Consider the following 72,089-nt stretch of genomic DNA (forward strand, 5'->3'; position numbering starts at 1 on the left):
ACCCAGCAGTTGGTGATTCCCAAGTCACCATGGTCCAAGTTGATCCACAATACTTCATTAAAGTTTCTAATGACTTGTCCCTGCGCTGTTAGTGATTTGCTGCCCTCAGACATTGAAATATTGATGAGCAACACTCCAGCAGCCGAGTTTGTCCAAGCATCTTCCCAGCACGCGGGGAAGTTGGGACTTGTGGAAGATTGGCCAAGATTATCTGCAAAAGGAGCACTGCACGGTGAATGACTTCACCCAGTGTGCCCGGATGGGACGTGCAAGGTTGTCTCACACCAGGGGTTACTTCGACAAATTTGTGGAGTAGTGGAATATGAGACAGAAATTCCTGAACTTATGTTTCACATGTTGTAACCATATTTTCAATTGCACAAGATGTGGTGGTTTGGGGAAAAAGGGGAAGGGGGGAAGGGGGGGGAATAGGGGAAGGGGGGGAAGGGGGGAAACCATTATATGATTGAATTACTAGCCGGTAAATGATGACGTTTGCAGAGCATGAATTAGGGACTGGGTGACAGTGGGTAACTGTGGCGGATGTGGGCCCTGTAGTGGAAGTGTAAATGTGACCTAACTAATGGTTGTGTTTGTAGCTCGACTCCAACACAATGTGGGGGCTGTTTGCCGTTTACCTAAACCTGAGTGACTTTTCCAAAGGTCGGGGTAACAGGTCAGGAAGAGGTAGTGGAGTTTGTATGGGGGGGGGGGCTGAGAAGAATAGCTCCCAATGTTCAGTTGAAAGGTAAGAGCAACTTCACGACCTCTGGGTTACGCCAGCTCCCAACAGCAACACAGCCAGACCATACACCCATGGTTTTTCCTTGACAGCAAAAGGCTGCGGCCACTGTTCAAGAGGAGACCAACTACTTCACACGCTTGCCTCTAACGTGTTGACAATGGCATTGCACAAATCTGCAAAAGTATATCCTCAACCACTATTCAAAAATTTAAAGAAAGTTAAAAAATGAAGACATTTCAAGAAAGCATTCAAAAATGCTGTTTGCATTGCATGTTAACAACTTGGGCGGTGGTAGAGTTGCTGAACAGCGCCAGAGACCCGGGTTCGATCCTGATTGCGGGTGCTGCCTGTACGGAGTTTGCACGTTCTCCCCGTGGCCTGCGTGTTCCTCCGGTTTCCTCCCACACTCTAAAGACGTGTAAGTTTGTAGGTTCTTCTTCTTCTTGCATATGGCGTGCACAGCCTAAAGTTGTAGGACAATTTGTTCTATTTTATCTTTTTTGGGCCTATTTCTGTGCTGTATCTCTAAACTAACACAATAACTCCAGAAATATGGTGCTGGAAATGAGGCAACCTTGCAAGTCGCATCAGGGCAGAGTGGATAAAGTTATTCACTGCATAGAGTTCCTTTGTAGCATTGTGAGTGGACTTAGACCAAGATGCCTTGGGATCACCACTGCAAGTTGCTCCTGAGATAACTAGCATTCCTCAATGCTGCTGGATTCAGACCTCTATCTCCATACACATATTTCTGATTCCCCACCCCAACAAGCGCATTGACTACTTTCACCCCCCTCCTCCGACACACACCACTGCCCATCCCCACCCCCCGGCACTTCCCCCCCACTATCTGTCTCCAACCGCAATGCCCAGTTGCTCATGCATCATGGAAGGAGACATTAGGACCATCAAGTGGACACAAGGAACCGCAGATGTTGGTTTACAGAAAAAGAAACAAAGTGCTGGAGCAACTAAGTTGGTCAGGCAGCTTCTCTGGCAGGGCCGGATTTACCTATATCTAGACAAGCTTAAGCTTAGGGCCTCAAGGTCTAGGGGGGGCTCGCAGAGCCGGATTTACCACTTGGCTTCATAGGCTGAAGCCTAGGGCCTCGAAATCTAGGGGGCCTCCAGCCAAGGCAGGACACCTGCCATTCAACTCTGGGCGGCCCCCCTCTCTCTCTGTCTCCCCCCGCTATCCGTGTCCGGGCCGCCGGGCTCCGCTCGCTCCTCATCCGCCGGCACGGCAGGCCACCTTGCACATGCACATTGCTGCGGCCTGCACGTCCTTCCCCTGCACATGCGCACAACCACGGCCAGCACATCATCGGCCGCCCAGAGCATGCGCACTGCAACGGCAACTGGTCGGCGCTGGGCACTTTCTCCCTCGCATTGAATTGTGGGAGATATGGCCGCCATGGCTGTCCGGTCGCTGCCTCGCCGCCAGCGCTGAAAACCAATGCGGAGGGGGCCTCACAAGTGGAACAGCTTAGAGCCTCTCTTCATCTAAATCCGGCCCTGATCTCTGGAGAACGTGGACATGGAAGTTTCAGGTTAGGCTGATTGTAGTAGAGAGGCGCACACTGACAGGGGGGCATGGTGCTGAGCTCACTGGTTTAGGATACAATGGAAGAGGAGGCCTTACTAATCACACCCTGATCTACTCACCAACTCATTCAATATTTGCCAGTCCTGAAGAGGGGTCACCTATCCATGATCTCCAGAGATGTTGCCTGACCCGTTGAGTTACTCCTTGACTTTGTGTCTTTTTTAGTATAAACCAGCATCTGTAGTTCCCTGTGTCTCATTTTTACTGATCCACTGCAAAATCACCTCAAGGGATGCCTACTCTCCTCCTTTCCTCCTCTCTCCGACAGTTCTGTGAGTCCCTCTCTCATTGCTCCCCCTTTGTGTTTCCTGTTGCTCTCCTATATTTCAACATCACAGCCTCAAGACTTATCCATGTTCTCCACAGATGCTGCCTGACCTGCTGAATTATTCCAGCCCTCTGTGAAACGTTACCTATCCACGTTCTCCAGAGATGCTGCCTGACCCGCTGAGTTACTCCAGCACTCTGTGAAACATCACCTAACCATGTTCTCCAGAGATGCTGCCTGACCCACTGAATTACTCCAGCACTCTGTGAAACATCACCTAACCATGTTCTCCAGAGATGCTGCCTGACCCACTGAATTGCTCCAGCACTCTGTGAAATGTCACCTATCCATGTTCTCCAGAGATGCTGCCTGACTCATTGAGTTACCCCAGCACTTGCTGTCCCCTTTCATTGAATATTCGTCATGTATCAGTTCAGGAAAAGAGAAACAATGGAGCTGTCGAATCAAAGAGGCCTCGATTTCCTGCCTCCTCTTATTTGGAGGATTGCTTCCAAAGCAGAGGGTCTCCTCGTTAGGGACCCTTGAACTACATTTGATTGTATTTGATTGGTAATTCATGATATTATCTTTAGCATGTATCTGTATGCTGTGAATGGCTCGATTGTAATCAAGTATTATTTTCCTACAGGCTGGTTAGCACACAACAAAAGCTTTTCACTGTACCTCAGTACACGTGACAATAAACTAAACTAAACTCAAACTCAAGAAACTGCAAATGCTGGTTTAAACCGAAGATTTACACAAAATGCTTGAGTAACTCAGCGGGATTGGCAGCATCTCTGGGGAGAATGAATGGGTGACGTTTCAGGTCTGGAGAGAAGGAATGGGACTTTCCTTGGTTTCTTCTCTCCAGACCCAAAACATCATCCATTCCTTCTCAAGTGTTTAGCAACTGGAAGTTGAGGTAGGTCCTGGCGGACTGAGCGAAGGTGATCAACAAAGCGATCGCCCAGTCTACGTTTGATCTCGCCGATGTATAATAGCCCACATCTTGAACAACGGGTACAGTAGATGAGGTGCAAGTGAATCTCTGCCTTACCTGAAAGGACTGTCGGGATCCCTGGACAGAGTTGAGGGAGGAGGTATTGGGACAGGTGTTGCATCTCCTGCAGTTGCGGGGAAAGGTACCTGGGGAGGGGGTGGTTTGAGTAGGAAGGGATGAGTTAACCAGGGAACGGTCTCTGTGGAAGGCTGAATGGGGTGGAGATGGGAAGATGTGACTAGTCTTGGGATACCATTGGAGGTGGCGAAAATGGTGAAGGATGATGTGTTGTATGCAACGGCTGATGGGGTGAAAGGTAAGGACTAGGGGGACTCTATCTCTGTTGCAACTAGGGGGAGGGGGAGCAAGGGCAGAGCTGCAGGGTACCGAGGAGATATGAGTGAGACCTCATCTATAACTGTAGAGGGGAACCCCTGTTCACTAAATCTTGGATGTTCTGGTATGCAACATCTCATCTTGAGCGCAGATGCGGCGTAGACCAAGACAATTGGAGTATGGGATAGAGTCTTTGCAGGAAGCACGGTGGGAAGAAGTGTAGTCGAGATTGTTGTGTGAGTTAGTGCGTTTGTAACAGACGTCAGTCGATAGTCAGTGGGTTTGTGCTCTCTCAGTTGGAGGAAGGGTCTCGACCTAAAACGTCACCCATTCCTTCTCTCCAGAGATGCTGCCGGTCCCGCTGAGCTACTTGTGTCTATCTTTGGTTTAAACCAGCATCTGCAGATCCTTCCTACACTATATAAATATTGATTTCTCTAGCTTCAAGTAGCCCCTGCACTCCCTCTCTCTCCATCCCTCCCACACCCAAGTCGCACCAATTTCCGTTCTCATCTAGCCAACAGCTAGCTTGCTTCCTTTAGCATTGTTACTTTTTTACATATCTTTCATTCATTTGTTCTATATCTCTCTACATCACTGTCTATATATTTTGTTTCCCTTTCCCCTGACTAGTCTAAGAAGGGTCTTGACCAGAAATGTCACCCATTACTTCTCTCCAGAGGTAGATAGTAGTTCAGGATTGCTCTCTGGTTGCAGTAGGGTGGTTCAGTTGCCTGATGTTGCATCTCTTGGCAATTTTCAGTCAGAAGTGTAGACATCCAGATAAATGACCCCAAAATCCAACCTAACTGGATCTCTTACTTGAACACCCCAATTATAAACAAAAACCGACAAATACTGTTCCATCTGCAGTGCGGGAGAGCAGTTCCTCCCTCTGGTTCACCCTCTGGCCAATGTAGATTGATGGTGTGTTAACAACAAACATGGCAGCTGCTTGTGTTCCTACTTTACTGGCCTGTCTCGATATCTAACTCCCAACAGATTTATATAGTGATACATGGCTCAGACACTTGCAGTATTTGCTCTCGCTTGCTGTGGCATTTCTGCGTGAAGTGTAATTTATTCCATTGTATCCATACACATATTAAGACATTAGGACATATTTGGGGTGGCACGGTGGCGCAGCGGTAGAGTTGCTGCCTCACAGATCTGGGTTTGATCCTGAGTACAAGTGCTGTCTGTACAGAGTTTGCACGTTCTCCCCGTGACTTGCATGGGATTTCTCAGGGAGCTCCAGTTTCCCCCCCACATTCCAAAGGCACACAGGTTTGTAGGTTCATTGGCTTGGTAAAATTGTAAAAATAATGTCCTTAATGTGTGTAGGATAGTGCTAGTGTGCAGGGATCGCTGGTCAGCACGGGCTCAGTCGCCCAGAAGGCTGTATTTCTGCACTGTATATCTAAAACTAAACTAAACTAAGCTAAAGTAAACTAAACTAAACATTATCTTTCACCTGTATGTTGCTTCGTCACAGTTAGGTTTCAATTAATTTTATAAACGATTGTTGCTTCCTTCCTCCTTGCTCACTTCTGACAAAGAGTCTGTACACCACTGCCTGGGGGCTTCCTCCCTCCACACACAGTATGACCTTCTCTCAGCAACGTGCTTCTAACTCCCTGTAGTCACATATGGTGCCAGCACAATAACCTGGCCCTCAACACCAGCAAAACCAAGGAACTGATTGTGGACTTTGGAAGGAGTAGGATGGGGACCCACAGTCCCGTTTATGTCGATGGTTGAAAGGGTCAAGAGCTTCAAATTCCCGGGCGTGCACATCTCTGAAGACCTTCCCTAGTCCGAGAACACTAATGCAATTATCAAGAAAGCACATTAGTGCCTCTACTTCCTGAGCAGATTACAGAGAGTCGGTTTGTCAAGGAGGACTCTCTCTAACTTCTACAGGTGCACAGTAGAGAGCATGCTGACCGGTTGCATCATGGCTTGGTTCGGCAACTTGAGCGCCATGGAGTGGAAAAGACTACAAAAAGTTGTAAACACTGCCCAGTCCATCATCGGCTCTGATCTTCCTTCCATCGAGGGGATTTATCGCAGTCGCTGCCTTAAGAAGGCTGGCAGTATCGTCAAAGACCCACACCATCCTGGCCACACACTCATCACCCTGCTACCTTCAGGTAGAAGGTACAGGAGCCTGAAGACTGCAACAACCAGGTTCAGGAATAGCTACTTCCCCACAGCCATCAGGCTATTAAACCTGGCTCGGACAAAACTCTGATTATTAATAACCCATTATCTGTTATTTGCGCTTTATCTGTTTATCAGTTTATTTATTCATGTGTGTATATATTTATATTATGTTATATGGACACACTGATCTGTTTTGTAGTAAATGCCTACTATGTTCTGTGTGCTGAAACAAAGCAAAAATTTCATTGTCCTATCAGGGACACATGACAATAATCTCACTTGAACTTGAACTTGAACTTGTTTTCTAGACTCCTCTATGATAACCCACACCAAAGTCCAGCCCCTTGCTACTCTCTATCTAACTGCCCAGTTTCCTGTCATTTTCAGTCCTAGAAAATAGTTGAAAATTACCCCGTTGCTTAAAAATTTGAACATTATTTTTTTGGGGGAATTTACTGGTGATTTGGGGAAATGGGTGATTTTTTTGGCGCTATCGTGCTATCCCAAATATGTCCTAATGTCTTAATACATGTATGTAAACTAAGGAATAAATTACACTTCACACAGAAATGCCACAGCAAGCTAGAGTCTAAAGAAAGGTCTTGACCCGAAACGTCACCCATTCCTTCTCTCCAGAGAGGCTGCCTGTCCTGTTGAGTTACTCCAGCTTTTTGTGTCAATCTTCTCTTTTAATATTTGGGCATTGTTGGAGGCATTTGTTGTAAATGATGTTCTGAATTTTCTTTAGAAGGAGCTCCTGGTGTAATAACAATCTGAAGTGCCGCCTGTTTACCTGAACTGATAGGTCTAATCTCCCACTCTGTTGATTGTTTTGTCCCTGGGTGAATATTAGTTTTATTCAAAACACAGAGTGCCAGAGGAACGCAGTGGGTCAGGCAGCATTTGTGCAGGGGATGGATAAACATGGGCGGCCACGGTGGCGCAGCAGTAGAGTTGATGCCTTACAGTGCTTGCAGCGCCGGAGATCCGGTTTCAATTACGGGTGCTGTCTGTACGGAATTTTACGTTCTCCCCGTTGGTTTTGTCCTTCGGTTTCCTCTCACACTCCAAAGACATTCTGGTTTATAGGTTAATTGGATTGGTGTAAGTGTAAATGGTCCCAATGTGTGTAGGATAGTATTACTGTGCGGCGATCACTGATCGGAGCAGACTCGGTGGGCCGAAAGGCTTGTTTCTGCGCTGTATCTTTAACTAAAAACTGAATCGTTTTATTCAGTACAGTGCACTGACACAACAACACCACAAGAGGCCAGCATTGATTCAGATTGGTTCAGTTTAGTTTCGAGATACAGCGCAGAATCAGGCCCTTCGACCCACCGAGTCTGCACCGACCAGCGATCCCCGCACATTAACACTATACTACACATGCTAGATACATTGTACATTTCTAACCAAGCCATTTAACCTACAAAACCTGTTCATCTTTGCAGTGTTTGAGGAAACTGAGGATCTCAGAGAAAACCCACGCAGGTCACGGGGAGAAAGTACAGACTCCATACAGACAGCTCCCATAGTCAGGATCGGACCCGGGTTTCCGGCGCTGTAAGGCAGTAGCTCTGTGCTATTTATAGTTTGTATATAATCAGTATAAAAGGTAATTGTACATTTTATGGCAGAAAATGAAGAGAAGGTGCATATGATGGAAATGGTGTGAGAACTCTGAGCTGCAGAGGGATGTGAGTGTTTTAGTGGGTGATTCACAAAGCACTAGTCCACAGGTGCTGCATGTCATTAGGAAAGCTAATGGAATGCCTGCTTTATTGCTCTGGGAATTCAATACCAAAGCTTAAAGGTTATGATTCTGTTACATAGGGCATTGGAGAGACCACATCTGGAATATTGCCTACAGTTTTGGTCCCTGTTCCTGAAAGGATCTTAACGAGTTCGAAGCAATTCAGAGAATGTTTAAACCCCTGTCCCACGGTACGAGTTCATTCCAAGAGTTCTCCCGAGTTTGCCCTGATTTCGAACTCAGAGATTTACGGTAATGGCCACTCGTCGGTACTCGGGGCTCTCGTGGACATTTTTCATCATGTTGAAAAATCTTCACGAGTCTTCCCGTGCTTATGTGCCATTAACGAGTCTTCACGAGTACCTGCCGTTAGCGCTAAGAGACGTCCCCGAGCTCCGACCTACCCGCTACGTTCATTCTCCGTGCTTACCACGAATTTGATTTTTTTTTAAACTCGGGAGAGCTCTTGGAATGAACTCGTACCGTGGGACACGGCTTTTACTCGGTAAATACCTGTGAGGAAATATTATACAAAATAAAATTGCTCAGATGATAAGTTGTTAAGAAACTTATGTTAAGTTGCAAGAGAAGGGCTTGGAGTTGGGGCTTTCAGAAATACATGTCTCCACAAAGAAATAACGAACCAAGAACACACATAGGAGAACAGATGGCTTATCATAACATGGAAATGTTGATCTGAATAGGCATATCTTTACTTATTGCTTTGATGCAATAATCATGCTGTCAGAAGTTGTATTTGGTTTAGTTGGCGTTTATAATGGAGGTTGTTAATGGGACCTTTCTCCATGACATGGGCACCATCCTTCTTCTTTTGTGACACATCTTCCGAGCTCGGCTGTGTCATGAAGGGGATTTATGGTAGTGGGTTGTAGGCACCAAGGGTAGATACTAGTCTGTGAGATGGTTTATGCTGTTTAAATGTATTTATGTTGAGATAAGAGATAAGGCATGGGCGATGGTCGTGTGACCTTTGCAAAAGGGTTTCTTATGGTTATCAAAAACTGAGAAAGTAACTCTGTTTTGATAATCTTTCATTTGTTGTGTGGATTGCTTTTAGTGAAGAGACAATACATTCCTTTCCTCCAGAGATAGAAGGGGGAGGTTGTAATACAAAATGAAATTAGACGCGAGCTTGGGAAGAAGCAATCAAGTGTGACAATTAATGGCCTTTATGTGGCTGGAGTTGGGAATTGTGTGATTAGAAAGAACAAAGTCTTTACCACTTTGTAAGAATGGGACAAAACATATTTAATCTTTGTAATCCATAAGTAACTGTATTTTAACTATGTGGTTGTAAGGAAATTAATTGTGAAGTGTATTGTGTATAATTACGATTGCAATTATTAGACTTTGTTTAAATCTGAATTTTTAGAAATAACTTTCTTTTCCAAAAGTGAAAATATGTTTTGTGTGTATGTGTTGTGTGATTGCTGTATTATGTGTATATTCTGAGAAGTGTTCTCTGAGAATTAGTTTTATATCTGTGATTTTACTTTATTAAAATAAAATGATTTTGAGCAAAGAGGTTGAAGAAACCACAGAGGGGAAGAAGGTTGTAAAGGGACCGGAAAAGGGAAAATCATGTGACTATATGTGTTGTCAATCAATGGAAAGGATATGCTGGTCCTTACCCTCAATAACTTCACTTCGACTCCTCCCACTTCCTCCAAATCCAAGGCGTAGCTATGGGCACACGCATGGGCCCCAGCTATGCCTGCCTATTTGTAGGTTACGTCGAGCAATCCTTGTTCAATACATACCAGGGCCCCATCCCCAACCTCTACCTCCGCTACATCGACGACTGCTTTGGTGCCACCTCCTGCACCCGCACACAACTGACTGACTTCATCCACTTCACCACTAATTTCCATCCGGCACTGAAATACACCTGGACCATTTCCGACACTTCCCTACCATTCCTTGACCTCACTATCTCCATTGCAGGTGATAGACTTCTAACCGACATACACTATAAACCCACTGACTCCCATGGCTATCTGGACTACACTTCTTCCCACCCTGCTTCCTGTAAGGACTCCATCCCCTACTCCCAATTCCTCCATCTACGCCGCATCTGCTCCACGGATGAGGCGTTCCACACCAGGACATCTGAAATGTCCTCACTATTCAGGGAACGGGGGTTCCTCTCCTCCACCATAAATGAGGCTCGCACCAGGGTCTCCTCCATACCCCGCAACACTGCTCTCTCTCCCCATCCCCTCACAACAAGGGCCGAGTCCCCCTAGTCCTCACCTTTCACCCCACCAGCCGTCACATACAAAAAATAATCCTCCGTCAGTTTCGCCACCTCCAACGTGACCCCACTACTCGCCACATCTTCCCATCTCCCCCCATATCTGCCTTCCGCAAAGACCGCTCCCTCCATAACTCCCTTGTCAATTCTTCCCTTCCCTCTCGGTCCACCCCCTCCCCGGGCACTTTCCCTTGAAACCGCAAGAGATGCAACACTTGTCCCTTTACCTCCCCCCTCGACTCCGTTCAAGGACCCAAGCAATCGTTCCAGGTGCGACAGAGGTTTACCTGCATCTCTTCCAACCTCATCTATTGCGTCCGCTGCTCTAGATGTCAGCAGATCTATATCGGTGAGACCAAGCGGAGGTTGGGCGATCGTTTCGCCGAACACCTCCGCTCGGTCCGCAATAACCAAGCTGACCTCCCGGTGGCTCAGCACTTCAACTCCCCCTCCCACTCCGCCTCCGACCTCTCTGTCCTGGGTCTCCTCCATGGCCACAGCGAGCAGCACCGGAAATTGGAGGAACAGCACCTCATATTCCGTTTGGGGAGTTTGCACCCCCGGGGCATGAACATCGAATTCTCCCAATTTTGTTAGTCCTTGCTGTCTCCTCCCCTTCCTCAGCTCCCATGCTGTCTCCTCCCACCCTCCAGCCTTCTGGCTACTCCTCCTTTTCCCTTTCTTGTCCCCACCTACCCCCACCCCCGATCAGTCTGAAGAAGGGTTTCGGCCCGAAACGTTGCCTATTTCCTTCGCTCCATAGATGCTGCTGCACCCGCTGAGTTTCTCCAGCTTTTCTGTGTAACCAATGGAAAGGATTTAGTTGATTGGTTAATGCATATGTTAAATGTATGGTAAACCATAATGATTGGTTAATAGTTTGCTACTCCTTTTGGACCATCCTTGTCTTTTACCTATATAATGTGTTACATTTATGCCAAAGTCAGTAGTTCTTTCAACCTGCTCCAGAGTTTCTAACTGTGTTGGAAGGTTTAAAGAATTATCCAGCGCTGTCAGAATAAAGAATTGATTTTAGCAGCAATGATTTGACTCAAGTTTTCTTGAATTAGACTGGCAAAAATAACTCATTTTAACACCTGTCATGATTGCATTGCCTTATTAAAAACCAGTCTAGTCTTGTACCCACTGCAGTTTGAAGAGTAAGAGGAGATGTATAAATTCCTAAGGGGACCTGATAGGGCGAATGCGTAGAAATTGTTCCCATTTTTGGGTAAATCATAAAGTAAGGGTCACAGTTGTAAAAAAAAGTGCAACTTTAAGATGGAGATGGGATGGAGATCTTTCTCTGAGAGAGACATGAGTATTTGTTTGGTGAGTAGGGGAAGTCCAGAACCAGGGGCCACCATTTAAGAATAAGGGATAGGCCATTTAGAATGGAGATGAGGAAACACTTTTTCACCCAGAGAGTTCTGAATCTGTAGAATTCTCTACCTCAGAAGGCAGTGGAGCGCAATTCTCTGGATGCTTTCAAGAGAGAGTTAGATAGGGCTCTTAAAGATAGCGGAGTCAAGGGATATGGTGAGAAGGCAGGAACGGGGTACTGAATGTGGATGATCAGCCAGGATCATATTGAATGGTGGTGCTGGCACGAAGGGCCGAATGGCCTACTCCTGCACCTATTGTCTATTGTCTATTGTCATAGGATCTCCCTTGCGCAAATGCTGGAGGATGTGGGGCTTTGTAATATTTTTGAGGCAGAGGGAAAGATAAATACTCGTTAATCAAGAGGTGAAAGGTGATTGCCGGTAGATGCGAAAGCAGGGGTAACCATTAACTATGGTCATTAGGTGGCAGTGGCATAGCTGTTAGAGCTGCTCTTCCTCACAGCGCTGGAGAGCCAGGCTCAGTCCTGACCTCGGGTAAGTAGGTAAGTAAGTAAGTTTATTGGCCAAGGAATATACAAGGAAGTTGACTTGGTACTCCGCCCACAAGTAACAACATGACAAACAGTGACAGTTACGAATTACACAGAAAACACTAAACAGCAACTACTCATGGATAAAAACTGTTTTTATGTCTGGCGGTGGCAGCTTTGACAATCTGGAGTCACCTTCCAGAGGGAAGTAATTTAACGAGTTTGTGGCCAGAGTGAGTGGGGTCAGAGATAATCTTGTACTGCCAGTGTGTGTAGTTTGCGCATTTGTAGTTTGCGCATTTTCCCTGCGAGCGCGTGAGTTTCCTCTGGGTGCTCCGGTTTCCTCCCACATCTCAAAGACGTTAGCGGGTTCATAGATTTATTGTCCTCTTTGAATTGTCCTAGTGTGTACGGAGTGGATGATGAAGTAGGATAGCACAAAATTAGTGTGAACAGGTGATCAATGGTCAGCGTGGACTTGATGGGTTGAAGGGCCCATTTTCATGCGGTATCTATAAACTAAACTATCTCATGTAGATAGGGTGGTAAAGAAAACTTTTGGTGTGCAGGCCTTTATAAATCAGAGCATTGAGTATAGAAGTTGGGATGTAATGTTAAAATTGTACAAGGCATTGGTGAGGCCAATTCTGGAGTATGGTGTACAATTCTGGTCGCCAAATTATAGGAAAGATGTCAACACAATAGAGAAAGTACAGAGGAGGTTTACTAGAATATTGCCTGGGTTTCAGCAACTAAGTTACAGAGAAAGGTTGAACAAGATAGGTCTTTATTCTTTGGAACGCAGAAGGTTAAGGGGGGACTTGATAGAGGTCTTTAAAATTATGAGAGGGATAGACAGAGTTGACGTGGATAAGCTTTTTCCATTGAGAGTAGGGAAGATTCAAACAAGAGGACATGATTTGAGAATTAAGGGACAAAAGTTTAGGGGTAACATTGGGGGGAACTTCTTTACTCAGTGGTAGCTGTGTGGAATGAGCTTCCAGTGGAAATGGTGGAGGCAGGTTCGATTTTTGCATTTAAAATTATATTGGATAGGTATATGGACGGGAAAGGAATGGAAGGTTATTGTCTGAGTGCAGGTAGATGTGACTAGGTGAGAGTAAGTGTTCGGCACGGACTAGAAGGGCCGAGGTGGCCTGTTTCCGTGCTGTAATTGTTATATGGTTATATGGTTATAAGGTTAAACTATCTCATTACACGGTGGAGATGGAAACAAAATGCTGGAGTAACTCAGCGGGACTGGCAGCATCTCTGGAGAGAAGGAATGTGTGATGTTTTGGGTCAAGACCTTTCTTCAGAGACTGCCTGTTCACAGGAGTGGGTGGGACATAGATAGAATGTAGTTGGAGACAGTAAGACTGGTGGGAGAACTGGGAAGGGGAGGGGATGGAGAGAGAGGGAAAGCAAGGGCTATTTCAATAGAAGGGAATTTCGGTTTGTGAGATGGTCTGGGCTGCGTCCACAATTTGCTGCAATTTCTTGTGGTCTTGGATGTTGTTGTTCACAAACCAAGCTTTGATGCATCCTGATAAAATGCTTTATATGGTCCATCTGCAGAAGTTAGTGAGTGTTGCAGGGGACATGCCGAACTCCCTAAGCCTTCTAAGGAAGTAGAGGTGTTGCTGTGCTCTTTTGGTAGTTACTTCAATATGGGTGGTCCAGGAGATGTTGTTGGTGGTATTGACTCCAATTTGAAGTTTTTAACTATCTCTACTTTGGCACCGTCAATGCAAACTGGGGTATATGTACCACTTCGCTTCCTGAGTTTATGCATGCTATCTTTATGGAGTTTGTACGCTCTCCCGGTGACCTGCTTGGGTTGTCTTCGAGATCTTTGGTTTTCTCTCACACTCCAAAAACATACAGATTTGTAGGTTAATTCAAAGGTTTTAAAGATTTCAACGTTTTCAAAGGTTTTTTATTGTGACATGCACCAATTAAGGTACAGTGATATTCGTATTACCATACCGCCATACTAAAAAAAGCAACAAGACACACAACTAGATAAAAGTTAAGATAAACATCCACCACAGCGGATTCCCCACATTCCTCACTGAGATGGAAGGCAATAAAGTCTAATCTTCTTCCCTCATTTTTCTACCGCGGTCGGGGCAGTCGAACCAGCCGTTGGGGCGATTGAAGCTCCCGCAGCCAGCGATCGATGCCCCCATGTCGGGGTGATCAATGCTCCTGCGTCAGGGTGGTTGGAGCTCTTTCTCCAGCAGAGGTCAGTCTCCAGCAGAGGTAACCAACTGCTCGATGTTAGGCCGCAGTGAGGACGGAGATAGGATACGGAAATTGTCCTTAGTGTGTGTAGGATAGTGTTAATGTACGGGGATCACTGTTAATGTGCGGTGATCGGGGATCATGGACCCGGTGGGCCGAAGGGCCTGTTTCTGCGCTGTATCTCTAATTTAAATTAAATTAAACTGACCAAGTAAGGTAATAAGAAGAAAAAAGGAGGGGGGTGCGAGAGACACTGAAATGTGTTGTCTGCTGTTGTTCATTTGACTCTGAATTAGAAGCTTATAGATTGACGTCCTACTCTGGAGACGTAAGCACAAAGATCATTGCCTACATCTTTAATTATTGTACTTTTACATGTGTGTAAAATGCCCTGGGTGCTATTTCAGATATGAACAGTGGTGTTACACTCTAGTAGTCTTGGCCGTATTTTATCCCTCAATCAGTGATATGGAAACAGACATGTTGCTGTGTGTGGGAGCTTCCTCTGCATACATGACCTGTTGCATTTCCTATATTACAACAATGTTGGCTTCAAGAATACCTCATTGAATTTAAAAGGCATTGCGACATCCTGACAGAGAAATACCTGTAAAGGACACCATAAAGCTGCAAGGATTTATTTTAATGTGGTTGAAAATAATATAGTCACGCTAAACCCAAAGTTTAAATTAATATGGGAAAGAAATGACAAAAGACATATATATTTAAACTAGACTAAGAGACCAAGCATCATACAGGAGGGTTGGACCCCCAATGCAATATTCCACCTCTCCACCAATTCCGATATTGGTGGCCAATGGGGGGGGGGGGGGGGGGGGGGGGGTTCTGGAGCGCTCGTATGGGTGTTGTGGGCTGAAGGGGCTGGTTTCCAGAGGGCTAGTATGAACATTGTGGGCCGAATGGATTCTTGGGCTGGCTAGCTCAGTCACTCAAGCCTGTTGTACTGGCAGCTCACTCGTGGCTGGTGGGCTGGCAGTTGATTCACGGCTATTCCTTGAAATTCCATTTCAAGCAGGGTGCAAGGCCACCTAATTCAAGTGCAGTTTCTAACCACTTCAAGCAGGGTACAAGGCTACCAAATTCAAGTGCACCTCCATACCATTTCAAGCAGGGTGCAAGGCCACTAAAGACAGCGAGCCATGACCTCTCCCTCCTCCATCTTGCCACTGAGCCACACCCACACTTCTGGGTTTTATAGTGCCTGCCCCCTCCCACCAGAAAGGGCATGGCCTTCATGGCGTGATTGACAGGAGAGAGAATCTCAACGTTTTTTAAACACCAATAACAATTTTATTTTTCATTGATGCGAAAAACCCTCGGCACCTGATGAGCGGAGGAGGATGGCCAATAATCACAGCCGCACAAGGTAGCGTTTTTTCTAAAATCAATATAAAGGGCAAACAGGAAGTGGTCAAGATTAGACTTTTAATTATATAGAAGGCAAGGCAACTTTAATAAGGCAAGGCAACTTTAATTAGGCAAGGCAACTTTATTTAGGCAAGGCAACTTTAATTAGCCAAGGCAACTTTAATTTAGCAAGACAACTTTAATTTAGCAAGGCAACTTTAATTAGGCAAGACAACTTTAATTAGGCAACACAGCTTTAGCATTTCCAAACCAAAGGCAACACAGCTTGCGCATTTTCAAACCAAAGGCAACACAGCTTTAGCATTTCCAAACTATATTTTCAAACCACATTAAGGGCATTGACAGGTCAGTAAAACCTCTCACAGTTTAGTAGACATGTGTTCAGTGTTATTCACAGCTCAGACTGAGAGATGTGACCCACTCGCTACCCCATCTTGCACAGACTGACTGAGGCACTCAACATTTCCAAGTTTTATACTCCCTCCGGAAGGGGCGTGGCCTTCAGGAGAGAGAATCTTAACATTTTTTAAACACTAATAACTCTTTTATTTTTCATCGATGGCAAAAATCCTCTTGTCCTGCGCAGTGGAAGGGGACTGAGTAAGATGGCCAAAAATCAGTCATAACTGGCAGCGTTTTTTCTAAAATCAATATACAGAACAACAGGAAGTGGTCAAGGTCAGACTTTTAGTAATATAGATATGGAAACAAAGTGTAGAAACAAAGATCTGCAAATGCTGGTTTATACCAAAGATAAACACAAAGTGTTTAACAAACCCAAAACATCAACCTTCCTTTTCCAGAGATGTTGGCTCTGCTGTTGAGTTAAGGGCGTGTTCCACTTGTGCATCATTTGCGCGTCACGCAGGTGTCGCGTGTGTGATGCATAATGATGTTGCCCCAAGCATGCAGGCCAAAGGGCTTGTTTTCACGCTATATGACAATCTCGAAGTGGAAAGTGGTTCTTTCCTCAACATCAACTGGTTTATTTACACTTCCCAAAACCACTGACCCACTCCCAGATTTTTCTGGAACTTACAGCACTTGCTTTCCAGGTTTTGAGCAATTCAGAAGAACAAGATCCACATAGACCAGCTTTGGTAAACTTTGCCTTGCCCATGCCTGCTCTTGCAACACAAACCTTGCTCACTGCTTCTCCCGTGATACCCACTGTCAGCTATTGTTTACTTTGCTGTGATACAAGATACAAGATACAAGATACAAGATACATTTAATTGTCATTTGGACCCCTTGAGGTCCAAACGAAATGCCGTTTCTGCAGCCATACATTACAAACAAATAGACCCAAGACACACATAATTTACATAAACATCCATCACATTGCTGTGATGGAAGGCCAAATAAACTTATCTCTCCACAGCACTCGCCCCCCCAAAGGGATTAATCTTCAGAGTCAAAGTCAAAGCCCCAATTTGGCGATGGCGATTGTCCCGCGGGCCATTAAAGCCACGCTGGGTGGTGCGAGGTCGCACACCGGGTCTTGGTGTTAGAGCCCCCGGCATGCGCTCGCAGAGTCCCGCGGCCATTCCAAGCCGCGCGGGGCGGTGATGTCAGGCCCCGCTCCAGGAGCTCTTCGACCCCGCAATTCGGGCGGGGGAAGTCGCCGTTGCAGGAGCCCTGAAAAAGCGGTCTCCCTCCAGGGACCCGCGGGCTCCCGGTGCCGCCGTCCACAGACCTGCAGTTGAAGCCTCCAGCCAAAGTAAAGGTACGTTATCTTATTGAGTGGAATAAAGTGAGATGTAAACACCATGCAGATCTTGTGTGGAATCATATTATTAGCTGTCGTCCTTGAGTTGTTGATCGCACCCTCCTCTCAGACACAGGGCTGCCAACATTGGGTGAGAGTTGAGTGTGAGAAATTGCGAGGGAGCGCAGCGAGGGGGCGTAGCGACCCGGGGGGTGCAAAGGTAGACAAAATTGCTGGAGAAACTCAGCGGGTGCGGCAGCATCTATGGAGCGAAGGAAATAGGGAAACCCTTCTTCTAAGAAACCCTTCTTCAGACGGTTTCAATCTTACCTTTTGAATATAGAAACAAGACAAAAATAATGCCACATATTCAATCATATATGGTTCAATGAAATTAAGATATATATGTAAAAATATATATGGAAACAGGCCTTTCCGCCCACAAAGTCCACACCGACCAGCAATCTATCATACACCAATTCCATCCATCACGCCAGGGCCAATTTACAGAAGCCAATTAACCTACAAACCTTCACTTCTTTTGGTTATGGGAGAAACTGGAATATCCAGAGAAAACCCATGTGGTAGTAAGGCAGCAACTCTACCGCTGCACCATGGTGCCACCCCATTAAATTATTTTTTCTGTAATATATTTATTATGGTGTCACGTGAATAAAGATGAACACATGATTCAGATTTCTGCCCTTATTTGGATAACACACATGTCCAGTCATGCTGAGTCTGCTGAGTTTTTCTAGTTGTTAGTGTCTATCTTCAATTTAAACCAGCATCTGCAATTCCTTCCTACACTATTTGTTACGCAAAACAGGTCCTATTCTCAATATATAATTTTGTGATCAGCGTGAGAGCATAAGAATTTTGTGAAATGCGTGAGTCTCACGTTCAATGTATGAGAGTTGGCAGCCCTGCTAATAATACAAACATTTTATGCAAGTTCCAATTGTTTGGGCAAAAAAATTACTTATTACTGCTTTATAACAGTTAAGTTACTTTAAGACCATTTGAGAAATTATGGCAGTCAACAAAAAATCAACTAACAAATTAAAGCAAACTAAAAAAAATAACATGTTCCCTTTCCTGACTCTACCTCATAAGTACTTTAACGCTGCTACCAGAGCAAAGGGATATTAATCTTAAGAATCAAAATGGGGAAAGTGGGGGCAATTTTTCTTAAATGGTCATTCTAAGCCCATTCAGATCTGCATAGAGTTAGAGTTATACTACATGTACATGGCTGGCCCAATTTGTCCATAATGATCAAGTTGGCATTCTGCGTGCCCAGGGACTGGCTGCCGTTCCCAGATCAGCTCATGTCCCAGGGACTGGCTGCAGTTCTCAGGTCAGCTCGCCTGCCCCGACCCCGCGAAAACGATTGAAAAAAAATATTTGGTTTTTCGGGTTACGGGCCTGATTCGGCCCGTGTGCCGTAGGTTGTCGAACCCTGTACTAGATGTTTGGCCTCATTGGTATCCCCCCCCATGTTTTACAACCAATTCACCTGGTTAGTTCTATCTCCGGCTGCTTCATGTTGTCGGCAGCTGCACATCCAACCAAGAAAGAAGAGAAGAGAAGAGATGCGACGTCACTCACAGCCGCCAACTGACGCGCTTCCACAGACCGCACCGATGTGGCACAAAAGAGACAAACTGTGCAGGGACTGAAGACAGCGTGAGAATTCTGTCATCAGCGTGAGAATTGGCTGAAATGCGTGACTCTCACGCTGAAAGAGTGACAGTTGGCAGCCCTGTCTAAGGCCAGGATGTGACAACAGACACACAGGGAGACCAGCATTGTAAATGAGGATAGACACAGAATGCTGGAGTAACTCAGCGGGACAGGCAGCATCTCTGGAGAGAAGGAATGGTTGACGTTTTGGGTCGAGATCCTTCTTCAAACTGGTTAGGGATAAGGGAAACGAGAGATATAGATGGTGATGTGGAGAGATAAAGAGGCACTGACCAGGGCGCTATTAGCAGCATCAAGTGAACTGAGAAATCTGATTGTACATCAAGTTTTATTTCGAGAGGAATAGAATGTAAACAGAGATGAAATGCAGAGGCTTTATAAGACACTGGCTAGACCGCATTTGGAGTATTGTGGACAGTTTTGAACCCCATGTCTGAGAAAGGATGTGCTGGCATTGGATCTGTATCTCTAAAGCCTAAAAGTCTAAATTCCCACCATCTAAGCCAGGCCTTCTTCTCACCCTGCCATTGGGTGGAGGTACAGTAGCTTGAAGTCCCACCAAGTTCACCAACAGCTACTTTCCTACAACTATCAGGTTTTTGAACTGACCTGCACAATCCTAACGCTGCCTCGCCAACAGAACACTATGGTTCACCATGGACAGCTTGGTCCACTTGTTTCTTCTCCCAATAATGTTTGATTCTTTTTTGCTTTAAAAAATGGTAAGTGTGATTTATAATTTGTTTGTGTGTGTTTGTATGAGTCTATGAGCCTGGGATCTGCTGCAAGGAAGACTTTCATTGTACTTGTGCCTCACCGTACGTGCATAAGAAGGTAAAATCAACTAGACTTGACTGACTTTAAGGTCTGATTCTCTTCCCAGTGGTTAGCAGCACAACATGCAAAATGTGCGTGTAAGATGCACAGGCAAAGGTCTGCTGCTGCGAGGTTCAGGATGCCAATTAATCTAATGGTCATGGAGTCATAGAGTCATCAAGTGATACAGTGGGGAAACAGGCCTTTGAATCAACTTGCCCACACCGGCCAACATGTCCCAGCTACACTAGTTCCACCTGCCTGCGCTTGGTCCATATCCCTCCAAACCTGTCCTATCTATGTACCTGTTTCAAACTAATGATCACATTATTGCCCTTTTCACCTTTCTCAGCCCACTTGATTAGTGATGGGTCACAGCCAGCATCTATACAGGAGAGCAGGTACATAGGTCCCCGAAGGTGGCGTCACAGGTCGCTAGGATGGACAAGAAGGCTTTTGGTACATTTGCCTTTGTCAGTCAGGGTACTGAGTGCAGAAGTCAGGACATCATGTTAATTTGTACAACATGTTGGTGAGATCACATTTGGAGTATCATGTTCAGTTTTGGTCACCCTGCTATGGGAGGGGCGTCATTACGTTGGAAAAAATGCAGAGAAGATTTGTAAAGATGTTGCCAGGACTCGAGGGCCTGAGCTACAGGGAGACGTTGGGCAGGCTAGGACTTTATTCTTTGGAGCAAAGGATACAGTGAAAGAATTTGCTTAACAGGCAAATGACACTATACATAACTGCACCAGGTAGTGTTTAGCTTAGCTTAGTTTAGTTTAGTTTAGAGATACATCATGGAAACAGGCCCTGATTCATGAGGATAGATTGAGTGAATGCAGAATTAAGAACCAGAGGACATAGCTTTAAGAGAAGAAAACCTAAGGGGCAACCTTGTACACACAGAGGGTGGTGGGCATATGGAACGAGCTGTCAGAGATGGTAGGTGAGGCAGGAACTGTAACAACATTTAAAAGCTATTTTGACAGGTACATTGTATATAAAAGATTTAAAGAGATATGGGCCGAATGCAGTCAGGTGAGGCTAGTGTAGATGGGGCATCTTGGTCGGCATGGGCAAGTCTGTTTCCGTGCTGTATGATTCTAACATGGGCCAAACGGGTGAACTTCCATTTCTGCTCGTAGACAAAAATGCTGGAGAAACTCAGCGGGTGAGGCAGCATCTATGGAGCGAAGGAAATAGGCAACGTTTCGGGTCGAAACCCTTCTTCAGTCTGAAGAAGAGTTTCGACCTGAAACATTGCCTATTTCCTTCGCTCCATAGATGCTGCCTCACCTGCTGAGTTTCTCCAGCTATTTTGTCTACCTTCAATTACCTTCCAGCATCTTAAACTTTTCCATTTCTGCTCATTTATCTCATTGTTCTTTGTGGAATCTTCATACAAATATTTGTTTTACATGTTGCTAATTTTATTTTCCTCTGCAGAATGATATTTATCTACACATTTGGTAGCATAAAGTCTCAAATAACAAAGAGCAGGTTGATTTTAAATACTTTTATTCCACTGGGCAGCTCATGTCTCCAATTACTCATATCAATTTCGACAGAAGAACTATCAGGATGCATCACAGCTTGGTGTGGCAACTGTTCTGCCCAAGACCGCAAGAAATTGCAGAGTTGTGAACTCAGCCCAGTTCCATCACACAGATCAGCTTCCCCATCCACCGCTCCTGTCACCCCTCCCCTAACTGCCCCCCCACCCCTCTCCCCCCTTCCCCTCACCCCCGCTCCAATCCCACCACAATTAATTCTATCTATACTTCAGGCTGCCTCAGGCAAGCAGGCACACAATCAACAACCACTCATACCCCAGTCATTCCTTCTTGTCTCCTCACCTGATGGGCAGAGGTTTAAAAGCTTGAAAGCACATACCCACCCAATGCAAGAACAGCTTCTTCTCCGCTATTATCAGACATTTGAATGGGCCTCGTACATGCCAGGGACAAATTCCCAATCTTCCATTCAATCTTGGAAGGACATTGATCATTCTTTTAATCTGGATTTTTAACTCATGTATTGTGTTTTTTAATATAATTTATGATGCTTTTATAAATGATATACTAAGATTTTATATGTTACTTTATGATATTTTTTAATATGCAATGCATTTTTATGTAATGTTGCCCCTTGTCTGGACCTCGAGTCCGTAATAAAGTTTATTATTATTATTATTATTATTATTATTATTATTATTATTATTATTATTATTATTATTAATCTCAATGTGACCCTTGCACTTTATCTAAACTTTACCTGTAGCTGAAATGCTACTTTCTGCACTGTATTTATTTTCGCTTTTGCACTCAGTGCTTTCTCATGGTGGCATGGTGGTGCAGCGGTAGAACTGCTTCCTTACAGCGCCGGAGACCTGGATTCGATCCTGACTATAGGTGCTGTCTGTATAGAATTTGTACATTCTCCCCGTAACTTGCGTTGGTTTACTCCGGGTGCTCCGGTTTCCCCCCACACTCCAAAGACGTACAGGTTTGTAGGCTAATTTGCTTGGTAAAATTGGAAATTGTCCCTATTGTGTGTAGGATAGTGTTAGTGTGCGGGGATCGCTGGCCGTTGCGGACTCAATGGGCCGAAGGGCTGTATTCCATGCTGTATCTCTAAACGAAACTAAACTAAACTAAACACTACCCGATGTACTTATGTATAGTATAATTTGCCTGGTAAGCAAATTCTTTCACTGTATCTCAGAACATGTGACAATAATAAACACAATATGTAAATCTGTGTTGTTTAAAAATAAAAATGTCTGGCCATTGCAGGAAATATTTGCTGCTTTGCCAAGGTTAGACTCAGTTAATTTTATAATTAAAATACACAGATGTGAACGGAAGGAGAGTTGCAATAAAACTGAAGATTAGAAAGGTTACTTAAACATAATTTTGTTAACAACAAATAAATCATAGGAGAGACAGTTGTCTCCATTTAAGTGAAGCACACTTGTAAATGTTCCAAAGATAGACACAAAATGCCTGAGTAACTCAGCGGGTCAGGCAGCATCTCTGGAGAACAAGGATGGGTGACGTTTTGGGTCAAAGCCCTTATTCTGACGGAAATTAAGGGGTGGGGAGGAGGGGCTGAAGAGTTGGAGGCATGGTATGTCCATTGTTGGCTTGGGAAGGTGTGAACTCAGAGAAATGTTGAGGAGAATGGTGGAACTGGTGAAACTGGTGAAACGAAGGAGGAGGAAGAGACAAGGAGGAAGGGGGAGGGGAGGGGGAAGTGTAAGATGGTTACTTAAAGTTCAAGAGAATGGTCATACTGTTGGGGTGTAAGCTACCCAAGAGAAATATGAGGTGCTGTTCCTCCAATTCCTCCAATTTGTCTGTTGCCTCATTCTGGCAATGGAGGAGACCCAGTACAGAAATGTCAGTGTGGGAATGCGAAGGGGTTGAAATGCTGAGTTACCAGGAGATCTCATAGGCCAAGGCAGACTGAGCGTAAATGGTCAGCAAAGTGATCACCGAGTCTACATCTGGTCTCACCAGTGTACAGGAGCCCACATTGGGAACAGCAGATGCAGTAGATGAGGTTGGAGAAGGAGCAAATAAACCTCTGTCTAACCTGTAAGGACTGTCGGCATCCCTGGATGGAGTCGAGGGAGGATGTATAGGAACAGGTGTGGCATCTCCTGTGGTTGCAGGGGAAGGTAGCTGGGGAGCTGATGGTTTTGGTGCCAAGGGATGAGTGAGGAATGTTTCACAATGTTCTAAGAGTGATAGAAAATTAACGTAATATCGAGGCACTGTTGGTCTCAGTGTTCCAGAGCACGTGGCTAATCACAAGTAATTGAAGTGTTTTCACTGTTGTAATTTAAATAGACAATTTGAACACAATAATGTTCTGCAGAGCAATGAAATAAACAAACAGTTAAGGGTGAGCACACAGGATTAACAGTGATGCACTGTGATGTGTAAGAAGGAACTGCAGATGCTGGTTTACACCAACGATAGACTCAAAATGCTGGAGTAACTAAACGGGACAGGCAGCATCTCAGGACAGAAGGAATAGGTGACGTTTCGGGTCGAGACCCTTCTTCAGACTGACAGTCAGGGGAGAGGGAAACGAGAGATATGGAAGGGTAAGGAGTGGAAACGAGAGATAAAAGGGGACAAAGCTCATGGAAAATGTAGAATAGATCACTGTTAGCTTGGGGAAGCTGACAACGAGGCATACAGAGTAAATTTAAATCAAGAAGACACTCAAACCAGTCAGAGTACTAGGATGGAGGAGGGGTAGAGAGAGAGGGAATGCAAGCGTTACTTGAACTTAGAGGTTAATATTCATACCACTGGTTCGTTAGCGGCCCAAGCGAAATATGAGGTGCTGTTCCTCCAGTTAGCATGAGGCCTCACTGTGCCATGTGCTGTTATATTATGGGTAGGGTTTAATGGAGCAGGGGTTAAATATTTCCTCTCGGGCATGTGTTTCCGGTAATCTGCAACTGTTTGAAGCAGTGTTGGCTGGAGATTAGCGTTGAGCAAGTTACCGAGGGACAGCATCTGCTACTTCAATTATCTCAAGATCTTTTACGTGCATCTGAAAGGGAAGATAACCTTCTTTTTAACCTCATCAGAGTGATGGCAGCCTAGAAAATGCTGACTAGTTGATAAGTTACAGTGGAAGAGTGCCCCATGATTTAGAAGCCAGCATCAGAAGCCAGAGAACCCATTCAAATCCCATTCTACAGCTGGGAAATTTACATTCAAACAAGTGAATACACCTGGTATGAAACATGTCAGATTCTTAAGATCCAAGAAAGAACTGCAGATGCTGGAAAAATTGAAGGTAGACAAAAAGCTGGAGAAACTCAGCAGGTGAAGCAGCATCTATGGAGCGAATGAGTAGGTGGTGTTTCAGGTCGAGACCCTTCTTCAGACTTTTGTGGGGGTGGGGGGGAAGAAGAAAGGAAGAAGTGGAGACAGTAGGCTGTGGGAGAGCTGGGAAGGGGATGGGAAGGAGGGAGAAAGCAGGGACTACCTGAAATTGGAGAAGTCAATGTTCATACCTCTGGGGTGTAAATTACACAAGCGAAACATGAAGGGCTGCTCCTCCAATTTGCGGTGGGACTCACTCTGGCCATGGAGGAGGCCCGCCCAGGCCAGAAAGGTCGGATTTGGAATGGGAGGGGGAGTTGAAGTGCTGAGCCACTGGGAGATCAGATTGGTTAATATGAACTGAGCGGAGGTGTTGGGCGAAGCGATCGCCAAGCCTGCGCATGGTCTCACCGAAGTAGAGCAGTTGACACCTAGAACAGCAGATGAAATAGCTGAGGTTGGAGGAGGTGCAGGTGAACCTCTGCCTCACCTGGAAAGACTGCTTGGGTCCTTGGATGGAATAAACCGACAAGTGTGGCATTTCCTGTGGTTGCAAGGGAAAGTATCAGTGGAGGGGATGGTTTGGGTGGGAAGGGACGAATTAACCAGGGAGTGATGCAGGGAGCGGTCTCTGCGGAAAGCCAAAGTAGGAGGAGATGAGAAGATGTGGCCAGTGATGGGATCCCGTTGGAGGTGGCGAAAATGTCAGAGGATTATCTGTTGTATGTGACGGTTGGTAGGGTGGAAGGTGAGGACAAGGAGGACTCTGTCCTTGTTACGAGTGGGGGGATGGGGAGTGAGAGCAGAGCAACGGGATATAGAGGAGACCCTGGTGAGAGCCTCATCTATAGTAGAAGAAGGGAACCCCCGTTCCCCAAAGAATGAGGACACATCCGATGTCCTGGGTTGGAACACCTCATCCTGGGTGCAGATTTAGTGTGTGAACGGGTGATTGATGGTCGGCATGGACTCGATGGGCCAAAAGGCCTGTTTCCTGCTTTATCTGTAAACTAAATTAAAATAAAATAAAATCAGCGAAAGTAAACTTAGTGATTAATTTTAAAATCATGTCAATTGTAAAAATATAGGAGACATCCTGAAACTGAAAAATCAAATATAAATGAGTTCTTTATTCCTCTTTTTTCACCAGTGTAACAGCTGCGTGAGTATCATTTAGTTTAGTTTAGTTTAGAGATACAGCGCAGAAACAGGCCCTTCGGCCCACTGAGTCCTTGCCGGCCAGCGATCCCCGCGCAATAACACTACTCTACACCCACGAGGGACAATTTACAATTTTACCAAAGCCAACTAGCATACAAACCTGTACATCTTTGAAGTGTGGGAGGAAACCGGAGCACCCAGAGAAAACCCACACAGGTCACGAGGAGAACGTACAAACTCCGTACAGACAGCACCCGACGAGGGAATTGAATGCAACATCTCCAATTTTGTGGATGACCCGAAGCTGGGGGGAAGTGTTAGCTGTGAGGAGGATGCTCGGAGACTGCAAGGTGACTTGGATAGGCTGTGTGAGTGGGCAAATGCATGGCAGATGCAGTGTAATAGTAAGATTAAACGTGAACTTACCAGTTCGATGTTTGATCTGTATTTTATGAGGAGTTACGATGAGGGATTACGTGAAGAACCCGTCCAGCACGCATGCGCGACATACTTCAAAGCAGCGGTGTGGAATCACAGAAAGACACAATAATTGAAATAAACATAGTAAAGAAATCAGCCATGAATCATCGTAATCAACCATGAATCTGTTTGTAAAAACAATAATGGTGTTTATTAAACAATAACAAAAAACAAATTGCTCCCCTGGGCTTAAATTATATATTTGCAGATTCTAATATTTTTTCTGCAAATTATGCAGGTTCTGCCAACGGCTTATTATAAAAAGTTTGAAACGTTTTTTCCCCAGACCACCCCGCTGTAGCCAGGATGTGGTCCATAGGTACGTCCATCCTCTTAGCCGCGGGCGTGGATGCTGCCCTGGTGGAGTGAGATTTATACACGTTAGTATTTACACCAGCGGCTTTCAGCACCTGCTTGAGCCATCTTGAAATAGTTTAGCTCGTCACCCGACCATGATGTTTCTTGAGAATGACCCATAAGGCTTTTTCTCTCCCTCGGGGAATTCTTGTTGTGTCAATATAGTTCAATAAGTGGGTCATGACACATAACCGTGGTTCAGGTGGGTAAACCCGGAATTCCAAGACTGAGCTTGATGTTCCTGGCCTGCTCTGTTTGACCAGCCCCTGGATTGTAAATGAGACACAGTCAGGTGTTACAACCTTGTTGTCCAATCGTAATAGATGAAGTGACTGGACTCTTTGTGCTGACACAAGTGCCATCAGCATGACTGTCTTCAGAGTTAATTGTTCCAGGTGAGTGACCTGGCTGGTGACCATCCCCTAAGGTATGTCAGGACCACACTGACATCCCAGATTTGGGTGTACCTAGGTCTGGGGGGGATTAGAGTTAAATATGCCTCTCATGAGCTTGATCACCAGCGGGTGGGATCCCATGGCCTGTTGTCCTGGTGCCTGAATTAAATAGGCTGACAGAGCACTTCTGGCTGTATTAATGGCACTGTAGCTGAGTCCTTCATTGTGGTGAAGGCCTGCCAGGAACTCCAGTACATTGATTACAGTTGTAGTTGAGTATGTGGTTCCTGTGTCCGAACAGTATCTTTCCCACTTCTAGATGCTTGACAAGTATTGTTTCCTTGTGGATACGCGGTGGGATGCTGTCATTGTGTTGATGGTGTTTTCTGACAATCCCAGGCCCAGCAGAGGCCTTTTCAAAATCTGCAACCCAGGAGTTTAATTTTATTGTGGCATGGGTGGCTTATGCCTGATACTGGGTGAATTAGCAAGTCTGGGCTACTGGGAAAAGTCATTGGGGTCTCGACAACCATGTCGAGGACCACTGGGAACCATGGCTGTGTAGGCCAGTCGGGTACTATCAAAATACCTGAAGCAGAGTCCATCTGTATTTTGCATATACCCGACTGATGAGGCAGAAGGGAGGAAAAGCATAAAAGAAGAATTTTCCCCAGTCCAGCGCGAACGCATCTATCGCTGTTGCCTCAGGGTCTGGTTCCCAAGCGACATACATTGGAACCTGGTGATTTAGCCTGGATGCAAATAAATCGATATCAGGCGTGCCATATTGCTTTGTAATTTTAGCAAATGCTTTGGGATTTAACATCCATTCGGTGTTATCATTGAATTGCGTGACCTGGTGTCTGCCACTGTATTTAGCTTACCTGGTAGGTAAGTTGCTGATAGCCAAATATTTCTGTCGACACACCATTGCCAGATTGTGTTGACCAAATTGTTACATGATATCGATTTTATACCGCCCATATGGTTAATATAGGCCACAACCGTGGTATTATCTATTTGTAAACGAACATGCAGGTGATGCATATTTGTTGAATATGCTTTTAAGCCATAAAATGCACCCAACATTTCCAGATAATTTATGCCCAGTGTCTGTAGTAAAGATGACTCTAGATGAGTCCATCTACCACCTGTGCTGGATATAGTATTAGTTGCTCTCCAGCCTTGAGCACTGGCATCTGTTTGAATAATGATGATGAGAGGGCTGGAACTATGCCAAATGTTCCCTACCCACGACTGCAACTCTGATATTGCTTCAGTGGGTAATTTCATGACTCGGTCAAAGTGACCTGCATGTCGTTTTAACTCCTGCACTTTTGATCTTTGTATGTTTTGATAGTGCAGAGGTTCAAATTGTGTAGCTGGAAATGCTGCTACCATTTTTCCAATTACTCTTGCCACTTGTCGAATGGCTGGTCGATCGTTGACCATTAAATTGTTACATGTTTGTGCCAATTCTGCTGTTTTGTCTTTTGGCAAGGTTACAGACATTGGACTGAGTTAATTGTGAATCCCAGAAGTCCATGGTTGTGGATGGCGTCAACTTAGATTTATCTGGATGTAAGACAAATCCCAAGGTTTCAAACAATTGTTTGGTAGCTGACACAGCTGACATAGCCAATTCCATGGCTTTGCCTACTATTAAGATATCAAATGGAGGAGGAGCCATCTTGGGGAACGGCTGCTAACCAGCAGCCGTCCGTTTAACTCACTTTTTTTTGGAGTTTTAGTAACTCCTGTCCTTTGTCTGTTGGAGAATAGACTTTTTAATGAGGGGGGAAGGAGGTAATTATACTTCTAGGTCCCTACCTGGTCGGTGAGGCAGCTTTTTCTCCGGGCTGCCCCGTCGACCCGTCCTCGTGGCCTACCAGCGGGCGTGGAGCGCCGTTTCCTGGCGGGGACCGCCCAGCACCTCGGCTTCGGTGGCGGCACAGCACTGGGGCGCTATCGTGGAGCGGAGCGGGCGATGCCTTGCCTGGGTCGCCGCGCTGGATCGACGCGCTGGAGCTCCGGTGAGCTGTGACCGCCGAGATCAACACCTCCGGGCTGCGGGTCTGCGGAGCGGGCGGCGCCGACTCTAACATCGGGAGCCTGGGAGCTCCAAACCGGCGCGGCCTTGTCGGCTTCGGAAGCCGCGGTCCCCAATCAGGAAGCGGCCGTTCCAGGTGGCCCAGCCGCTGAGATGACTCTCCCGATGCCGGGGCAACACCACCCGGTGAGAACGGCCAGGAACATCGGGCCTCCGTAAAGGCAATAGCGGTGGCCTCAATAGGCCTGACTTTGGGTGAACTGGGGATGGGGACTGGACATTGTGCCTTCCCCCACAGTGGTAACCATTGTGGGGGGATGATTTTTTTTGTGTGTAAGTAAACATGTTAGTCTGTGTCCAAGATGGCTGTCAGACTTCCAGTGGCGCCATGCTGGACTAGCAGTTGCAACGTTTAGCCCCGCTCCTGTAAAATCGCGGTTTTTGGCGTTAAAATCGGGTCTGGAGGAGCAGAGGGAAACAACGCCCATGAGTTCACTGCCAACTTAATCAAACATGTACTCAATTTACCTGTGGAACCGGAAATTGAAGTGGCGCATCGACTACCTAGATTTAAGCCAAGATCACAAGCAGATCCAGCCCACCCACGACATATCATAGTCAAACTTCGGGACATTTCAGCACTTGAAAAAAATCAAATATGGAGTGAAGATGACGTTTGGAAACAACTCTATCAAACTCCTCCGGGATTATCCCTATGAGATCGTGCAAAAGAGAAGAAAGTTCTCACAGAAAAGACAGATTCTCCATGGACTTTAAAAAGATGGAAAATGTCACGTTTTTTATCCTGGAAAGGATGTCGCATTACTTTCAATCAAAAAGATTGAAAACTTTCACTAACAAAAACGCATTTATAAATATGCCCAAGAGATTGTGGCAGAAAATGAAGGGGAAGATTAATCAAGGCAGCGGGACGCTATGGACAAATTCTTTTCCTTTTATTACTGCACACGACAAAACACCCGAAGATAAGGGAAGAGAAACACCATTCTCTAAAAGTTTAAAATGGAAGAGCATTTCTACGTGCGCTGGTCTAGACACCTTATCTCCTTTGGACGCTTTGGAATTCAACTCAAGGACATTCTTTGTTCAAAATGAAGGAAAGACTGATAAGCAACGCAGAGACGAACAGCAAAGCCGAATGTGGAAAACATCACAAGGACAAATGGCGGTTTAAGATCTTAAAATAGCTTTACAAAATATAGAGAATTAACAATAATTACCAATACTAATATAGAAATATAAATGGAAACTAACCTGAACTATATAATGGGCAAAATGTAATAATGTGCTAAAAAGACTGACTAGCTCGTATATAGAGATAACAAATTTTAGAATTAAAGTAGATAATACTGAAAGGTTAAGTGCTATGTAGTTCGTGTGGGGAAGGGAGGAGACTCAGGCACCTGGCATAATTCCAGGAGCCTGCTTCTGGTTAACCATTACAGCTAACAGTTTACTATTATCAAAGGTATAGATGAAAGTGTTAGATAAATAAATTTCACAGTAGCTGAACACAGATCTGATAAGTCTGAATGAAATATGATCATATATATATATATATATATATATATATATATATATATATATATATATATATGTATATGTATATATATATATGTATATGTATATGTATATGTGTGTGTGTGTGTGTGTGTGTGTGTGTGTGTGTGTGTGTGTGTGTGTGTGTGTGTGTGTGTGTGTGTGTATGTGCGGGTGTGTATATAGATATATATATATAGATATATATATATATATATAGTGCAATTGGGTGAAATATAATTGATTTTGAAATGGTACCGCCCTCCTAGGTTTAGAGTAATAAAGGGAGCGAAGCTAATTGTACAACATCAACTTCGGAAGTCGAATAGATGTTGAATCCCACAGGTGGGTGGGACACGCACTACAGTGTCGAATACTCCACACACTGTAATTTTACTTGTTCAATTTTTTTTTATCACAATATGTCACTGCTATGTGTTTTTTTTTCAAGGACAATCGCAAAAGGGATCTACCAAGGAAGTTAGTAATATAAACGCCCCCCAAATATCCAGAGTCCTGCGGTATGGATGCACCGTAATAAATAAGGGTATTAAAATCAGAGAAAATGCAAGATGATAAACAAAAGAAAATGGGAGGAATCACACTGTGTAGCTGGAATATAAGGGGTATTAATGAACCAATTATAAGGGGCAAAATACTAGCTCAGTTGAAATTATATAACACGGACATTACTTTTCTACAAGAAACGCACCTTAAACATGAGATTGAGAGTGAATTGGATAGGCCAAACATTTCACTCCTCATATACTTCGAAATCCAGAGGCACCGCAATTATTATTCGCAAAGGAATACCATTCAAATCAAAGGACATTATATCGGATAAGGAAGGGAGATATCTTATAGTTACAGGAGAGATCCATGCTACGCCAATCACTTTGGTAAATATATATGCGCCCAATTTTGATAATCCTCCATTTTTTAATAACATCCTGAATACAATCGCAGAATTTAACTACCAAAATGTTATAATTGGAGGAGACTTCAACTGTGTTTTAGATCCTTACTTAGATAAATCGATGAAAAAACAAAGCGGTAATATGAAATCTAAAACTAGTGAACTCTTAAATACATATATAAAAAATACAAATATAGCAGACGTCTGGAGTATCGCAAATCCGACTGGCAGGGAATACTCGTTTTATTCAATGGTACACAAAACATACTCACGTATAGACTACTTTCTAGTGGATACAAAACTAATCCCTTATACTATGAACCCTAAATATTACACCAATACGATGTCAGATCACTCCCTGCTAACTTTTGTTTTAAAATTAGAAGGAATGTCAACGAACAAATCGTTCTGGAGGTTTAACTCGCAAATTCTGAAAGACCCACAAGGGAGTATATATCTAAAAAAACAAATAAGATAAGATAAGATAAGATAAGATAAGATACATTTATTGTCATTTGGACCCCTTGAGGTCCAAACAAAATGCCGTTTCTACAGCCATACATTCAAACACATAGACCCCAGACACAACATAATTTACATAAACATCCATCACATTGCTGTGATGGAAGGCCAAATAAACTTATTTCTCCACTGCACTCTCCCCCCCCCCCCGATGTCAGAGTCAAAGTCAAAGCCCCCGGCTGGCGATGGCAATTGTCCCGCGGCCATTAATGCCACGCCGGGTGGTGCGAGGTCGCACACCGGGTCTTGGTGTTAGAGACCCCGGCCATTCCAAGCTGCGCGGGGCAGTGATGTAGGCCCCGCTACAGGAGCTCTTCAACCCCGCAACTCGGGCGGGAAAGTCGCCGTTGCGAGAGCCCTTAAAAGCGGTCTGAATCCAGGGCAGCCGCGGGCTCCCAAAATGGTGCTTCAACTGCCGTCCACAGACCTGTACTTGGAGCCTCCGACTCTCCGGTCGGGCCGCAGCAGCAGCAGCAGCAGCAGCAGCGCTCCTCCACCGCTCCACCCGCTCCGGTCTCGGCCAGCCCCGCGACGGTGACGGTGAGTCGTAGCACCAGAGTCCCCGGCTTCTTCCTGTTGGAGGCCGCTCCTCGTTGCGGCCCCAACGACAGCGGAAACCTGACGAGAAAAGTCGGGTCTCCAGTGCAGGGAGAGATTTAAAAAGTTTTCCCCCCCCCGTCCCACCCCACCCCCCACCCCCCCACACACACGCTAACCCTAACAAAAAATAAAAAAACTACATTAAAACACAGACTAAAAAAAAAAACGCGGACAGACTGCAGAGGCCGCTGCTGGCCAGAGCCGCGCCGCCCACCGGATCCCAATGGACCTATTTTTTGAGACAAACGATACACCAGATATATCGTCCACTTTACTATGGGAATCCTTCAAAGCATTTATTAGAGGAGGCATTATCTCGTATCAAGCTTTTCAGAACAAAAAGAATAAGAATGAACAAAGAAAATTAGAAGAACAAATCAGACAACTAGATATAGATAATGCTAAAGTTCCAACTATGGATAAACATAATAAAATTTTAATACTGAAATTTAAGCTAAATAAATTATTGTCAGAGAATGTTATAAGATTATTCCAAATTACAAAACAAGAACATTTCGAATTTGGGGATAAACCTCATAAACTTTTTGCACGCCAACTGAAAAAACGGGAAAAAGATCATGCAATTTTAAAGATTGAATCAGATAGAGGAGAATTATTAACACTACCTAATGATATCAATAAAAGATTTGCTCAATTTTACAAGAATTTATACACATCGAAAACGCTAATAGACAATAATAAAGTTTCAGAATTTTTGGACAATTGTAACCTTCCAAAACTAGAACTGAAGGAACAAGAGGAACTGGGAACACAAATTACATCTAAGGAAATAGAAGACACAATAAACACACTTAAGAATGGAAAAACACCAGGACCAGACGGATTCAGTAATGAGTTTTATAAATGTTTTTACGACATAGTTACACCACGTCTACAGAAAATGTAATACATACGCTTTTAAAGAACAAATCTTACCTGAAACACTAGCAGAATCAACGATCACAATAATACTTAAAAAAGATAAAAATATAGAAGAACCAGGCTCATATACAGCTATTGCTTTGTTAAATACGGATCAAAAAATATTAGCGAAAACACTAGCTAGAAGACTAAGTCAATATGTTAGTAAATTAATAAATGAGGATCAAACGGGATTTATACCTAAGAGACATTCATTGAATAACCTGAGACGTCTGCTTAACATAATGCACTCTCACAAACCTCAAGAACAAGAGTTATCTATCATTTCATTGGACATAGAAAAAGCGTTTGATCAAGTAGAATGGTTAAATTCTATATGATTAAAGTATTGCAAAAATTTCAAATGGGAGAGAACTTCATCGCATGGATAAAATTATTATATAACAAACCCACGGCTAAAATATTAACTAATAATATACTATCTACGAAATTCCAATTATCAAGGGGCAATAGACAAGGATGTTCATTATCACCGCTGTTATTTGCTCTGGTAATTGAACCTTTAACTGAAAAAATCAGAACACACCCGGATATTTACGGTTATAATAAAAAATACTCAAATAACAAAATATCCTTATACGCAGACGATATACTATTGTATATCACAAAACCCCAAATCAGTATACCAAACATATTAAATCTAATTGAGGACTTTGGATCTTTCTCAGGATACAGAATAAACTGGAACAAAAGTGAAATTATGTCGATAAAACCGAAAGACTCAACACATCTCTTCAAATTCCCCTTTAAAATAGCCACAGAAAAATTTAAATATTTAGGAATTGAAATCACTAGAAATTATCACACTATGTTTAATGCCAATTATATCCCCTTACTTAAGAAACTAAATAATCTAATCAAATTCTGGAAAACGCTCCCGATGTCTTTAATAGGTCGAGTAAATGCTATAAAAATGATCTTTTTACCACAAATCCTATATTTATTTCAATCAATACCTATATATCTTCCAAAAAAGTTTTTCAAAAAACTAGACTCAGATATTACAAATTTTATATGGGATTATAAATCCCACAGAATACAAAGAGCACACCTTAGTAAACCAAAAGAGATGGGTGGTCTAGCGCTCCCTTACTTTATGTACTATAATTGGGCAGTAAATATTAAAAATATGATTCACCTGCTGGACAATTCTGCCCAGCAGGTGGACTGGATTGTAATGGAGAGAGAGGACTGCTCTCTGTGTAATACAGGAGCGACTCTCCTCTTACCAATGAATCTGAATAACAAAAATTATAATAAAAATCCAATGATTCATAGCACAATTAGAACTTGGAATCAAATAAAACAGAATCTAAAATTAAGAAATCTATCTCTTTTAATGCCAATAGTCAATAACCCGTCGTTTAAACCTTCAATTATAGATAAATCATTTACACAATGGGAAAGAATGGGAATCAAAACGTTTTGAGACTTGTATGAATTAGGAAAATTATTATCATTTCAACAATTACAACTGAAATATAATTTGAAAAATAATCAATATTTTAAATATCGTCAAATCCGTGACTATCTGAAAAAATACACAAAAGACTATCATAAAATGCCCCCAGACTTATTGGATGAAGCCATGAAGACAAAGGCTGAATCAGCAAATCTAATATCATACTTATACAACATTATTTTAAATATAGAAATATCTACAACCAATGGTATTAGAAGAGACTGGGAACAAGAACTAGCTATAAAAATTTCAAAAGAGTGCTGGGATAAACACTTACTATAAGTGCATAAATGCTCGATCAACGTACGACATACTCTAATTCAATTTAAAACATTACATAGACTATATTATTCAAAAACTAAAATAAATAAACTTTTCCCCAATGTCTCACCCATTTGTGATAAATGTCAGTCACAAGAAGCTACCATAGCGCACTCTTTTGTTTTTTGTATAAAAATCCAAAAATTCTGGAACAAAATATTTGAAATCTTCACAAAATTAATTAAAATAAAACTTGTACCAAAAGCAGAATGGATCATTTTTGGAATATCGGAAGGTAACCCCGAATTAAACGTGTTTCAAAAGAACTTACTTAATTACGGGCTAATAATGGGAAAAAAGCTTATACTCAAATTTTGGAAAAATGCTCCAATACCAACAATAAAAATGTGGATTTCAAACATGTTCGAAACACTACACCTGGAAGAGATGAGACTCCTCCTAGCAGGCAAAGCAGACCACTTCCAAAAGATGTGGTCTGCATTTATGGAACTATTACAAGCATAAGGTGCAATAGTAATTTAAAATATAAATGGTATCAGGATCTGGTAACGGGGGGTATAAAATAAAAAAAAAAAAAAAACACGGTTGGTATATCCTTTTTTGTGGAGTTTTGTGTTATAATAGAGCGATTGTTTTTCCTTTTTTTTCTTTTCTTTCTAGGGTCTATTTTCTTTCTTTACTTCCTTCTCTAACTTCTTCCCTAAGGAGCTTTCTTCTCTCAACACTTTCCTGCACCTTTACGATTCTTGCTCACTTTCCTTACTTCTTTTATTTCTACCTTTTTTTTAAAGCTCGAAAAACAAAGTGGTACAACAAATGTAATAATATATATGTGTATTACTGTAATTTACTGTACTTCTAATAAAAATAAAAATGTTTTTTTTTTAAAAGGAAATAAAAGATGGCTGTCGGAAGGGAGAGTGGACGCTAGCGCGCTTTAGCTGCCGCTGCTCTTTCTTCACATTTTGTTTTTGATTTTTGTCTTTGGATTTAATTCGGTTTTTAATTTGTGTTTTGGTGATATCTTTATTATTTATTTTATTCCGATTATATGTTTTATTATTCTTATTAATCTCTGTAAGGTGTCCTTGAGATTTTTGAAAGGCACCCAAAAATAAAATGTATTATTATTATTATTATTATTATTATTATTATTATTATTATTATTATTATTATTATTATTATATCAAGATATGCCATGACAATATGTCTCTGTTTTCTTAATGTTGCCAAGGCTGGTTTTAATATCTTGGTGAATAAACTTGAGGCTGATGTTAACACATAAGGCAATGCTTTAAACTGCCATTGTTGCCCCATCCAGATAAATTTCAGGTATCTGCGATGATCCTTTTGAATGGGTACTGAATAGTAAGCATCTTTAAGGTCGATGCTTGCCATGAAGTATCCTTTGGAAATCAGTTGTTTGGCAGTTACAAACGTTTCCATTTTGAAATGTATATACTTAACAAACATATTTAGTGAAGTTAAGTCAATGATGATGCGACATCCACCATCTTTTTTAGTTTTAGTGAATATATTTGAGACAAATTCCAAGGGTTCATGGTTGGTTTTTTCAATGATACCCTTTATGAGTAGCCTCACCAGTTCTGCTGGGCCCTCTAGTTTTTCTTTAACTGAGAGGGAAAAGACCCTTTGGGGTGTATGCTGAACTGGTGGCATGTTTTCTTGAACAAATTCTATTTTGTATCCACGAATGCTGTTCAGTATATATTTATCATTCGTGATAGACCTCCATGCTTCCACAAACAGGTGTAATCTCCCCCCTGTTAGTATAGGACCCCCACTTTTTATATGCTGGTAGGAACCAGACCCTCCATGGTTACGGGTGTTTCTTCTGTTTCTTCTTCAGACGATGTGTTGTCTGATGTGCTACTGGTTGGGGGTGGCACATTTTCCATGGGGTCCGCTCTGGGCCCTGGCCTAAAAAAGGCTTTCGGGGGTAATGTGCGGACCCCGAGCTTTCACCAGTCTCATGATGTTGACGTCAACTGGTGGACGCGGTGGGGTATTGCCGCTTGGGTTTTGTGGCTCTGCTCGTCCCGGGGCCTGCCCTCATGAGGCCAAATGTTTTGGACTCCTCTTCCAGGTCCTTCACTTTTTTGGAGAGGTCCTTGCCGAAGAGCAGGATTTGTGGCTCTGAGGCCGGTGTTTTGCACAACCCTGCGAATTTCGGGTTGAGGGCAGGTCTTATTATCTCCTTACGGAGGTTGTTGATCTCGAATTGGGTGTAACACAGCAGTGCTAATGTATCCTGCTGGTTCGTGATCATTTCCACCCCATCCACGGAACGAGCATAGGAAGTGATAGCTGACGTCAGGAGCCTGAGAATCCGCTGTGGTTTTAGTTCTTGGTTGCGGATGTTCTGCCCAACATGCCCCCAGATTTGGCTGTTGACGGCCGGCACGTTGAGCGAGGCGCAATTTTCTGGGGCCGACTACAGCTCTGGTGCCTCATTGACTACCTGCTCTTGGAGGGGTTTGAAGGACAGGTAGTCAATGCTGGCCGCCAGTTTGGGCTCTAATGGCCGTCCTGCTCGTTGAGCTGCTCTTCCTGGTCCTGTACCCCAAGCGTACTCCCGACATCTTCGGCCAGTGACCCCTCTTCTTGGCCAGCCCAGCCCTGGTCGCCAACGCTGCCCTCGGCTGAGGGGGAAGCGATGGCCAGTGCCTTGTGAGGCACTGTGGCGGGAGTGCCTGAACTTCCTTAACAAGACTGCTCCAGCTCCCGAAGCAAGTCTCGATGGAGCATTTGGCCCATGTGCCGCTCCATGCGGCTCAGGCGGCTGTCTCTGCCACGTTCAGGCGGTGTAACGTGCCCGTCCGAGGAGTCGAATACTACCGGCCGGTTTGTCTTCCGTGTTGATTTACATCCAGCCCGCTGCTCAGGCTGCGCTAGCGGGACTGGGCTCGGCTCGGTGTCGGGAATAGCAGACCGCAGGGTATGCGGTCCTACTGCCTCTTGCCCCCCACTTATGGATCGCTCCTCTGTTGGAGTCGAACGGGGGCGGTCTTTTTTGCTTGCCTTGTTTTGCTCATGTTTCCAGTTGTCTCGACCTGGTGAGACAAAACAACGCAACTCTTTTAGGAAAAACGACCTCAGAATAAACTTACCTGATGGTCCGTCTTTTTTAAGCTGTAGCGGGAGCGCCCTGTACTCCCGTTCGTCGCTGTTGCACTGCGTGAACGCTCATGTCGCGCATGCGTGCTGGACGGGTTCTTCACATAGTCACTCACGTGACTCCGAAGTAAAATGTTGATAAATGTGAGGTTACCCACTTTGGTGGCAAAAACAGGAAAGTAGCCTATTATCTGAATGGTGGCCGATTAGGAAAAAGGGAGATGCAACGAGACCTGGGTGTCATGGTACACCAGTCATTAAAAGTAGGCAAGCAGGTGCAGCAGGCAGTAAATGGTATGTTAGCATTCATAGCAAAAGGATTTGAGTATAGGAGCAGGGAAGTTCTACTGCAGTTGTACAGGGTCTTGGTGAGACCACACCTGGAGTATTGCGTAAAGTTTTGGTCTCCTAATCTGAGGAAAGACATTCTTGCCATAGAGGGAGTACAGAGAAGGTTCACCAGACTGATTCCTGGGATGTCAGGACTTTCATATGAAGAAAGACTGGATAGACTCGGCTGTACTCGCTAGAATTTAGAAGATTGAGGGGAGATCTTATAGAAACTTACAAAATTCTTAAGGGGTTGGACAGGCTGGATGCAGGAAGATTGTTCCCGATGTTGGGGAAGTCCAGAACAAGGGGTCACAGTTTAAAGATAAGGGGGAAATCCTTTAGGACCGAGATGAGGAAAACATTTTTCACACAGAGAGTGGTGAATCTCTGGAATTCACTGCCACAGAAGGTAGTTGAGGCCAGTTCATTGGCTATATTTAAGAGGGAGTTAGATGTGCCCCTTGTGGCTAAAGGGATCAGGGGGTATGGAGAGAAGGCAGGTACAGGATACTCAGTTGGATGATCAGCCATGATCATATTGAATGGCAGTGCAGGCTCGAAGGGCCGAATGGCCTACTCCTGCACCTATTTTCTATGTTTCTATCTATGTTTCTATGTTGTCAGGATCGAACCCGGGACTCTCTGGCACTGTAAGGCAGCTACTTGACCTCTGCACAGACCCACCGTGCTGTCCATTCTGCACAGATTTCACTATGTGTAAAATTGCAGTGATAACTGCAGATTACATAGCTGGATTATAATTAGGGAGGGATTTTTGTCTGGTGTGATTATTCTCAATAAGCATTTAACTGTCCTGGGCTGACATACAGATCGACTTTTTGAGCAGTACATCTGCGTTGTAAAAATGACCCCACACCCCCGTCATAGTTTCACAATCACATCCAGCTGCAAGTGAATCATTTGCAACAAGTTATTTAGTTTGTTTGTTTGCAGGTCAGCAGATAACAAGCTCTGCCTGTGTGCTGCCTACTCTGCCTGGACGCTGAATCTGGGAGAGATTTCATCATTACTTTTGTCATAAGGTCATAAGGAACAGGAGTAGAACAACATTTGGCCCTTCAAAGCTCCTTGGGCTCACAAATTTTCACAAGGGTTTGTAAAGCTCCTTGTGTTCACAATTCACCCCTCAATTATACCCTGCATGTCCATGTGCCCTAAAGGTGGACGGACCTCATCACCGGGAGGAGGGACAGTAAAGAAGAAATTTTTTGTAACTTTGTCATGGCGTGGCCTCACTGTGTAGGTTTTTAAAATGTCTCTCTCATTGTGTTTTTTTTATGTGGGGGGTGTGTTTGTGGGGGGGGGGGGGGGGGGGGGAAGGGGGAAACCGTTTTGATCGCCTCCTCCACGGAGAGGCGACTTTTTCCATGTTGCCTCCCCCATGGCCTAACATTGAGGATCGGTGCAGCCTTTCCCAGAGAAGCGCCTGGGGCTTCAGCTGCAGGCACAGCACGGACTCTCGTCGTGGAGCGGGCGAGCCCTCGCCGGGGATCGCCGGAGGGGAGCACTCCGTTCGCTGGCACACGGCAGCCTGAAGTCACAGTCTGCGGAGCTCCAGCTGGCGCAGCGTCCGCAGCCTGGGATCCCTCGTTGGGGACCCGGGAGAAGAAGAGCTCCGACCGCCGGCCCGCGGCCAACTTCTACCGCGGGCGCAGCGGGAACTTACCATCTGGAGAGGGGTCCATCACCCGGGATCCCTGGTGAGGAGCTCCGACCGCCGGCCCTGCGGTCTGCGGTGGTCTGGCTGCGGTCCGTGCGGCGGGGACTGTAAATCTTCGACCGCCGGCCTGCGGCCTAAATCATCTTGAAGCCGCAGTCTCCGGTGGGGAGGCACCGATTCAGGACTTACCTGGGCTTACCTTGTCTGTACATCTGGACGCCCGCAGCGGCAGCTGTGGAGGGTTGAGGTCTCGTCCACTGGGAAAAATGGAGGAGCTCTGGCCAAATTTTGTGCCTTCCACCACAGTGATGAATGCTGTGGTGGATGTTTGTGTTAAATTTTTATTGTGTATTGTGTGTTCTTTTTTATTGTACCGCTGGTGACAAATTTTCATTTCACTTGCCTTTATGTACCACTGCTGGCAAATTCATTTCACTAGCACCCCCCCCCCCCCCCCCCCCGCCCCATGCCGAGTCCTCCACTGTTCCTTCCCTTGGCAGCGACGTCCTCACTTCCACGTGTCTGGCCCCGTCCGTCGGTCAGCGCCATCATCGACTACCGCACCGACCTCCCCACCAACGCTGTGGATTATCTCTGGACGCGTCCGTGGCACCGACCCAGGCCCGAATGACCCGAGAGGCTCCAGCCAAGGCTTCTTCGCAGCATCTCCCCATCATCATCATCATCAAGAGTCTCTGAAACACCACCATCATATCTGGCTGCACCATTACCCACACCAGTCTATTCCAGGACTCATCAACCTCTAGGTAAATAAACTTGCCCTGCACATCGCCTTTAAACTTTGCCTCTCTCACCTTAAAACTATGCCCACTAGTATTTGTGATTTCCATATTGGGAAAAAGATTCTGACTGTCTACCCAATCGATGCCACTCGTAAATTTATATATACCTCTCCCCTCAACCTCTGGCATTCCAGAGAAAACAATCCAAGTCTCTCCAGCCTCTCCCTGTGTTCCAGGCATCATTCTGGTAAATCTCCTCCCCACCCTTTTCTCAATCCTCCACATCCTTCGTGAAACAGGGCAGGATTAAAGCAATCTATTGTTCAATGATCTTCCTTTCATCATTAAATTAGGAGTTGGGATGTTCGCTAATATTTGACACTATGTTTAATTCTCTGAGCATCTCATGTATGTTCAGCTAGACCATGTTTAAGCAAGGGCTGTGGGGTGGGGAGAAACATTTACGTCACACAAGTGCCAGGCCATGACTATCTTCATCATGGTCTAACCTTCAACATTCAATGGTATTACTGTCTCCTGCTCCGTATTTGGAGAGGTCACCATCGACCAGAAGCTGTAATCGACACATAAAGCTACAGTTATAAAAGCCAACCAGAGACTAGATTTCCTGCAGTTGCTTACTCACCTCCTCTCCCCCATTAGCAAGGAACAAGTCAGCAATGTGATGGAATAATCTGTACTCTCCTTGAGGAGCGGTGTTCCAAACACACTCTAGAAGCTCAATGCCATCCAAGAGTTTAGAAAGATGAGGGGGAACCTCATTGAAACTTACCAAATAGTAAAAGGCCTGGATAGAGTGGATGTGGCGAGGATGTTTCCACTAGTGGGAGAGTCTAGGACCAGAGTCCGTAGCCTCAGAATAAAAGGATGTTCCCTTAGACTGATGAGGAGGAATTTCTTTAATCAGAGGGTGGTGAATCTGTGGAATTAATTGCCACAGACAGCTAAGGAGACCAAGTCATTGGGTATTTTTAAGGTGGAGATTGACAGTTTATTGATTAGTGTCAGAGGTTATGGGGAGAAGGTGGGAGAATGGGGTTAGCAGGGAGAGATAGATCAGCCATGATTGATTGGCAGAGTTGACTTGATGGGCCGAATGGCCTAATTCTGCTTACATCACTTATGAACTGATGAAGATAAAGTAGACTCCTTAATCAGCATCACCTTACAGCCTTTATTCACACTGCCAATGGTACTCACTGGCTGCAGTGTGACCATCTACAAAATGCACTGCAGTTACTCTGCCAGCCCCGTGAATGTTATCACCAGGAAGGACAAGAGCTTCAAGGAAAACCTCCTGGACCTTCCATTCCATCTCGCTCACCATTCTGACTTGGATACACATCACTGCTCCTTGATTGCCCGCCATCCCCCAACCTCCCCCCTCCACCCCTCACCCCACCCACCTGTCCAACAGCATGGCAAGCAGGCTTGTCACCAGCAACTCCTTGAGGATAATTACAGACCAGCAACAAATGAAGACCACATCTCAAAATGATTCATAGAAAAGAAAGGTCAAACACAGAAACAGATTAAACAAAACTAATAATGAATCACAGGCAAGGAATTGCTAAGGCAAAATAAAAATAGTAAAGAAAATATTTATACGGTAAAAAGAGTGATAAATCCCTAGGATAAATTCCCAAGGAAAGGCTACAAGGTCGTTTCACTCCCTCCCCTAGGAAAATCTGACCACGCTGCTATTTTCCTGTTGCCGAAGTATAAACAGAGGATAGTTCGGGAAGCGGTAGAGACGAGGGACGTAAAGCGGTGGTCCGACCAGTCAGAGGCCATGCTGCAAGATGCACTGAGTGATGTCGACTGGAATATGTTCCAAGCAAGTTCCAGTGACGTCAGTGAGTTCGCGGAAGCAGTCACGGACTTCATCGCAACAGTAACCGACAACATCGTCCCCACGGTAAGGGTAAGCACCTTTCCGAACCAAAAACCCTGGGTAGACAGGTCCGTTCGTGTTGCCTTGAAGGCTCGCACTGCTGCCTACAACTCGGGCCTGGCATCAGGAAACATGGACGTCTACAAGGCAGAGTCCTACCGACTGCGAAGGGCGGTGAAGGACGCAAAGAGAAGGTACAGGGACAAGATGGAGTTACAGATGGAGCAGCAGGACACCAGAAGCCTGTGGCAGGGGTTACGGATTGTAACCAACTACCGGAGCACCCCTTCCTCATCCGCATGTGCCGGCACCTCCCTAGCTGACGACCTGAACTCCTTTTACGCTCGTTTCGAGAGGGGCAGCACCACTACAGGTCTGCCGACTATTGATAATACCGCCAGCGGGCTGGCTACCGAAGCTGAAGGGAGGAATGTGCACACATTCTCGCTGTCCGAGCACGGCGTGAGGAGGGCTCTGACACAGGTGAACACGAGAAAAGCTGCAGGCCCCGATGGCATCTCGGGGCGAGTACTCAAGTCCTGTGCTACGCAGCTAGCTCCAGTGCTCACTACATTATTCAACCTCTCCCTGGACAAGTCCGTGGTCCCTGCCTGCTTCAAAAAATCCATTATTGTACTGGTACCAAAAAATGCCTCCCCAGCCTGTCTGAATGACTACCGTCCGGTGGCCCTTACCTCGGTAGTCATGAAATGCTTTGAGGGCTGGTGAAGAATCACATCTGCGCCTTCCTCCCTCGGAACATGGACCCGTTGCAGTTCGCATATCGGCCGAACAGGTCCACGGACGATGCGGTCTCCCAGGTCTTGCACACCGCTCTCTCCCATCTGGACAGCCAGAAGGGGGGCTACGTGAGGATGCTGTTCATAGACTACAGTTCAGCCTTCAACACGATAGTCCCCACCAGACTGGCCGGGAAGCTAATGGAATTGGGGCTCAACACCTCCCTGTGTGCCTGGGTCCTGGACTTTCTCACCGCCAGGCCCCAGGTAGTCAAGATGGGAGGGAATACATCGGAGTCCCTCACCCTGAGCACAGGATCGCCCCAGGGTTGCGTCCTCAGCCCCCTATTTTACTCCCTGTACACACATGACTGTGTGGCTAGGTTCAGCTCCAATTCAATAATTAAGTTTGCTGATGACACTGTGGTGGTGGGCCTGATCTCAGACAACGATGAGAAGGCCTACCGGGAGGAGGTGGCTGATCTAGCACTCTGGTGCCAGGATAACAGCCTCCTCTTGAACATCAAAAAAACGAAGGAGCTGATCATGGACTTTAGGAGGGCACATCATCCGAGGATGTACACTCCATTGAGGATAAATGGGGATCCTGTGGATAGGGTGAACTGTTTTAAATATCTGGGAGTCCACATCTCTGAGGATATGACATGGGCATCACACGCCTCAGCACTCGTGAGTAAGGCAAGGCAGCGCCTTTACCACCTCAGGCAATTGAGGAAATTCAGAGTGTCTCCGAGGATCCTCCAGTGCTTCTACACAGCGGCAGTGGAAAGCATCTTGTCCGGGAACATTACCATCTGGTTTGGGAATTGCTCTGCCAAGGGCAAGAAGGCTCTGCAGAGAGTAGTGCGTTCGGCCGAACGCACTATGGGAACTTCACTCACCCCCCTGCAGGAACTATACAACAGGAGGTGCAACTCCAGAGCAAATAAAATCATGGGAGACCCCTTCCACCCCTGCAACGGACTGTTCTAGCTGCTACGGTCAGGCAAACGCCTCCGAGGCCATGCGGTGAGAACGGAGAGGTTGAGAAGGAGTTTCTTCCCAGAGGCAATTCGGACTGTAAACGCCTATCTCACCAGGGACTAACTCTACAGAACGTTTTTCCTTCCATTATTTATTATGTAAAAGAATATATGTGTTATGATTGTGTTTATAATTTGTTTGGTTGTTTTGTTGTTTGTCTTTTGCACAAAAGTCCGTGAGCATTGCCACTTTCATTTCACTGCACATCTCGTATGTGTATGTGACAAATAAACTTGACTTGACTTGACTTGACTTGACAATGGCGTTCAACACTTTTAAAATTTAAAGATTAGTCATGCCTAAACTATAATCTACCACAATTCTCTAGATTCTGGAAATACTGCTTCTGATTTGGATCTAATGCATGTCAATATGTTTAGTTTAGTTTAGAGAGATAGCGCGGAAACAGACCCTTCGGCCCACCAAGTCCGTGCGACCAGGACATTAACACTATCCTACACACACTAGGGATAATTTACATTTAACCTACAAACACTGAAAGTGAGCCTTGTAAGGGTCAGGGTGCCCACGGCAATCCACTCTACCAAATCACAACTTACATTGAATAAAATGTTGTTTTCCAAATGATTTGAATGACACAAAAACTACATTGTAAGTGGAGTAGATAGAAAAGATGTCATAAATTATTATTATATTTGTTAGGTTAGTTTAGTTTAATTTAGTTTAGTTTAGTTTAGAGATACAGTGCAGAAACAAGCCCTTCTACCCACCGAGTCCGATACCAAGGTCATTTTTATTTTATATGGATGTATGGTAATTTTTTTTTCTCTGTAAAGCACTTTGGCTTCAACATGATTTGATTTAAAAGTGCTATATAAATAAAAATGACTTACTTACTTAAGGGAGGTTTATGAAGTATGGAAGGAACTATTTATGATGGTCGAGGAATCTATGTTTACTTTAGACTTTACATTAGACGTTAGAGATACAGTGTGAAAACAGGCACTTCGGCCCATCGTGTCCGCTGCCCACTTTGTTTGGGGGGCTGGGGTTTGAAGGAAATAGCTGGAAAACTGGAGTCAGGTCGTTCAAGCATATAGTTAAAATACAGTTCAATATGCCAAGGCTGTTAGAAGCATAAATCTCTTCACTCTAATGGAATTAATGCTGCGTTAGTTCCAAACCTGGGTTTGAGTTTTTGAATAAATATTGGGATTATGGAACATGTGGCAAGGATGAGAAAGTGAATACCTGGGAATGATCACATTTGTCTGACAGTTTCTGGTCATTAACCTACAGGGGTCAGAGGTTATGTGGAGAAGGCAGGAGAATGGGGTTGAGAGGGAGAGATAGGTCGGCCATGATTGAATGGGGAAGTAAACTTGATGGGCTGAATGGCCTAATTCCGCCCCTAGAACTGATGAATATGAACTTATTGGGGATCACAGAGGCATCCAGCAAAGTCGTGTACATCACAAGCCCGGTCCTCTAGTCCAGTGGTGACAGAGGTGCACTCAACATCTGTCCTGCATGCGGGGACATTCTTCGATGCCTTTCAGCCTGATGCTGTAATTGGCCTGAATGTAAATAATAATAATAATAATAACAATAAAATTTATTTCGGACTCAAGGTCCAGACAAGAGACAACATTCCATAAAAATACATTGCATATAAAAATATCATAAAATACATATAAAATCTTAGTATATCACTTAAAAAAGCATCATAAATTATATATTAAAAAAAACACAATACAAGATTTAAAATCCAGAATAAAAAAGAAAGATCAGTGTCCTACAACGAGACAATGATACCAGTGTCTCCACAACTGGGATTCGCAGCGTGTAGTGCTAAACCTTATGTTTGACAAGGCCACGATAATTACATTTTTAGAGTCATTTATCGTGCAAATGTAGCCGTGCAGCTCTAGCCGTGGAGCTCCAACTGAAGACTGCCATCCAGAAACATTGGGGGACATGGGTATATCAGTCGCAGGTGGTTCATATCAGCAAGGGATCTCACTCCGAAAAACAGCCTTGGAAGAGCAGCCAACACAATCAAAGACTTGGCCTACCCCAATCATTCGCTCTCCTCCCTGCTGCTGTTGGCAGAAGGTACAGAAGCTTGAAAGTACAAACCACCAGACTCAGGAACTGTATCCTGTTATCAGGCTTCTCTACAGTCCTTCTATAAGATAGGGTACTCTCCGATTCACCTCTACCCCATAGCGGACATTGGACTTTGTCTATGGAATTGTTGTGCTACAATGCTGAAAACAATGTTCTTATCTTCTCTGTATCTTCCCATTTGCTCTAATTGAGTACTTGAGTCTGTCAATTGTATTTATGCATGGTATATCTGATCTTTAGTTTAGAGATGCTGCATGGAAAAAGCAGCGGTAGAGATGTTGCCTGGATAACCTACAGTCACCCATGCACTAGTTCTATCCCACACACCAGGGGCAATTTATAGAAGCCAATTAACCTACAACCTTGCCCACATTTGGTGTGTGTGTGAGGAAACCAGAGCACCCAGAGAAAATCCACGTGGTCACAGGGAGAACCTGCAAACTCCATACAGACAGCACCCATAGTCAGGATCGAACCTGGGTCTTTGGCGCTGTAGGGCAGCAAGTCTATCGCTGCGTCACTGTGCAGCCCTGAGAAAACACTGTGTGCAAAAGAGTAAATAAATACAGTGTAGAATGTAGCATTACAGCTACAGATAAAGTGCAGACAAGGATTGCACTGAGATAGATTAGACTGTGCCGCCCTTTAATCTGTTTGGATGGTATGCAAAACAAAGCTTTCACTGTACCTTGGTCCACGTGACATCACTAAACCTAAGCTATCATTGAACATGCAACATGCTTGAGGAGCTGAGTGATGTTCCTGTGATCGGGGAGGGAGCAGAGTCAGGGCCAGACAGTTTAAATTCCTCCAGTTTAAATTCCATTTGGAATATTTTGGAGGACCAAGAAACCAAGAAACAAGAACAGGCTGACCAGGAAGGGGACATCGGCTAGAACTGCAGTCGGGAGTAGTGGGTGGCATGGTGGCGCAATGGTAGAGTTGCTGCCTATTACAGCAACCAAGACCCTGTTTCGATCCTGACTACGGGTGCTGCCTGTCTGAAGTTTGCACGTTTTCCCTGTGACCTGCGTGGGTTTTCTCCGCGATCTTTGGTTATCTCCCACACTCCAAAAATGTACAGGTTTGTAGGTTAATTGGCTTGGCGTAAATGTAAAATTCCCCTTGGACTATAGGATAGAGTTTGTGTGCGCGGATTGCTGGTCGGAGCGGACTTGGTAGGTCGAAGAGCCTGTTACCGAGATTTATCTCTAAACTAAAGTAAACTGAAGTCTAAAATCTAAAGTCTAGTGCTGAACCAATACAACTCTTTGATAGAAAACTGAAGGAAAGACTTTCATTTCTTCTCTGTACTTCAACATTATATTATTCATTTACATTTGGGCAGCACAGTGGCACAGCTGGGAGAGCTGCTGCCTAACCACCCCAGAGAACCAGGTTTAATCCTAACCTCAGCTGCTGTCTGCGTGGAGTTTGCACGTCTCCCTGGGACCACGTGGGTTTCCTTCGGGAGTTCGGGTTTCCTCACAAAGTAATGTGGTTTTATGGGTTAATTGGGCTTCTGTAAATTGTCCCTATTGAGTAGAAAGTTGATACGAATGTTAGATAACATAGAATTGGTATAAACAGCCAATTGATGGTCAGCATGGACTTGATGGGCCGAAGGACCTGTTTCCATGCTGTATTTCTAAACTAAATCCCCAAACTATATCAGAACTGCATTAAATCTAATCATATCTACAACCCAGAAATGGTAGACAGGTAATTTAATTGTGGGTGGCGAGGTGTTGGAATCCTTTATTTTGAAGGCTTTTGAGGAATTATTAAAATACTTTGTTCATGTACGACACTTCACACAAAGGGCTGCACCGTGGTGCAGCAGTAGAGTTGCTTCCTTACAGCCCCGGAGACCGAGGTTGGATCCTGACTACGGATGCTGTCTGCACAGAGTTTGCACGTTCTCCCCGTGACCTGCGTGGATTTTCTCCACGCTCCACACAAGTACAAAGTTCATTGGCTTCAGTAAAATTGTAAATTGTCTCTAGTGTGTGTAGGATAGTGTAAGTGTATGGGTATCGCTGGTTGTGCAGATTCGAAGGGCCGAAGGGCCTGTTTCCACGCTGTATCTCTAAACTTAACTAAACTAAACACATTGTCCTCTGCTATCTGGTTCCAACAGGTCCGCTGATTGTCAGGTTGTCAAGTACTGATTATTAACTAATCCCTAAATCACATACAAGAGCTCTAAATGGTATAATAAAACCAGTATGGATCAATGATAAATGACATTGAATTTAACTTGTGTAAGAAAGAACTGCAGATGAAGGTAAACACAAAATGCCGGAACAAATTAGCGGGTCAGGCAGCATCTCTGGAGAGAAGGAATGGACAACGTTTCAGGTCGAGACTCTTCTTCAGACTGATGAAGGGAGGGGGCGGGACAACGATAGAATGTAGGCGGAGACCGTAAGTGATGGGGGAACTGGGAATGGGATGGAGAGAGAAAGCAAGGGCTACTTGAAGTTAGAGAAGTCAATGTTCATACCGCTGGAGAATAAACTACCCAAGCGAAATATGAGGTGCTGTTATTCCAATTTGCGCTTGGCCTCACTCTTACAATGGAGGAGGCCCAGGACAGAAAGGTCAGATTGGGAATGGGAGGGGGAGTTGAAGTGCTGAGCCACCAGGAGATCAGGTAGGTTAAGACGGACTGAGCGGAGGTGTTCAGCGAAACGATCACCGAGCCTGCGCTTGGTCTCGCCGATGTAGAGAAGTTGACACCTGGAACAGCGGATACAGTGGATGAGGTTGGAGGAGGTGCAAGTGAACCTTTACCTCACCTGGAAAGACTGTTTGGGACGAGTTGACCAGGGAGTTTTGGAGGGAACGGTTTCTGCAGAAAGCAGAAAGGGGTGGAGATGGGAAGATGTGGCCAAAGGTGGGATCCCGTTGTAGGTGGCGAAAATGTTGGAGGATTATATGCTCGATGGGGTGGACGTTGAGGACAATGGGGACTCTGGCCTTGTTACAGATAGGGGAGGGGGAGTAAGTGCGGAGCTGCAGGATATAGAGGAGACCCTAGTGAGAGCCTCATCTATAGTCGAAGAGGGGAACCCACGTTCCCCAAAGAATGAGGACATCTCCGATGCCCTGGTATGGAATACCTCATCCTGGGTGCAGATGCGGGGTAGATGGAGGAATTGGGAGTAGGGGATAGAGCCCGGAAGCAGGGTGGGAAGAAGTGTAGTCTAGATAGTTATGGGAGTCAGTAGGTTTGTAGTAGATGTCGGTCAATAGTCTATTTCCTGTGATGGAGACGGTGAGATCTAGAAACAGTAGGGAGATGTCAGAGATGGTCCAAGTGAATTTGAGTGCCAGATGGAAATTAGTGGTGAAGAAGATGAAGTCAGTGAGTTCTGCATGGGTGCAGGATATAGCACCAATGCAGTTGTCAATGTAATGGAGCTAGAGTTCGGGGATTGGGCCAGTGTATGCCTGGAACAGGGATTGTTCGACGTACCCGACAAAGAGGTAGGCATAGCTTGGGCCCATGTGAGTGCCCATAGCTATACCTTGGATTTGGAGAAAGTGGGAGGAGTCAAAGGAGAAGATGTTGAGAGTAAGGGCCAGCTCTGCTAGGCGGAGGAGTGTATTGGTAGATGGAAATTGGCTGGTTCTGTGGTCAAGGAAGAAATGACGGGCTTTAGAAACATAGAAACATAGAAACATAGAAATTAGGTGCAGGAGTAGGCTATTCGGCCCTTCGAGCCTGCACCGCCATTCAATATGATCATGGCTGATCATCCAACTCAGTATCCCGTACCTGCCTTCTCTCCACACCCCCTGATCCCCTTAGCTACAAGGGCCACATCTAACTCCCTCTTAAATATAGCCAATGAACTGGCCTCAACTACCCTCTGTGGCAGAGAGTTCCAGAGATCCACCACTCTCTGTGTGAAAAAAGTTCTTCTCATCTCAGTTTTAAAGGATTTCCCCCTTATCCTTAAGCTGTGACCCCTTGTCCTGGACTTCCCTAACATCGGGAACAACCTTCCTGCATCTAACCCTGTCCAACCCCTTAAGGATTTTGTAAGTTTCTAAAAGATCCCCTCTCAATCTCCTAATTTCTAGAGAGTATAAACCAAGTCTATCCAGTCTTTCTTCATAAGACAGTCCTGACATCCCAGGAATCAGTCTGGTGAACCGTCTCTGCACTCCCTCTATGGCAATAATGTCCTTCCTCAGATTTGGAGACCAAAACTGTACGCAATACTGCAGGTGCAGTCTCACCAAGACCCTGTACAACTGCAGTAGAACTTCCCTGCTCCTATACTCAAATCCCTTTGCAAGGAAAGCTAACATACCATTCGCTTTCTTTACTGCCTGCTGCACCTGCATGCCTACCTTCAATGACTGGTGTACCATGACACCCAGGTCTCACTGCATCTCCCCCTTTCCCAATCGGCCACCATTTAGATAATAGTCTGCTTTCCCGTTTTTGCCACCAAAATGGATAACCTCACATTTATCCACATTATACTGCATCTGCCAAACATTTGCCCACTCACCCAGCCTATCCAAGTCACCTTGTCTGGAGTTTGATTGGCTTGGTAAATGTACAAATTGCCCCTAGTGGGTGTAGCATGGTGTTAATATGTGGGGATCGCTGGTCAGCATGGACACGGTGGCCCAAAGGGCCTGTTTCCTATAGGACATATTTAAGACCCTCCTGGTGGGGGATGGAGGTGTTGAGTAATGTAATTTTACGTAATGTATTTGATGCATGTATGTAAGCCCTGTCCGGAGAATACTCAGAAGGAACACTGCAAAAACGATTAGTTTAGTTTGGTTTAGTTTAGTTTAGAGATACGGTGTGGAAACAGGCCCTTTGGGCCACCGTGTCCGCGCTGACCAGCGATCCGCACATATTAACACCATGCTACACCCACTAGGGGCAATTTGTACATTTACCAAGCCAATCAACCTCCAAGCCTGTACGTCTTTGGAGTGTGGGAGCAAACCGGCGATCTCGGAGAATATTCACGTCGGTCATGGGGAGAAAGTACAAAATCTGTGCAGACAGCACCCGAGGTCAGGATCGAACCCAGGTCGCCGGCGCTGTAAGGCAGCAACTCTACCGCTGCGCCACCATGGTGCCCCTTAAAGAATGCAATTTACTCAATGAGTTGGGTTTTATTAATTTAGAGAAAAGTTCCTGAAGAAGGTCTGTTGAATAATAAAAGGGTTGGATTGTGTAACTGTGGGTTTTCAGTGTGAATGATTGAGGAAGTGCACTGGGATACAACTAGTTGGAGCCAATACTTCAAACTCCAGACAATATTGATCCTCACAAATATGTTGCTAGTTCTTGCAGTGCAGATAGACAATAACGTGTGTGTGTGTGTGTGTGTGTGTGTGTGTGTGTGTGTGAGTGTGTGTGTGTGTGTGTGTGTGTGTGTGTGTGTGTGTGTGTGTGTGTGTGTGTGTGTGTGTGTGTGTGTGTGTGTGTGTGTGTGTGTGTGTGTGTGTGTGTGTGTGTGTGTGTGTGTGTGTGTGTGTGTGTGTGTGTGTGACTGTGTGTGTGTGGATGTGTGTGTGTGTGTACTTGTGTGTGTGTGTGTGTGTGTGTGTGTGTGTGTGTGTGTGTGTGTGTGTGTGTGTGTGTGTGTGTGTGTGTGTTGTGTGACACTTCATGGAAACTCTTTTGCACTAATGTCTTGTTTTTGCACAAACTTAATGTTTTACATCCATAATTCATCAACGTGTGTTTTCTGAGTCCTGTGCCCTTGATGCTGCAACAAGCAGGATTTTCAGCTGTATCTGGGCATGTGAGTAGTAAACGTAACTTGGACTGTCTCTATGGATATAAATGTTCTGCAAGACAAGAGGAAACAGGACAGTGTCTTGGCTGGGGAACAGAACACATTACATTAAAGGGAAGCTGTTTAACATTGCCGACATAGAAATAAATAAGCTCCAGGGCAAGTTCCCACATGCTTGAGATTGTAGTAGGATTATTATTTCCTCTTTTGTCTTTGTTTGTGGGTGTTTGCATGTGTGTGTGTATGTGTGCGTGCATGTATGTGAGTGTGATCATACATGTGCATGTGTGTGCATGTGTGTGCATGCGCACGTGTGTGTGTGTTTGTGTGTGTGTGAATGCATGTGTGTGTGTGTTTGCCTGCATGTGTGTGCATGCATGTATGTGTGTGTATGTACGCATGTATGTGTGTGCCTGCATGTATATGTGTGTGCATGCGTGCATGTGTGTGTTCTTTGTCTTACCTGGAGGGGTTACATGACCACAAGTGGATGGGATGGACAATATGCAGAGCAGACATTGTGATTGAGGGATCAGTTTTGGCTGCTCAGTGAACATGTACATGTGTTTAAAAGGAGCTAGACTAAGTTTGACCCGTTGGGTTCCAAGTTCACAAGGGAGGGCTGGTCCCCCAATGCAATATTCCACCTATCCATCAATTTCAATATTGGTGGCCAGTGGGTGGTGGGGGCTTTCCGGAGTGCTAGCATGGGTGTTGTGGGCCAAAGGGACTGGTTTCCAGAGGGCTAGTATGGACATTGTGGGCCGAATGGATTGTGGGGCTGGCAGCTCCTCACTCAGGCCTGGTGGGCTGGCAGCTCAGTCATTCAGGCATGGTGGGCTGGCAGTTCAGTCATTCAGGCCTGGTGGGCTGGCAGTTCAGTCAATCAGGGCTGGTGGGCTGGCAGCTCAGTCATTCAGGGCTGGTGGGCTGGCAGCTCAGTCACTCAGGGCTGGTGGGCCGGCAGATCAGTCAATCAGGGCTGGTGGGCTGGCAGTTCACTCGTGGCTATTCCTTGAAATTCCATTTCAAGCAGGTTGTAAGCCACCAAATTCAATTTAATAGCATTTCAGGCAGAGTGCAGGCCACCAAATTCAATTTCCTAGCAATTCATCAGGCAGGCAGAGTGCAGGCCACTAAATTCAATTTCATAGCATTTCAGGCAGAGTGTAGGCCACCAAATTCAATTTCATAGCATTTCACGCTAAGCACAGGCCACCAAATTCAATTTCAGGCAGAGTGCAGGCCACCAAACTCAATTTCAAAGCATTTCTGGCAGAGTGCAGGCCACAAAATTCAATTTCCTAGCAATTCAGGCAGAGTGCAGGCCACCAAACTCAATTTCATAGCATTTCAGGCAGAGTGCAGGCCACCAAACTCAATTTCATAATACTTCAGGCAGAGTGCAGGCCACCAAATTCAATTTCAAAGCACTTCAGGCAGAGTGCAGGCCATTAAACTCAATTTCATAGCATTTCAGGCAGAGTGCAGGCCACCAAATTCAATTTCATAGCATTTCACGCAGACTGCAGGCCACCAAATTCAATTTCCTAGCAATTCAGGCAGAGTGCAGGCCACCAAACTCAATTTCATAATACTTCAGGCAGAGTGCAGGCCACCAAATTCAATTTCAAAGCACTTCAGGCAGAGTGCAGGCCATTAAACTCAATTTCATAGCATTTCAGGCAGAGTGCAGGCCACCAAATTCAATTTCATAGCATTTCACGCAGACTGCAGGCCACCAAATTCAATTTCCTAGCAATTCAGGCAGAGTGCAGGCCACCAAACTCAATTTCATAATACTTCAGGCAGAGTGCAGGCCACCAAATTCAATTTCAAAGCACTTCAGGCAGAGTGCAGGCCATCAAACTCAATTTAATTGCACTTCAGGCAGAGTGCATGCTACCAAACTCAATTTCATAGCATTTCAGGCGGAGTGCAGGCCACCAAATTCAATTTCATAGCATTTCAGGCGGAGTGCAGGCCACCAATTTGCCAAAAAACTCATTGCATTGTCATTAAGGGCAAACAAATCGTTAATTGCAAGTACATCGCAGACTCACAGTTCAGTTGATTCAAAGCTTAGAATCACAGTTGTGGACTCCCTCACAATCTTCCAGAGTGACTGACTCACGTCCAGGCATCCGGATATGGGGTTTAATAGTCCTGCCCTTCCCCCCGGATGGGGCGTTACCTTCATCGTGGTGATTAACAGGCGATAGGACGAATCAGCTGATCTCAATATTTTTTAAACACTCATAATTTTTTATTTTTCAACGATCGGAAAAATCCTCAGGGCTGCCTCAGCCGAGGTGAACTGTGAGTAAGATGGTCAAAAATCATAGCGATATATGGTAGAGTTTTTTTTCTAAAATCGATATACAGCGCAGACAGGAAGAGGTCAAGATGAGACTTTTAGTTATATAGATATCCATTGAGCTCCCTTTTCCACTTCCCAGCAGACAGGCTGCCTGTTCCCAGGAGCAGGGCAAGTGACGTACTGCCCTAGAAATGAGCCAGCTCCTCCCTTCAAAGATCCTTGTCCATCATCCCTCCCTCCTTGTTCCACCTACAGCTACCTCACCCCTCCCTCTCACTGTTATCTCCCATTTCACTCACAGACCTGAGACAGAGTCTTAATCTGAAACGTTGACCATCCCTTTGTCTCCACAGATGTGTGTATAGTATTATTTGCTTTGCTTGGATAGCATGCGAATGAAAGCTTTGCACTGTACCTCAGTACGAAAAACAATAATAAACTAAATCTAACTTCTAAACGACCTCATCGTTGCTTAAATTCATCTGGCTCATTAAAAGTCCCTGAGAAAATTAACGTGGAAATCTCACTTAAATGAAACTTCAGACCCACAATGAATGAGCGAACTGTTGTCTGTAAAAGCCCAGTAAACCGGCTCACTTGTACTAAAAAGCGACAGTGAGTACAATTAGAGGCTAACTATTCTAGCTTTAGCTGTGCCATTTGTACATGAATTTCTTCCTCACGTTATGTCCAAGTAAAACACATATAGAATATAAATGTTTTTAGCCCATACAGTATCTTCCAATCATTTTGTTTAGTTCAGTTTAGAGATACAGCATGGAAACAGGCCCTTCGGCCCACCAAGTTTACGCCGACCCATGATCATCTGTACACTAGTTGTATCATACACACTAGGGACAATTTACAGAAGCCAATTAACCTATAAACCTGTACATCTTTGGAATGTGGGTGGAAACTGGAGCACCTGGAGAAAAACCCAGGTGGTCACAGGGAGAACCTACAAACTCCGTACAGACAGCAGCCCTAGTTAGATTTGAAACCCAAATCTCTTGTGGGTGGGTTTTCTCCGGGATCTCCGTTTTTTTCTCACACTCCAATTATGTACAAGTTTGTAGGTTAATTGGCTGCAGTAAAATTGTAAATTGTCTCCAGTGTGTGTAGGATAGTGTACGTGTGCAGGGACTGCTGGTCGGTGCGAACTCGGTGGGCCAAAGGGCCTGTTTCCGTGCTGAATCTCTAAACTAAACTAAACCAAACTGAAAAATCTTGCTTACAAAGCAAACACAGGCACATAAACAGACAATACACAAACTTATACATAAATTATACAGAAATTCTGCAAGATAGTGAAAAGTAAAAGATTGAGCAGAAACAAGACATTATTGATCTTTACTGAAGGGTCTTGTCCCGAAACGTCACCTTATTCCGGCATTTTGCGTCTATCTTCGGTGTAAACCAGCATCTGCATTTCCTTACTACACATTATTGGCCTTTGCTGATTTCTCTCGACGTTGACGGTGTTTGAAGCACGGTTGCTCCATGCTACAGACCGCTCTGTGTAAAGCACGTGTACACAAATCATTGCCTCTCGGGCCTGCAACACCACTCCTCTGCATTTCACCCTGAGAGTTCTGAATCTGTGGAATTCTCTGCGGTGCTGGCACGGAGGGCCAAATGACCTACACCTATTTTCTATGTTTCTATTTCATCCACCAAGCACCACAAACAACGATCATGCATCGCAGAGGAAACATTCGGCAGACCAGCTGAATCTCTGCTCGCAGAGAAAACAGACAGCTGAATCCTGCTAATGTTTCCAATACAGAAGACTGCAGCTGCTGGTTAGAACAGACCAGCCTCTCAGAGAGAGAATGATGAAAGAATGACAGATTCAGGGGACTAATCTCCAATTACGCAGCTGCCATTTGCAGTAGTACTTTGCAACGATTCAGACTATTATTTTGTTCACCTCACGTGACCAACTCAAACCCATGTGACTGCTTTATATCAGAAGCCCTTTGTGCCATTTATAGCAGGAACACAGCAGTCCACTATCCACAGGATACAAACACCCCCAGAAATAGGAGCCAGAACCAAACTCGGATGACAAAGATGTGGATTTAGTTCAGCTTGGTGAAAACTTTGCCCTTTGTCTCCAAGCTAGTTCATTGCCTGTCATTTCTGAGTAACAGCTTCAATTATTTCTGAAGTGATTACCCTGTATGGAAAAACACTACAATCTTATGCTGGCAACATTCTTGATGCTTATTTTAGTGATATCAAAGTAATTTCAGTTGGTAACCAAGCTGTGTGGTGTATAGAGAGTAGGAAGAAATTGTAGATGCTGGTTTAAACCGAAGGTGGACACAAAATGCTGGGGTAACTCAGTGGGACGGGCAGCGTCTCTGTAGAGAAGGAATGGATGACGTTTCGGGCCGAGACCCTTCTTCAGAAAGGGAGAGGAATAATATAGACAGTGATGTAGAGAGATATAAAACAAATGAATGAAAGATATGCAAAAAAGTAATGATGATAAAGGAAACAGGTTGTATGAAGTTAGAGAAGTCAATATTCATACCCCTGGGTTGTAAGCTGCTCAAGCAAAATATGAGGTGCTGTTCCTCCAGTTTGTCATTAGCCTCACTCTGACAATGGAGGAGGCCTAGGACAGGAAGGTCAGTGTGGGAATGGGAAGGGGAATTAAAGAATTTGGCAACCAGCAGATCAGGTAGTTCCAGGCGGACTGAGTGAAGGCTTTCAGCGAAACGATTGCCCAGATTACGTTTGGTCTCGCCGATGTATAAGAGTCCACATCTTAAACGAGGTTGGAGGAGGTGCAAGTGAACCTCTGCCTAACCTGAAAGGACTGTCAGGGTCCCTGGACAGAGTCAAGGGGGGAGGTATAGGGGCAGGTGTTGCATCTTCTGCGGTTGCAGGGGAAGGTACCTGGGGAGGGGGTGGTTTGGGTGGGAAGGGATGAGTTAACCAGGGAGTTGCGGAGGGAACATAGAGTCATACAGCATGGAAACAGGCCCTACAAAGCTACAAACCCACACGTCTTTGGAGTGTGGGTGGAGGCCGGACCACCTGGGGAAAACCTAAGCAGTCACAGGGAGAACGTACAAACTCTGTACAGACAACACCCATAGTCAGGATCGAACCTGGGTCTCCGGCGCCGTGAGGCAGCAGCTTTACCGCTGCACCAACATGCAGGTTCCTCTGTCAAAGTAAACAAAGTGTTTTATGTAGAAAGGTCAAGAAACATGCTGGGAATGCTAGTGCCAAGCAAAGCCCTTCATGCCAGGAGGTTCACCAGTACAACCATTACTAGCTTGCTAAATGGCCATGAGGGTTGAGGGTTAGACTGTACTTATATCCAGTGACAGTATCAAGTAAAGATCCAAAATGAATGTAGGCATTTTAATGTTGCTGGAAGAGAGATGGTTGTGATGTGATCAAGTCAAGTCAAGTTTCAAGGTTTTATTCATCACATGCACATAAAATGCAGTGAAATGATTGTATTATGATTCCAAAAGAATATAGGGGGGATATGAAGGGGCCGGCCTTGACCTAGAGACTGGTGAGTAACTCTGATGTGCTGCCTGAATGGTGCTTGGAACTGGGTGGCTTACAATATTTAAGAGGTCTGAAGAAGGGTCTCGACCCGAAACGTCGCCAATTCCTTCTCTCCAAAGATGCTGCCTCACCCGCTGAGTTTCTCCAGCATTTTTTGCCTACCTGGTATTTAAGAGGTGTCCAGTTGCACACTGGAATCGGACTGAGAGCCATGGACCAAGTGCTGGGCAATGGGGCAGCATGGTGGCACAGTAGTAGTTGCTGCCTTACAGCACCAGGGGCCCAGTTTCGATCCTGACTATGGGTGCCCTCGGCTCGGAGTTTGTACGTTCTCCCTGTGACCATGTGGGTTTCCTCTGGGTGCTCCAGTTTCCTCTCACATCCCAAAGGTGTGCAGGTTTGTAAATTAATTGGCTTCTATATATTATCCATACATAGTGTGTCGGATAGAACTAGTGTTCGGCTGAGCGTTGATCGGCATGAACCTGCTGGGCCGAAGGGCCTGTTTCCACACCGTGTCTCAAAACTAAATTAAACTAAACTAAGTGGGATTAATGTGGAAGGATGCCCACTAGTTGGTGCGATGGAGCTGGCCAGAATGGCATCTTTCTATGCTGTACAATTCTAAAAATCTCGGCACTGTGAGTAACAATTTCTACCGACGAGAGAACAAAAGCGACTCTTGGGAACGCCGCTTCCTTCAAAAACAGGAAGACCAGACCAGATGAGGAAACGTTTATCTGTTTCCAGCCAAGTCCTTCATATTCCGAGCTTCCTCCAGAAGTGTACTGTTTCGTTTTGGTGATCCTTGCATTCAGCATGAACAAATACTGTAAATATCAATGGCAGGTTTAGGAAGATGCGTTCCAACCACTTGCTTGAATTTAGGGAGGATGTGGCTTCTGACCCACTTTGTTCTTTATCTCTTTAAATCCTTCCTGTCTGCAATAATTTCTACTTCTGTCAAAGATTCACCATATGAAAAATCAATTCTTGGTTTCTGTGCACAGTTTGGCCTGAAGCATGTTTCCAATAATTTCTGTTATGTTCTAAGGTATCCAGTGTTTCCACATCTTTATATGCACTTGAATGAAGTGATGCTTATATTAAGTGTCGCCCCATATTAAGTGTGTAAGAAAGAACTGCAGATGCAGTCTGAAGAAGGGTCTCGACCCGAAATGTCGCCCATTCCTTCTCTCCAGAAATGCTGCCTGACCTGCTGAGTTACTCCAGTATTTTGTTGCCCAAATTACATTACAGGAGTAGGTGAGTTTCGAAGATGTGCTGGATTTATTCAGAATACTGAGTCATAGCACGACATATACTGGATCTGAATTGGAAATGCTGCAAGCATTGTCTTTCTATTCAATACCTCTCTGTGAAAAATATTTAACTCTCCAGTGTAGAAGAATTTAACTGAGCAACAGGCTACAATTCCACAGCATTTCGAAGCTTATGTAACTCTGTCATAGGCGTTCTAGTATCAGGGATTACTTTGAATCGCAGTCAATCCAAATTTCCTTTCCTTTACTTTAGAGATACAGCATGGAAACAGGCTCTTCGGCCCACCAAGAACCTACCGACCAGCGATCCCTGCACACTATCCTGCACACACACAAAACAATTTACAATTTTGCCGAAGACAATTTGGTAAACGTGGGCGACGTTTTAGGTCGAGACCCTTCTTCAGACTGATGTCAGGGGAGGGGGCGGGACAAAGATTGAATGTAGGTGGAGACAGTAAGACTAGTGAGAGAACTGGGAAGGGGGAGAAAATGGAGAGGGAAAGCAAGGGCTATCTGAAGTTAGAGGTCAATGTTCATACTGCTGGGGTATAAACTACCCAAGCAAAATATGAGGCGCTGTTCCTCCAATTTGCGCTGGGCCTCACTCTGACAATGGAGGAGGCCCAGGACAGAAAGGTCAGATTGGGAATGGGAGGGGGAGTTGAAGTGCTGAGCCACCGGGAGATCAGATAGGTTAAGACGGACTGAGCGGAGGTGTTCATCAAAACGATCACTGAGCCTGTGCTTGGGCTCGCCGATGTAGAGAAGTTGACACCTGGAACAACGGATACAGTCGATGAGGTTTGAGAAGGAGTTGATGAGGCTCTCACTAGGGTCTCCTCGCTATCCCACAGCTCCGCTCCTACACCCTCTCCCCCTATTCGTAACAAGGACAGTCCCCCTTGTCCTCACCTTCCACCCCCATCAGACAGCATATAATCCTCCAACATTTTCGCCACCTCCAATGGAATCCCACTACTGGCCACATCTTCCCATTTCCACCCCTTTCTGCTTTCCACAGAGACAGTTCCCTCCGAAACTCCCTGGTCAACTCGTCCCTTCCCACCCAAACCACCCCTATCCCGGGTATTTTCTCTTGTAAACGCAGGAGATGCAACACCTGTCCCTTTACCTCCCCCCTCGAATCCATCCAAGGACACAAACAGTCTTTAAAGGTGAGGCAGAGGTTCACTTGCATCTACTCCAACCTCATCTATTGTATCTGCTGTTCCAGTGTCAATTTCTCTACGTCGGCGAGACCAAGCGCAGGCTTGGCGATCGTTTCACTGAACATCTCCGCTCAGTCCACCTTAACCTACCTGATCTCCCGGTTGCTCAGCACATCAACTTCCCCTCCCATTCCCAATCTGACCTTTCTGTCCTGGGCCTCCTCCATTGTTAGAGTGAGGCCCAGCCCAAATTGGAGGAACAGCACCTCATATTTTGCTTGGGTAGTTTACACCCTAGTGGTATGAACATTGACTTCTCTAACTTCAAATAGCCCTTGCTTTCTCGCTCCATCCCCTCTCCCTTCCCAGTTGTCCCACTAGTCTTATAGTCTCCACCTACATTCTATATTTGTCCCGCCCCCTCCCCTGACATCAGTCTGAAGAAGGATCTTGACCCGAAATGTCACCCATTCCTCCTCTCCAGAGATGCTGCCTGTTCCACTGAGCTACTCCAGCATTTTGTGTCTGCATTGAGTTCAGTTCAGAGATGCAGTGTGGAAACAGGCCCTTCGGCCAACCACGTCCGCGCCGACCAGCGCTACCCGCACACTAATACTATCCTACACACTAGGGACAATTTACAATCTTTACTAAAGGCAACTAACCTACAAACCTGTAGATCTTTGGAGTGTGGGAGGAAACTGGAGCACCCGGAGAAAACCCATGCAGATCACAGGCAGAACGTACAAACTCCGTACTGACAGCACCTGTAGTCAGGGTCGAACCTGGGTCTCTCGCTCTGTAAGGCAGCAACTCTACCGCTGCGCCACCGTGCTGCCCTTGAAATGGGGGCCCTGAAGTTGAAATGGTTGTGAATATTCATTTCAGCCAGCCGTGACGGTCATGATGTTGGGGTGGGAGATTGCAACCTTCACGTGGTCCACCCTGTTTCGGCGAATGCAATCAGCATGGCGTGCACAAACAGAACATCAAACAGACCAAGTTGTCTTACAACTTTAGGCTGTGCACGCCATACGCAAGAAGAAGAAGTCATGATGTTATGTCACTATGATAATAACTCTAAATCTCTCTCTGATATCTCAATGCTGATTGTGACAGGATTTTTATATATTCTTTTGTTACCTTTTAATCCAAACAACTTTAGGAGACATAAGAGGCTGCGGTTGCTGGAGTCTTGAGCAAAGACAGACTTGCTACAGGAACTCAGTGTGCCAGGCAGCAACTTTAAGGCTTCATGGCTGAAATACAAGATCTTGAAAATTCTCTCACTCACCTGGGGTTGGCTCATAAGTGATAGGAGCAGAATTGGGACATTTGACCCATCAAGTCTATTCCGCCATTCAATCATGGCTGATCTATCTCTGCCTCCTAACCCCATTCTCCTGCCTTCTCCCCACGGTAGCGGCAGACTCACAGCGCCAGAGACACGGGTTCAATCCTGACTACGGGTGCTGTCTGTACAGAATTTGTACGTTCTCCCCGTGACCGCATGGATTTTCCCCAGGTGGTCCGGTCTCCACCCACACTCCAAAGACGTGTGGGTTTGTAGCTTTGTAGGGCCTGTTTCCATGCTGTATGACTCTATGTTCCCTCCGCAACTCCCTGGTTAACTCATCCCTTCCCACCCAAACCACACCCTCCCCAGGTACCTTCCCCTGCAACCGCTGAAGATGCAACACCTGCCCCTATACCTCCCCCCTTGACTCTGTCCAGGGACCCTGACAGTCCTTTCAGGTTAGTGGCAGACTCACAGCGCCAGAGACACGGGTTCGATCCTGACTACGGGTGCTGTCTGTACAGAATTTGTACATTCTCCCCGTGACCGCATGGATTTTCCTCGGGGGCTCCGGTTTCCTCCCATTCTACAAAGACGTGCAGGTTTGTAGGATAATTGGCTGCGGTAAAGATTGTCCCAGCGTGCTCGGATGCTAATGTACGGTGATCGCTGGTCGGCATGGATGCGGTGGGTCAAAGGGCCTGTTTCCGGGCTGTATCTCTACTCTAAACTAAACTAAACTAAATCAGCTTAAAGATGCAGAAAACCATTCCATCACTCTATAATAGAAATATAGAAACATAGAAAATAGGTGCAGGAGTAGGCCATTCGTCCCTTCGAGCCTGCACTGCCATTCAATATGATCATGGCTGAACATCCAACTCAGTATCCCATCCCTGCCTTCTCTCCATATCCCCTGATCCCTTTAGCCACAAGGGCCACATCTCACTCCCTCTTAAATATAGCCAATGAACTGGCCTCAACAACCTTCTGTGGCAGAGAATTCCACAGATTCACCACTCTCTGTGTAATGTTGGTTGGCTCTGCCTCAGACTTCATCTGTGTCTTTCTCAGACAGCATCCCGTCCTGTGGTACATGATGCCTTCCTCAGCCTCCACCTCCTTGGCTCTAATCCATGAAGCTGTCCCCATATTCCTTATTGCTGTTGTAGTTGTTGGATTCTTACTACATCGTGTAGCAAGGAACTGCAGATGCTGGTTTACACCAAAGATAGACACAAAATGCTGGAGTAACTCAGCGGGACAGGCAGTGACGGAAATCACTATCAAAATATGGAGGGGACCGGGGAACAGGGGGGGACACAATTTCTTGGCGGCCGCACGCGCATGCGCACACTCACACTCACACACACACGCAAGGCTTTGGTGGTTTCAGCCATGGGCCCTGTGAATGGTAATTTCAGCTCAATCCAGCGCTAAATGCAACTCAACTCTGCCTGGACTGACGGAATACCAGTCCGGAGCCGTGGAGCTAGTGCTGCTTCTCCGCACTGGCTGTAAGCCTGGGCTGGGCCATATTTCCTTTAAGTCCCGGCAGGGCTGTAGGCTAACCTGGCGGGACAGTTCTATTTGCCGGCTGTGGGCCTGGGGGCGCAGCTCCTGTCTGACTCCCGATGTCTCTGGCCACCCCCAGCCATGGGAGGGGGGGGGGCACTCGGGTGGGGACGGGGATGGTCCAGTGGAGGTTCGGTAGCGTTTGCAGCACCGGAGAGCCGGCTGGGATCGATCCTGGCTGCGGATGAGGCGCAGGTCTGTGTCCAGGGCTGTCGTTGTGACCCTATGACCTGGGCACGTCTCCCTCCTCCAATCATTGCGCTCTATCCTCAGTCCCACCCCCAGCCTCGCGGAAAGTGGAGCTTTCCACTTTAAAATCCGGATTACAAAAAATGGTGTCCCCTGCCTCCACCCCCCCCCCCCCCGGGATTTCCACCACTGGAGACAGGCAGCATCTCTGAGGAGAAGGAATGGGTGACATTTTGGGTCGAGACCCTTCTTCAGACTGACAGTCAGGAGAGAGGGAGACCGGAGATATGGAAGGATAAGGTATGAAAATGAAAGATTAAAGCAGACGCTGATCAAGGAAATGTGTGAGGGGAATAATTTAATAGAAATAGCAACCTTTTCACACAGAGGGTGCTGGATGATATTGGATGAGCTGCCAGAGGAGGTAGCTGAGGCAGAAACATCATTTACTCCACTCACCGGATTCTAGGCACGTGCTCTCTGTGTTCTTTCCATTGTAATTGGAAGCTTGCTCTTCCTTCCACAAGTTTCAATTAAAACCTTGAGTAAGACCGCAGCCTCTGACAGTGTTGTTCTGGTCTGGCTGTTCCACAGCTGGGCTGCATGTGAAGCCTGGCATTGGGCTTATGTGACTTTGAGTTCCCCAGCTGTGTGAACTTCCTTCCCCGTTGTTTTTACACCGTTCTCCACTTTTCCATTGATTGCTTAGTGTCGGTTAGTTTATTGTCATGTGTACCGATGTACAGTGAAAAGCTTTTTGTTGCGTGCTAACCAGGCAGCGGAAAGACAATACATGATTACAGTCAAGCCATTCTCATATATACATACACGATAAAGGGAATAACATGCATAACATTTAGTGCAAGATAAAGCCAGTAAAGTCCGATCAAAGACAATCCGAGGGTCACCAATGAGGTAGATAGTAGTTCAGTCTGAAGAAGGGTCTCAACCCAAAACGTCACGCACTCCTTCTCTCCAAAGATGCTGCCTATCCCGCTGAGTTACTCCGGTTTTTTGTGTGTTATCTCTAATAGTTCGGGACTGTTATCTAGTTGTGATAGGATAGTTCAGTTGCCTGATAATAGCTGGGAAGAAACTGTCCCTGAATCAGGAGGTGTGCCTATTGCCCGATGGGAGAGGGGAGAGGGGAGAAAGGAGAGTGGTCAGGGTGCAACATGTCCTTGATTATGCTGCTGGCCTTGCCGAGGCAGCGTGAGGTATAAATGGAGTCAGTGGAAGGGAGGTTGATTTGTGTGATGGTCTGGGCTGCGTCCACAATTCTCTGCAATTGCTGGCGGTCTTGGATGGAGCTGTTCCCTGATGCTGTGATGCATCCCGATAAAATACTTTGTGGGCAGTGCGGTGATGATCTGGTATGAGTGAGTTCCCATGCAACTAATTGTGGGCAGCTGTCAATCACAAACACATCTGGGAAACGGCTTTTGGTAAACGGAGCTGCAGTCTAAAGTAACAGCTGAAGTTTCCTTGCATCGACATCATCCACTTCCAACAAGTTTAAAATAGAATTGATTTCTCTGAAGAAGGGTTTCAACCCGAAATGTTGCTTATTTCCTTTGCTCCATAGATGCTGCCTCACCCGCTGTGTTTCTCCAGTATTTATGTCTACCATTGATTTCTATGAGAGAGTTTCTTGGCCTCAGCTATGAAGAGAGCTGTTGTTACCTCCACTCAAGGTCTACATGCAACCTAACTTTCACTCACAAGAGCAGATTCACGAGGATGTTGCCAGGACTTGAGTGCCTGAGCTAAAGGGATAGGTTGGGCAGGTTAGAACTGTATTCCTTGGAGCCCAGGAGGATGAGAGGTGATCTCATAGAGGTGTATAAGTTAATGGGGGGAAAGACAGGATACATGCACACAATCATTTACTCAGAATAAGGAACCAGAGGACAAAGGTTAAAGGTGACATGGGATTAATTGAATAGAAAACTGAGGGGCAACTTTCTCACACATATTGGGTATATTGGATGAGTTGCCAGAGGAGGTAGTTGAGGTAGAAACTATAGCAATATTTAAAAGACATTTGGACAGGTACATGGATAGGAAAGGTTTGGAGGGATGGAGGCAGGTGGGACTAGTGCAGAAGAAGGGCCTGTTTATGTGCTGTATGTCTCTATGACTATGACCAAGCCTTGTCTCCATAGATTTGTACACATCACACTGCAGGGTGAAGTGGCAGAGACCCAGGTTCGATCATGACAATGGGTGCTCTCTGTACGGAGTTTGCACGAACTCCCCGTGACCGCGTGGCTTTTCCCGCAGTTCTCTGGTTGCTTCCCACACCCCAAGGATCTTCTACTACTTCTTCTTCTTTTGTATGGCGTGCACAGCCTAAAGTTGTAGGACAACTTGTTCTATTTGATCTTATTTGATCGTGCACGCCAGGTTGATTGCATTCGTCGAAACAGTGAAGGTTGCAATCTCCCACCCCAAGGATGAACAGGTTTGTGGGTTAATGGGCTTTGGTGATTTAAAAATTGTAAATTGTCCTTAGTGTGTACGGGATTATCGCTGGTCAGCGTGGACTCGGTCAGCTGAAGGATCTGTTTCCGCACTGTATCTCTAAACTAAACTAAAGTAATTTCACTACCGCATCCATTTCTTGCCAGAGCTATGATATACGAGCTCCCGAAAGGCAGCTGCTCAGAAGCGCTGAGTCTTTGCATTCTCCATTTCATTTCCCGTAGGTTTTGTTACCACCACTCTCTCACCTCTGGGAATGGAAGTCTGAGCAAGGGAGTATGGGATCTCCTGTTGCCCCAGTGTGTCTGTGATCTCTGTGTCCTGTGGTTCGATACTCTCAGCTCAGTCTGGTTCTGCCATTCATCTTACTGCCTGGACGATGGCACCCTGCTGTCGGTTCAGAATCTCTCTCCAGCCTTGGCAGAGATTCCTCATCACAATCGCCTCAAAGAGTATGTGATCAATCGCTCCATGTACACATTTGCCCCATGGGCGGCACGATGGCGCAGCAGTAGAGTCGCTGCCTTACAGCGCCAGCATCCCAGGTTCGATCCTGACTACAGATGTTGTTTGTACAGAGTTAGTACATTCTCCCCGTAAGCGCGTGGGTTTTCTCCGGGTGCTCTGGTTTCCTCCCACTCTCCAGAGATGTACAGGTCTGTAGGTTAATTGGTTTCAGTAAAAATTGTAAATTGTCCCTAGTGTGTAGGATAGTGTTGGTGTAAGGGATGATCGCTGATCAGCGCGGACTCGGTGGGCGAAAGGGCCTGTTTCCGAGCTGTATCTCTCTGTATCTGTCTCGCTGTACTGTTGGAACCTCTCGCCCAAGTGCTTCAAGCTTATGGCGCTGTTATCATTTTAGAATAATGTAAAGCACATTGGGTCTGTTACTGCTTGCTCATCTTCCAGGATCCTTTACTGAAACATCTGCTAAAGCACCAGCTACTTTCTGTCATTTGGATAGACAATAGACAATAGGTGCAGGAGTCGGCCATTTGGCCCTTCGAGCAGAGCTTTGTTGTTTGGATCCCAACATCCATTAATCCTGACATTTCCATTATTACCTTCATCTCTGCAGAAATGAACCTTTCTGAGGTGTCCACATCACCACTAAGGATGGACACAAAATGCTGCAGTAACTCAGCGGGACAGGCAGCATCTCTGGAGAACAAGGATAGGTGACGTTTTGGGTCAAGACCCTTCTTCAGACTGTCAGATCAGTCTGAAGAAGGGTCTCGACCCGAAACGTCTCACATTCCTTCTCTCCAGAGATGCTGCCTGTCCCGCTGAGTTACTCCAGCATTTTGTGTCTTTTGTGGATTGAAGCCAGCATCTGCAGTTCCTTCTTACCACTAAGGAAACCTACTTCAGTTTAGTTTTTTTATTTGCGCTTCAATTATTTCTCTCCTCATCTCTCCCTTAAGTTCCCATCTGTCTATCAACACCATCACTTCGCTGTTACAGTATTTCATTCTCCAGAGACAAGAACATCATCTTTGAAGCTCTTTCTGTTGTGAGACCTTCTTGGGTCAGATCCTGCCTTTGCTGAATCTCTTTGGATGTCAAACAGTTCAGTTGTTCATCCATCATGTACAATCTCAAGGGGGTGAGACCCAACCAACATCCAGTCACACAGAGGTCAACATTCCATTCGAGCAACTGAAACTGTCATTGTTAAAACTTTCTTTCTCTTGATGTGATCCATCTGCTGTCTCTCCATAACAGGTAAAAATTCTAAGTCAGGCCACATTTATTCAATAAGTGTACAAACTACTCAAACTTCTCTAATGTTCTCTAACGCTTAAAAGCCTGGCCCACTTACGCAATTTCTTCAGTGACTTGCCGGCACCCGTCATAGTCACAGCAGCTAGCTGATAATTTTCACGTTGAAAATCCAGCAGTGACCAGAAAAAGGGACGACTCTTTGGGCGACATCTCACAACCATACAGGCGTCACGTGTCGACATGTCGCGGGGTGATGCCTGTATGGTCGTGAGTAATCGCCCAAAGAGCCGTACATTTTTCTGGTCGCCATTAGATTTTCAACGTTGAACATTTTCGGCAACCTGCCGCGACTATGATGGGTGCTGGCAAGTCGCTGAAAAAATTTGCATATGTGGGACAGGCCCTTCAGGCTCCTTTCTGATATTTACCACCAATAACTCATTCTTATTTTTAGTTAAGCATCACTCATCATAATCTGTGGTCTCTTGGTAAGTTTAGTTTAGTTTAGAGATATGGCGTGCAAATTGGTCCTTTGTCCCACTGAGTTCGCGCTGCCCAGCAATCCCGCACGCTAGCACTATCCTACACACATTAGGGACAATTTACAATTATACCAAGCCAATTAGCCTGCCAGCCTGTACGTTGTTGCAGTGTGGGACTAACCTAAAGCACCCGGAGAAACCCCATACGGTCACAGGGAGAACATACAGACAGCACCTGTAATCAAGATCAAACACTGGTGTCTGGCGCGGTAAGGCAGCTACTCTACCGCTGCACCACCGTGCTGCTCCTACCTGCTGTAACCAAATAGCATCAGATGTGAAATGCAGACTTTATCCATTGCCTCGTTTGGTTGGAAGTATCCTGCAGCACCACACAGGGAATGGATATTCTCACAGCATCCCGGCTACTATTTACCCATCACCTGCAACACACATTTCACAGGAGGGGCACATTTCACATGAATGGCGCAGTGGAGCAGCGGGTAGTGCTGCTGCCTCACAGAGCACTACCCATTACATTGCTATGAGAATGCAGGGTGACTTGAACAGGTTGGGAGAGTGGGCAGATGCATGGCAGATGAAATTTAATGCGGATAAATGTGAGGTTATCCACTTTGGTAGCAAAAACAAGAAGGCAGATTACTATCTAAATGGCGTCAAGTTAGGAAAAGGGGAAGTACAAAAGGGATCTGGGGGTCCTTGTACATCAGTCTATGAAAGTAAGCATGCAGGTACAGCAGGCAGTGAAGAAAGCGAATGGCATGTTGGCCTTTATAACAAGAGGAATCGAATATAGGAGCAAATAGGTCCTTCTGCTGTTGTACAGAGCCCTAGTGAGACCACACCTGGAGTACTGTGTGCAGTTTTGGTCCCCTAATTTGAGGAAGGACATTCTTGCTATTGAGGGAGTGCAGCGTAGGTTTACAAGGTTAATTCCCGGAATGGCGGGACTGTCATATGCTGAGAGAATGGAGCAGCTGGGCTTGTACACTCTGGAGTTTAGAAGAATGAGAGGGGATCTCATTGACACATATAAGATTGTTAAGGGCTTGGATACGCTAGAGGCAGGAAACATGTTCCCGATGTTGGAGGAGTCCCGAACCAGGGGCCACAGTTTAAGAATAAGGAGTAAGCCATTTAGAACGGAGACGAGGAAACACATTTTCTCACAGAGAGTGGTGAGTCTGTGGAATTCTCTGCCACAGAGGGCGGTGGAGGCAGGTTCTCTGGATGCTTTCAAGAGAGAGCTAGATAGGGCTCTTAAAGATAGCGTAGTCAGGGGATATGGGGAGAAGGCAGGAAAGGGGTATTGATTGTGGATGATCAGCCATGATCACATTGAATGACAGTGTTGGCTCGAAGGGTCAAATGGCCTACTCCTGCGCCTATTGTCTATTGTCTATTGACCCTGGGTGCTGTCTGTGTGTAGTTTGCACGTTTTCTCAGGGTTTTCTCCAGGTGTGCTCCAATTTCCTTCCATATCCCAAAGACGTGCGGGTTTGCAGGTGAAGTGCCTCTGTAAATTATCTCTCATGTGTCGGAAGCAGGATACCATAGAAGTACTGCAAACAGGTGATCGATAATTAGCTTGGCCTCGATGGGCCGAAGAGCCTGTTTCCATGCTGTATCTTTCAATTAAACAATCATAACTTTATCTCTCATGGTCTATTTGAGTTACCTCTGGGGCTGGTTCAAAATGTCCTTCCATCATCAGTGATTTACACCTGAGAACAGGTGCCTTGCAAACTCAATGAGCCAGAAAATTGCTGTTAATGATCAAAAGATAAGAGAATAATGTAATGAGGGATAACTGAATGGCCAAATGACAGCTTTATACATGAATGGAACAGCTGGTGCTCGATCCCAGTGTTGTCGCAGGTGAACAAAGCATTGTCAAAGGTGTCTTTAGTTCTCTTCGGAATAAGTAAGATAAATAAGAGGCCATACTTGATGTTAAGGGATCTCCCAGTTGTCCCGAGTTAATAATCTGATCAAGTTATTTCTTTCTATTTATTCCTCAATCAATTGTCTGATTATTCGCAAGCTCCTTATCTCATCACCTTTTATCTACTTCCTATCTCTGGCCTCTGCCCACCCATCTGCCAATTAACCCCCCCATCGCAGTCGCTGCCTCAAAAAGGCTGCCAGCATCATCAAGGACCCACACCATCCTGGCCACATATTCATCTCTCCGCTGCCTTCAGATAGAAGGTACAGGTGCCTGAAATCTGCAACATCCAGGTTCAGGAACAGCTTCTTCCCCACAGCCATCAGACTATTAAACACAACTTCAAACAAACTCTCAACTATAAGCCTAGCACTTTATCTGTTTATTTATGTGTGTGTCTATAAATATCTATTGTATATGGACACACTGATCTGTTCTGTATTTATGCCGACAATATTCTGTTGTGCTGAAGCAAGCAAGAATTTCATTGTCCTATCTGGGACACATGACTCTCTCTTGACTATTGACTCTCGCTTGACTCACCTGTATCGGAAAAAATAGGTGCAGGAGGCCATTCGGTCCTTCGAGCCTACACCCACCTCTCACCTGCCAGGCTTTGTCCTGTCCCTAATTCCCTTCCAGTTTTCTCATCCCTCCTACAATCAGTCTGAAGAAGGGTCGTGACCTGACACGTCACCTATCCATGTTCTCCAAAGATGCTGCCTGACCCGCTGAGCTTTTCCAGCCTTTTTGTGCCTCTATTTTGTAAGCCAGCATCTGCAGTTCCTTGTGTCTACATTCATGAGTCCTTGTTAGTGGCACCTTAGCTGCACAGAGCAGCTGTCACATTTTACAAATGATAGGGGAGAAGGTAGCTTCAGGATTGTTCTCTTCAATGGTGGTAGACCCCCACATGTGAAATCCCCAGAGGTGAGACCCTCACAGCTGAGACCCCCACAAGTGAGACCCCCACAGCTGAGACCCCCACAGGTGAGACCCCGACAGCTGAGATCCCCACAGCTGAGACCCCCACAGCTGAGACCCCCACAGCTGAGACCCCACAGCTGAGACCCCCACATGTGAGACCCCCACAGGTGAGACCCCTACAGC

Source organism: Leucoraja erinacea, chromosome 27, assembly GCF_028641065.1.
Source record: "Leucoraja erinacea ecotype New England chromosome 27, Leri_hhj_1, whole genome shotgun sequence".
Lineage (NCBI taxonomy): Eukaryota > Metazoa > Chordata > Chondrichthyes > Rajiformes > Rajidae > Leucoraja > Leucoraja erinaceus.